General features: G+C 34.0%; 2 protein-coding genes across 2 annotated transcripts; both read left to right on the top strand.

Moving 5' to 3' along the window:
- The first annotated feature begins 33,657 nt into the window (after positions 1–33,657).
- LOC120171141 lies at positions 33,658–40,841 on the top strand. The gene is given in 15 exon segments (XM_039178921.1): positions 33,658–33,869; positions 33,993–35,005; positions 35,008–35,034; positions 35,037–35,658; positions 36,001–36,049; positions 36,135–36,313; positions 36,407–36,563; positions 37,035–37,301; positions 37,382–37,468; positions 37,742–37,894; positions 38,761–38,924; positions 39,029–39,152; positions 39,455–39,577; positions 39,672–39,897; positions 40,002–40,841. Coding segments are annotated over 14 exon segments (2,475 nt in total). The 5' UTR covers positions 33,658–33,869; positions 33,993–34,839; the 3' UTR covers positions 40,133–40,841.
- Positions 40,842–48,994: 8,153 nt separating this feature from the next.
- On the top strand, positions 48,995–50,924 carry LOC120171174. Its single transcript, XM_039178941.1, has 6 exons — positions 48,995–49,250; positions 49,342–49,405; positions 49,894–49,956; positions 50,041–50,288; positions 50,405–50,627; positions 50,747–50,924. The coding sequence occupies exons 1-6, from the start codon at positions 49,245–49,247 to the stop codon at positions 50,764–50,766; spliced, it is 624 nt and encodes a 207-aa protein (XP_039034872.1). The 5' UTR covers positions 48,995–49,244; the 3' UTR covers positions 50,767–50,924.
- The last annotated feature ends 21,165 nt before the right edge of the window (positions 50,925–72,089 follow it).

Genomic DNA, 72,089 nt, shown 5'->3' with positions numbered 1-72,089 from the left:
AAGGACTTTAGGTTCTTAGCCTTGATGATTGCCGTCTTCTTTGATTGTCACGGTTTTGAAAGTGAGTAAACTAAATTCCTCACAAGATTTTCGTTTGGGATAATCTCTCCATATGATTTGAGACCATTGACAATCGTTGAGAATTTATCCGTCATAGCTTTGATATCTTCATTTGGTTTCATCTTGAAATTTTCATAGCTATGTGTTAGAAGATTAATTTTAGATTCTTTTACCTCGTCCGTGCCTTAATGAGTGACTTGTAGTTTATCCCATATTTCTTTGGCGGTTGTACAAGATGAAACTCTTTCGTATTCATCTGGTCCAAGAGCACAAAATATGATATGAATGGCTTTGGAGTTGAGCTGGAACATTCTTCTCTCTCCTTCACTCCACAATCTTGGATGAGTGAGAGGCTTGATATATCCGTCTTCTACAGCATTCCATGCTCCCATATCACTTGCTTGAATGAAATACATCATCCTATTCTTCCAATAGGTATAGTTATCTCCATTGAAGAAAGGAGGCTTGTTGACAGGCATCAAATCGAGACAGGAGTCAAAGTTTGAAGTGGAGGCCATTGATGACTTGATTATCGATGTAACTCTTCCCGAATCCACTCAAGAGGTGATTAAACCATCAAATGAGTGAGGCTCTGATACCAATTATTGAGTCAATCGATCGCTGGAATCGGCCAAGAGGGGGTGAATTGGCAATTAAAATATTGGTGGAAGCTTTTTGCAAAAAATTGAAAAGATTTGCATAGCGATTTAGAGTGGTTCGACTTTCTTAACCAAAGTCTACGTCCACTACCTTAGCTATCCACACTAAGGATTTTCCAAAAAATTCACTAATTTGTTCTTTCTTTTTAGGCCAAAGAGATAACCTTACAACTCCCTCAAGAATATACCCCAATTCTTGAGAACACTCTTTCTCAAAGAGAAGATTACAAATTTTCAAACTTAATGAAAAACCTCATAAGGCAAATGTGTTTGCACAATTCTAGAACAAAGAAAATAACACTCAATAATAAATACAATTGAGTACAAGTAATGTTCTTGAAAGCAAAATGAATATTGAATGAAAAATAGGCTTGAAATGCTCAAACTTGAGGTTTGATGCTTTCTCTTTGATTCTCTATTAATTCTTGATTCTTGTTGTTTCTTGTTTTTGATCAATGGCTTCTAAGCTTGTTTAAATACTCCTTCAATTGATTCTGAACGTTGGGGATGATTAGTGGAGTCAATAGAGTCGTTTAAGTGTGAAAACAATTAATAAAACAATTGGGAGCGTCTGGTGCATCGATACATAAGGCTAGTGCATCGATACACTATGTGTAAAATTCAAATATTTCGACCGTTGGACCCTTAGTGCATCGGTGCACTAAGAGTGCATCAATGCATAAAGTGCATTCGATGTTTCAAACAAGCCCGAGTGCATCGATGCATGGCATGTGTATCGATGCATCAATTGCATTCGATGTTTTTATAAAAACCTGAGTGCATCGATGCATGGTATGTGCATCGATGCATATAATGCATTCGATGTTCAATTTATTCAATGGTGCATCGATGCATGGATTGGTGCATCGGTACACTCTTTTGAAAAATTGATTTTTGGCTCGTTTTTTGTTTGAAATACTTTGTCAAAATTGTTTCAAAAATATTTTAAGATTAAAACACAATTTTACACTTTAGTAAGGATTGAGATTGATCTTTGAAAGACTTGGAGTAATATTGTGATATTCGAGTAATTAAATCGAATATACTTAGAAAATCATTTGTAAAATCTTAAAATTCATTTATACTTAATTTGTTATATCGAAACATCAAAATGTTTTCAACAATCTCCCCCTTTTTGATTTAACAAAACATTTGAGTCATTTTAAGATTTTCTTTGAAAATAATTTTTGTAAACAATTTTGAAAATTTAATTTACCCCCGCTTACTATATTCTCCCCCTTTTTGTTAAATCAAAAAGACTCTAAAAAATGTTTTTAAACAAGATTAAAAACATAAGCCAATTGTTCTTTATAAAATTAAAGCTTAAGCTGCTAAGATCATAAAAAAAGAGAAATTAGCCATTAGTTTTCATAATAAATATTCATAAACATGTAATGGATAATTGGTCATATATTTCTAATGATGCAAAAATAAGTATTGATATCCAAAAGAAAATTCAAACCAAACATATATATATATTAAGATCTAATATCCAAAGCAACCAAAATATAAATCCAAAAAAATTCAAACATTCAACAATCAAAGTAAAATAATCCCAAAAGCATTCAAAATGTTTTAACAATTAAAGTTCTAAGTAGATCCAAAACAAAAATAAAGCAAGGTCTACTCGTCCATAAAAGGATCGGGAGGAGAAGGAAATCATGCTTGCATCTCAAGAGTAAGCCCATCCATACATGCAAGCATATCCCTTTGAAACTCCATTTGTTGAGCTTCCAAAGTGTCTAAGCGATGATTCATCGCTTTGTTGTTTGCAGTTAAATGGGATTCGATGGAAGCAAATCGTAGATCAAATGTCTCAAAAAATGAACGAAAATATGGAGGCACTTGATCCTCTTGTTGTGCCGGCGCATTGTCGGGATCGTCAATATCTTGAAATAGCCCTTGAAGCTCAGGATCATCATCTGCATCCGGTGCCGGAGGAGGTTGAGTATGAGAGGAGCTAGGAACAGGAGGTGCTCGTGAAGAAATCACTCCCGGAGTTTGCTTAGAGGGTCGATAAACCCATTGACCAGTTTCCTCATCCTGTTTCCAATCAGCTTTCTTCAAGGAGATGAGATTGATTTGGTTTTGAAGAGGAATGGGATTGTCAAGAGAGACGTTAAGACCGATCTTGATAAAAAGATTACTAAGTAGACACCCATAAACTAAAGTTTCGACATGTTTAGAAGGGACATCATTTATTATATCTACTAGTTCACTGAAAATGATATGTGGCAAATTTATCTTTCTATTATGCTGGATACAATACATCCACCATAAATCCCTGACATGAAGAGTGAAGTACCTACCTCCGGATGGTCTAAACCACCAAGAGATCATTAAATGTAGAAAACGATCGTGATGATTACGTAAGGTACTAACACTAGCATTAGAAATATATGGATATGACACAGTTTCTTTTTCATTGTATAGACCATTGTCATCTAGCCCAAGTTACCTAGCGATAGACTCGGAGTCAATATGAATATATTGTCCTAAAAGGTAGGATCTAATTCCTAAGTCTCACATTGAGTCTCGTTTTGAATACATACCGCATTAGAGTAGAAAATGCGGACTAACTAATGATAGACAATTGGTTTAAGGTGAAATAGTTTATCAAACTTCCAGGACTTGAGAGTCGGTAGGTATTGAAAGTTGATATCTACCATGGCTTGAACAGAGGGAATACATTCTTCCCGGATTTTGTAAGATTGGAAGGAGTTCATATGCCTATGGTAGAGTTCATCCCTACAACGCTCAGGCATATTAAAACAAGAACTTATAATGTTTTGGTCATTCGGGTTTTGGATTTTGAGGTTGAGGAGGAATAGGATTAGGGGGTCGGTTAGAATGACTCGAAGAGGACCTAGGGCATTTTGGGTTTGACATGATTTAGGAAATGGAATTAGAAATGTAACCTGCAATTTTGAAACACATGTATGCAAAATAATAAATCCTAGAACTCAATTGAGTCCGCAATAATTCAAGTTCTCTAAACTGAATCCTAATGATTTTGAAAACTATTTGAAAATAATATTAGAAATATCATAATACATATAGTTTTCATTAAAACAATACAATTAAATCAAAAGCAATAATTTTTGAAAATATAATTTTTTTTATTATTTCAAAAATTCAAAGACAATGTTGAAAAATTGGTTGTTTTTGACGAAATTGATTGTAAAATCTAATTCAGAATCATAATATAATCAATGCCCGATATAATGTTCATCCTAGAACTAATCAAAACTAGTTCTAAGTTCAAAAATAAATAAAACAGAGGTTTTGAAATATTACCTTGAAAATTTCAGATTGAGAGGAATGTAATGTTGTTTTGCACGATTTGATGATAAAAGCAGGATTGGGAGATGAATAACGATTGAAATCCGTCAAAATTACGTTGATTTGAAGCGAAAGTTGAGATTAGAGAGAGAGGGACGAACGTCGCAATAGAGTGTTTTGAAGAGTTTTGAAGAAAATGAAGAAAATCAGGGTTTTTATCCAAAAACCCGACGGATGCATCGATACATGACCTTGTGCATCGATGCACATTCAAGGAGTACATTGGTGCACCATCATGGTGTATCGATGCACATTCAATGGGATGCATCGATGCACTGTTCAGTGTATCGATGCATTAAGCACAAAAATGTCAAAAATCCGTTTTAAACATTCAAAATACTAAATTAATAAGCTCTAGTGGTATTTGGCAACTCATATATTGAAAATTAATCATGTTCAATCAATCAATTTAATCCTTAAACTACATTTGAACATAAAATTAATTTTCACTAAGAATCATAAACTCCCCCCTAACTAATAGCAAAGAACGCAATAAAAAAAATATTATTATTATAAGCATTTTTCATTTAATTTTAAAAATGCTAAAATTAATTTAAACACTGAGTGAAGAAAGGTCAGTTAAACCTAATTCTCTTCTAAGTGTCCAAAATATTTCTTTGTCTAAAGTTTTTTTAAAGATGTCCACTAATTGGTGCAAAGTATCAACAAATTCTAGAACTACATCTTCCTTAACGACATGGTCTCTAATGAAGTGATGTCTAATTTCAATATGCTTAGTTCTAGAGTGTTGGATGGGATTTTTAGTGAGACAAATAGCACTAGTATTGTGACACTTGATAGGAATGGTACATCTTCAATTCCATAATCAAAAAGTTGTTGTTTCATCCATAAAACTTGTGCACAACAACTACCAGCTGAAATGTATTCCGCTTCAGTGGTAGATAATGCAACACAATTTTGTTTCTTTGAAAACCAAGAAATCATCATATTTCCAAGGAATTGGCAAGTATCGAAGGTTCTTTTCTTATCTAATTTGCATCCTCCATAATCCGCATTAGAGAAGGCATGCAAGCTAAAGCTAGAGTCTCTAGGATACCAAAGTCCTAAACTAGGAGTGTCCTTAAGGTATCTATAGATTCTCTTAATAGCTAGTAAATGTGATTCCTTAGGACATGATTGAAATCTAGCACATAAGCAAACACTAAACAAAATGTCCGGTCTACTTGCAGTTAGATAAAGCAAAGAGCCAATCATTGACGTATATAATTTAACATCCACACATTTACCTCATTCATCTATGTCAATCTTTGTTGAAGAGATCATTGGAGTGTTATGTTGTTTCCCATTTTCTAGTCCAAACTTCTTGAGCATATCTTTGACATACTTAGCTTGATTGATGAAGATGCCATCTTTTCTTTGCTTGATTTAGAGTCCCAAGAAAAATGAGAGCTCCCCCATCATGCTCATCTCGAATTCACTTTGCATTAGCTTAGAAAATTCTTGGCAAAGAACATCATTAGTAGAACCAAATATTATATCATCAACATAAATTTGAACTACTAATAAATCTTTACCTTTATGCTTTAAAAACAATGTAATGTCAACCTTCCCTTTTGAAAAACCTTTTTCGATTACAAAATTTGACAATCTTACATACCAAACTCTAGGAGCTTGTTTTAAACCATAAAGAGCATTTGTCAATTTAAGAACATGATTTGGAAATTTTGAATCTTCAAAACCAAGAGGTTGTTCCACATACACTTCTACATTTATAAAACAATTTAAAATGCACTTTTAACATCCATTTGATATAATTTAAATTGATGAAAACATGCAAATGCTAATAACATTCTAATTGCTTCCATCCTAGCTACGGGAGCGTATGTTTCATCATAGTCTATGCCCTCTTCTTGAGTATACCCTTGAGCAACAAGTCTAGCCTTGTTTCTCACTATATTACCACTTTCATCAAGCTTATTCCTAAATACCCATCTAGTACCTACAGTAGATTTATTACTAGGCCTTTCAACTAACGTCCATACTTTACTTCTTTTAAATTGATTTAACTATTCTTTCATAGCCATAATCCAATGTTCATCTTTTAATGTTTCTTTAATATTCTTAGGCTCTATGCATGAAATAAATGCAACATAATTACAAATATTTCTAAGAGAAGATCAAGTAGTTACCCCTTTGGATGGATTACTTATAATTTCACCATCCATGACATAGTTGTACTCTCTTGGATAAGATACTTCCCTTTCTTCAATGGTTGGATTCTCAAGAGGATCATGAGTTTCCTCATCTTTTTTTTTCTTCTTTTGATGATGATTCTCCAATGTCATGTCTAACGTCATTTGCTTGCATAATACCTACATCATCATCAACACAAGAATCCTTCCTCGGAAGGGGATTATCATCGAAAACAAAATGTATAGACTCTTCTACAACTAAAGTTATTTTATTAAATACTCGATAAGCTTTAGAATTTAAGGAATAACCCAGAAAAATTCCTTTATCACTTTTAGCATTAAATTTGCCAAGGTTTTCTTTACCGTTGTTTAAAACAAAACATTTACATTCAAAAGGATGAAAATAGCTAATGTTAGGCTATTTATTTTTGAAATTTTCATATGGAGTTTTCTTTAAAATTGGCCAAATCATTACTCAATTTTTATTTGTGGCTTCGCCCAAAAATATTTTGGCAAATTATTTTCACAAAGCATGGTTCTAGCCATTTCCTCTAAAGTTCAATTTTTCCTCTCAACAACTCCATTTTGTTGAGGGGTTCTAGGTGCTGCAAAATTATGGCTAATACCATTAGAATTACAAAATTCAGTAAATCCAAGATTTTCAAATTCAGTTCCATGATCACTCCTAACACTAGTTATAGAGTAACCTTTTTCGTTTTGGATTACTTTTGAAAACGTGATGAATTTTTATAATGCTTCATCTTTAGTACTTAAGAATAGAACCCAAGTATATCTAGAATAGTCATCTACCAATATAAAAGCATATTATTTTCCACCCAAGCTAGTAGTTCTAGATGACCCAAAAAGATCTAAATAGATCAATTATAATACTCTACTAGTGGATATGTCATTAATAAATTTAAAAGAAATGCACTTTTGTTTTCCTTTAGAACAAGCATCACAGATTTTATCATTATCAAATTTTAGTTTAGGCAACCCTCGAACTAAATCTCCTTGAATTAGCCGTTGCAAAACACTCATGCTAGCATATCTTAGTCTCTTATGCCATAACCAACTATCATGCTCATCTTTAGCAACTAGGCATAAATTAGTCATATCTATGGAATCTAAATGCACCATGTAAATGTTTCCTATTCTATGACCAACAAGAATAATCCAATTAGATGCAATGTCAATGACCTTACAACCATTAATATCAAATATGACATTGAATCCTTTATCGCACAATTGACTAATACTCAATAGATTATGGTTTAATCCATTCACATATAAAACATTCTTAATTTGTATGGAAAATGTATTACCTATAGTGCTTATACCTTCAATGTGACCTTTTGAGTTATCACCAAAAGTCACCTCTATTCCATTTTTGGCGTTGAGCTCTACGAACCGGCTTTTGTCACCGGTCATGTGTCTTGAGCATCCACTATCAAGGTACCATGAGTTTGATTTTTTTTCTCGTGCCTTGTAGCAATGCTCCTTTTTCCACAAACATAGATTAATTTTTTATTTTTGGTACCCAAATTCATTTGGGTTCATATTCATTAGTTTCAAAAATCCTAGTCCCCTTAGGTATCCATTTGTGTAGGATAACCTTATCTTTAGTAGTAATGAGTTCTTTAGGAACCTATATACTTCTAACGATTTTTTCATTAGAGGTTCTTTGGGGACCTCTATGATTGTAGTTTCTAAAACTTTTTCTAACAAAGTTGATTTTTGAATTTTCTCATTTTTCCAAACGTTTTGATCCAACTTTATCAAAATAAGCTTTAAAATCATCAATTTTCTTTTGATGATCATCATTGACTCTTGAAAGTAAATTTTGCAAATCAGAATTTTTTATTTTCAAACTCTTCTAGTTTGATTTGTAAATCTTTGATTTTACTTTCAAGATCATTGTTGGTCTTGGATATGAGATTATTTTCATTTTTCAATTTTGAAATATCATTTTTGTATTTTAAAAACAATTTCTCATAATCCGAAGCCAACCTATTATATTCCTCTAATAACTCATCATACGATAAATCATCTAAATCAAATGAGTTAAAGGTTACCTTAGAATCTTCCCCCAATACCATCAAGCACAAGTTTGCTACTTCTTGTTCCTCTTCATCGAAACCTTCTTCATCGCTCCATGTAGCCACGTGAGCCTTGTGCTTATTCTTTGATTGACCCTTTCTCTTCAATTATGGGCAATCATATTTGACATGCCCTGGTTTTTTGCATTCATAGCAAATGATTGGGTCTTTTTCTTTTGGTTCATTCTTGAAGCCTTCATTTCGTTTGAATTTTCTTCATCGGTTTGGCCTCATTATTTTTTTGAACCGTTTGGCAAACAATGACATCTCCTCGTCATCGTCATCTTCATCCGAATCACTCTCATCTTTTGTTGATTTGAGAGCAACTCCCACATTTTTCTTCTTCTCCTTTGGTGTCGCGACAATCTTATCGAGGTCTACCTCATCTTCAAGAATCATTTCATGAGTGAGTAGATAACCGATTAGCTCTTCAAGAGTTAAGGACTTTAGGTTCTTAGCCTTGATGATTGCCGTCTTCTTTGATTGTCACGGTTTTGAAAGTGAGTAAACTAAATTCCTCACAAGATTTTCGTTTGGGATAATCTCTCCTTATGATTTGAGACCATTGACAATCGTTGAGAATTTATCCGTCATAGCTTTGATATCTTCATTTGGTTTCATCTTGAAATTTTCATAGCTATGTGTTAGAAGATTAATTTTAGATTCTTTTACCTCGTCCGTGCCTTAATGAGTGACTTGTAGTTTATCCCATATTTCTTTGGCGGTTGTACAAGATGAAACTCTTTCGAATTCATCTGGTCCAAGAGCACAAAATATGATATGAATGGCTTTGGAGTTGAGCTGGAACATTCTTCTCTCTCCTTCACTCCACAATCTTGGATGAGTGAAAAGCTTGATATATCCGTCTTCTATAGCATTCCATGCTCCCATATCACTTGCTTGAATGAAATACATCATCCTATTCTTCCAATAGGTATAGTTAGCTCCATTGAAGAAAGGAGGCCTGTTGACAGGCATCGAATCGAGACAGGAGTCAAAGTTTGAAGTGGAGGCCATTGATGACTTGATTATCGATGTAACTCTTCCCGAATCCACTCAAGAGGCGATTAAACCATCAAATGAGTGAGGCTCTGATACCAATTATTGAGTCAATCGATCGCTGGAATCGGCCAAGAGGGGGTGAATTGGCAATTAAAATGTTGGTGGAAGCTTTTTGCAAAAAAATTGAAAAGATTTGCATAACGATTTAGAGTGGTTCGACTTTCTTAACCAAAGTCTACGTCCACTACCTTAGCTATCCACACTAAGGATTTTCCAACAAATTCACTAATTTTTTCTTTCTTTTTAGGCCAAAGAGATAACCTTACAACTCCCTCAAGAATATACCCCAATTCTTGAGAACACTCTTTCTCAAAGAGAAGATTACAAATTTGCAAACTTAATGAAAAACCTCACAAGGCAAATGTGTTTGCACAATTCTAGAACAAAGAAAATAACACTCAATAATAAATACAATTGAGTACAAGTAATGTTCTTGAAAGCAAAATGAATATTGAATGAAAAATAGGCTTGAAATGCTCAAACTTGAGGTTTGATGCTTTCTCTTTGATTCTCTATTAATTCTTGATTCTTGTTGTTTCTTGGTTTTGATCAATGGCTTCTAAGCTTGTTTAAATACTCCTTCAATTGATTCTGAACGTTGGGGATTATTAGTGGAGTCAATAGAGTCGTTTAAGTGTGAAAACAATTAATAAAACAATTGGGAGCGTCTGGTGCATCAATACATAAGGCTAGTGCATCGATACACTATGTGTAAAATTCAAATATTTCGACCGTTGGACCCTTAGTGTATCGGTGCACTAAGAGTGCATCAATGCATAAAGTGCATTCGATGTTTCAAATAAGCCCGAGTGCATCGATGCATGGCATGTGTATCGATGCATCAATTGCATTCGATGTTTTCATAAAAACCTGAGTGCATCGATGCATGGTATGTGCATCGATGCATGGTATGTGCATCGATGCATATAATGCATTCGATGTTCAATTTATTCAATGGTGCATCGATGCATGGATTGGTGCATCGGTACACTCTTTTGAAAAATTGATTTTTGGCTCGTTTTTTGTTTGAAATACTTTGTCAAAATTGTTTCAAAAATATTTTAAGATTAAAACACAATTTTACACTTTAGTAAGGATTGAGATTGATCTTTGAAAGACTTGGAGTAATATTGTGATATTCGAGTAATTAAATCGAATATACTTAGAAAATCATTTGTAAAATCTTAAAATTCATTTATACTTAATTTGTTATATCGAAACATCAAAATGTTTTCAACAATCTCCCCCTTTTTGATTTAACAAAACATTTGAGTCATTTTAAGATTTTCTTTGAAAATAATTTTTGTAAACAATTTTGAAAATTTAATTTACCCCCGCTTACTATATTCTCCCCCTTTTTGTTAAATCAAAAAGACTCTAAAAATTTTTTTTAAACAAGATTAAAAACATAAGCCAATTGTTCTTTATAAAATTAAAGCTTAAGCTACTAAGATCATAAAAAAGAGAAATTAGCCATTAGTTTTCATAATAAATATTCATAAACATGTAATGGATAATTGGTCATATATTTCTAATGATGCAAAAATAAGTATTGATATCCAAAAGAAAATTCAAACCAAACATATATATATATTAAGATCTAATATCCAAAGCAACCAAAATATAAATCCAAAAAAAATTCAAACATTCAATAATCAAAGTAAAATAATCCCAAAAGCATTCAAAATGTTTTAACAATTAAAGTTCTAAGTAGATCCAAAACAAAAATAAAGCAAGGTCTACTCGTCCATAAAAGGATCGGGAGGAGAAGGAAATCATGCTTGCATCTCAAGAGTAAGAGCATCCATACGTGCAAGCATATCCCTTTGAAACTCCATTTGTTGATCTTCCAAAGTGTCTAAGCGATGATTCACCGCTTTGTTGTTTGCAGTTAAATGGGATTCGATGGAAGCAAATCGTAGATCAAATGTCTCAAAAAATGAAATAAATATAGAGGCACTTGATCCTCTTGTTGTGCCGGCGTATTGTCGGGATCGTCAATATCTTGAAATAGCCCTTGAAGCTCAGGATCATCATCTGCATCCGGTGCCGGAGGAGGTTGAGTACGAGAGGAGCTAGGCACAGGAGGTGCTCGTGAAGAACTCACTCCCAGAGTTTGCTTAGAGGGTCGATAAACCCATTGACCGGTTTCCTCATCCTGTTTCCAATCAGCTTTCTTCAAGGAGGTGAGATTGATTTGGTTTTGAAGAGGAATGGGATTGTCAAGAGAGACGTTAAGACCGATCTTGATAAAAAGATTACTAAGTAGACACCCATAAACTAAAGTTTCGACATGTTTAGAAGGGACATCATTTATTGTATCTACTAGTTCACTGAAAATGATATGTGGCAAATTTATCTTTCTATTATGCTGGATACAATACATCCACCATAAATCCCTGACATGAAGAGTGAAGTACCTACCTCCGGATGGTCTAAACCACCAAGAGATCATTAAATGTAGAAAACGATCGTGATGATTACGTAAGGTACTAACACTAGCATTAGGAATATATGGATATGCCACATTTTCTTTTTCATTGTATAGACCATTGTCATCTAGCCCAATTTGCCTAGCGATAGACTCGGAGTCAATATGAATATATTGTCCTAAAAGGTAGGATCTAATTCCTAAGTCCCACATTGAGTCTCGTTTTGAATACATACCGCATTAGAGTAGAAAATGCGGACTAACTAATGATAGACAATTGGTTTAAGGTGAAATAGTTTATCAAACTTCCAGGACTTGAGAGTCGGTAGGTATTGAAAGTTGATATCTACCATGGCTTGAACAGAGGGAATACGTTCTTCCCGGATTTTGTAAGATTGGAAGGAGTTCATATGCCTATGGTAGAGTTCATCCCTAGGACGCTCAGGCATATTAAAACAAGAACTTATAATGTTTTGGTCATTCGGGTTTGGATTTTGAGGTTGAGGAGGAATAGGATTAGGGGGTCGGTTAGAACGACTCGAAGAGGACCTAGGGCATTTTGGGTTTGACATGATTTAGGAAATGGAATTAGAAATGTAACCTGCAATTTTGAAACACATGTATGCAAAATAATAAATCCTATAACTCAATTGAGTCCGCAATAATTCAAGTTCTCTAAACCGAATCCTAATGATTTTGAAAACTATTTGAAAATAATATTAGAAATATCATAATACATATAGTTTTCATTAAAACAATACAATTAAATCAACAACAATAATTTTTGAAAATATAATTTTTTTTATTATTTCAAAAATTCAAAGTCAATGTTGAAAAATTGGTTGTTTTTGACGAAATTGATTGTAAAATCTAATTCAGAATCATAATATAATCAATGCCCGATATAATGTTCATCCTAGAACTAATCAAAACTAGTTCTAAGTTCAAAAATCAATAAAACAGAGGTTTTGAAATATTACCTTGAAAATTTTGGATTGAGAGGAATGTAATGTTGTTTTGCACGATTTGATGATAAAAACAGGATTGGGAGATGAATAACGATTGAAATCCGTCAAAATTACGTTGATTTGAAGCGAAAGTAGAGATTAGAGAGAGAGGGACGAACGTCGCAATAGAGTGTTTTGAAGAGTTTTGAAGAAAATGAAGAAAATCAGGGTTTTTATCCTAAAACCCGACGGATGCATCGATACATGACCTTGTGCATCGATGCACATTCAAGGAGTGCATCGGTGCACCATCATGGTGTATCGATGCACATTCAATGGGATGCATCGATGCACTGTTCGGTGTATCGATGCATTAAGCACAAAAATGTCAAAAATCCGTTTTAAACATTCAAAATACTAAATTAATAAGCTCTAGTGGTATTTGGCAACTCATATATTGAAAATTAATCATGTTCAATCAATCAATTTAATCCTTAAACTACATTTGAACATAAAATTAATTTTCACTAAGAATCATAAACTCCCCCTAACTAATAGCAAAGAACGCAATAAAAAAATATTATTATTATAAGCATTTTTCATTTAATTTTAAAAATGCTAAAATTAATTTAAACACTGAGTGAAGAAAGGTCAGTTAAACCTAATTCTCTTCTAAGTGTCCAAAATATTTCTTTGTCTAAAGTTTTTTTAAAGATGTCCACTAATTGGTGCAAAGTATCAACAAATTCTAGAACTACATCTTCCTTAACGACATGGTCTCTAATGAAGTGATGTCTAATTTCAATATGCTTAGTTCTAGAGTGTTGGATGGGATTTTTAGTGAGACAAATAGCACTAGTATTGTGACACTTGATAGGAATGGTACATACTTCAATTCCATAATCAAAAAGTTGTTGTTTCATCCATAAAACTTGTGCACAACAACTACCAGCTGAAATGTATTCCGCTTCAGTGGTAGATAATGCAACACAATTTTGTTTCTTTGAAAACCAAGAAATCATCATATTTCCAAGGAATTGGCAAGTACCGAAGGTGCTTTTCCTATCTAATTTGCATCCTCCATAATCCACATTAGAGAAGGCATGCAAGCTAAAGCTAGAGTCTCTAGGATACCAAAGTCCTAAACTAGGAGTGTCCTTAAGGTATCTAAAGATTCTCTTAATAGATAGTAAATGTGATTCCTTAGGACATGATTGAAATCTAGCACATAAGCAAACACTAAACATAATGTCTGGTCTACTTGCAGTTAGATAAAGCAAAGAGCCAATCATTGACGTATATAATTTAACATCCACACATTTACCTCATTCATCTATGTCAATATTTGTTGATGAGATCATTGGAGTGTTATGTGGTTTCCCATTTTCTAGTCCAAACTTCTTGAGCATATCTTTGACATACTTAGCTTGATTGATGAAGATGCCATCTTTTCTTTGCTTGATTTAGAGTCCCAAGAAAAATGAGAGCTCCCCCATCATGCTCATCTCGAATTCACTTTGCATTAGCTTAGAAAATTCTTGGCAAAGAACATCATTAGTAGAACCAAATATTATATCATCAACATAAATTTGAACTACTAATAAATCTTTACCTTTATGCTTTAAAAACAATGTAATGTCAACCTTCCCTTTTGAAAAACCTTTTTCGATTACAAAATTTGACAATCTTACATACCAAACTCTAGGTGCTTGTTTTAAACCATAAAGAGCATTTGTCAATTTAAGAACATGATTTGGAAATTTTGAATCTTCAAAACCAAGAGGTTGTTCCACATACACTTCTACTTTTATAAAACCATTTAAAATGTACTTTTAACATCCATTTGATATAATTTAAATTCATGAAAACATGCAAATGCTAATAACATTCTAATTGCTTCCATCCTAGCTACGGGAGCGTATGTTTCATCATAGTCTATGCCCTCTTCTTGAGTATACCCTTGTGCAACAAGTCTAGCATTGTTTCTCACTATATTACCACTTTCATCAAGCTTATTCCTAAATACCCATCTAGTACCTACAGTAGATTTATTACTAGGCCTTTCAACTAACGTCTATACTTTACTTCTCTTAAATTGATTTAACTATTCTTGCATAGCCATAATCCAATGTTCATCTTTTAATGTTTCTTTAATATTCTTAGGCTCTATGCATGAAATAAATGCAACATAATTACAAATATTTCTAAGAGAAGATCAAGTAGTTACCCCTTTGGATGGATTACCTATAATTTCACCATCCTTGACATAGTTGTACTCTCTTGGATAAGATACTTCCCTTTCTTCAATGGTTGGATTCTCAAGAGGATCATGAGTTTCTTCATCTTTTTTTTTTCTTCTTTTGATGATGATTCTCCAATGTCATGTCTAACGTCATTTGCTTGTATAATACCTACATCATCATCAACACAAGAATCCTTCATCGGAAGGGGATTATCATCGAAAACAACATGTATAGACTCTTCTACAACTAAAGTTATTTTATTAAATACTCGATAAGCTTTAGAATTTAAGGAATAACCCAGAAAAATTCCTTCATCACTTTTAGCATTTAATTTGCCAAGGTTTTCTTTACCGTTGTTTAAAACAAAACATTTACATTCAAAAGGATGAAAATAGATAATGTTAGGCTATTTATTTTTGAAAATTTCATATGGAGTTTTATTTAAAATTGGCCTAATCATTACTCAATTTACAGCATAACAAGCGGTATTTGTGGCTTTCGCCCAAAAATATTTTGGCAAATTATTTTCACAAAGCATGGTTCTAGCCATTTCCTCTAAAGTTCAATTTTTCCTCTCAACAACTCCATTTTGTTGAGGGGTTCTAGGTGCTGCAAAATTATGGCTAATACCATTAGAATTACAAAATTCAGTAAATCCAATATTTTCAAATTCAGTTCCATGATCACTCCTAACACTAGTTATAGAGTAACCTTTTTCGTTTTGGATTACTTTTGAAAACGTGATGAATTTTTCTAATGCTTCATCTTTAGTACTTAAGAATAGAACCCAAGTATATCTAGAATAGTCATCTACCAATATAAAAGCATATTGTTTTCCACCCAAGCTAGTAGTTCTAGATGACCCAAAAAGATCTAAATAGATCAATTATAATACTCTACTAGTGGATACGTCATTAATGAATTTAAAAGAAATCCACTTTTGTTTTCCTTTAGAACAAGCATCACAGATTTTATCATTATCAAATTTTAGTTTAGGCAACCCTCGAACTAAATCTCCTTGAATTAGCCGTTGCAAAACACTCATGCTAGCATGTCTAAGTCTCTTATGCCATAACCAACTATCATGCTCATCTTTAGCAACTAGGCATAAATTAGTCATATCTATGGAATCTAAATGCACCATGTAAATGTTTCCTATTCTATGACCAACAAGCATAATCCAACTGGATGCAATGTCAATGACCTTACAACCATTAATATCAAATATGACATTGAATCCTTTATCGCACAATTAACTAATACTCAATAGATTATGGTTTAATCCATTCACATATAAAACATTCTTAATTTGTATGGAAAATGTATTACCTATAGTGCTTATACCTTCAATGTGACCTTTTGAGTTATCACCAAAAGTCACTTCTATTCCATTTTTGGCGTTGAGCTCTACGAACCGGCTTTTGTCACCGGTCACGTATCTTGAGCATCCACTATCAAGGTACCATGAGTTTGATTTTTTTTCTCGTGCCTTGTAGCAATGCTCCTTTTTCTACAAACATAGATTAATTTTTTATTTTTGGTACCCAAATTCATTTGGGTTCATATTCATTAGTTTCAAAAATCCTAGTACCCTTAGGTATCCATTTGTGTAGGATAACCTTATCTTTAGTAGTAATGAGTTCTTTAGGAACCTATATACTTCTAACGATTTTTTCATTAGAGGTTCTTTGGGGACCTCTATGATTGTAGTTTCTAAAACTTTTTCTAACAAAGTTGATTTTTGAATTTTCTCATTTTTCCAAACGTTTTGATCCAACTTTATCAAAAGAAGCTTTAAAATCATCAATTTTCTTTTGATGATCATCATTGACTCTTGAAAGTAAATTTTGCAAATCAGAATTTTATTTTCAAACTCTTCTAGTTTGATTTGTAAATCTTTGATTTTACTTTCAAGATCATTGTTGGTCTTGGATATGAGATTATTTTCATTTTTCAATTTTGAAATATCATTTTTGTATTTTAAAAACAATTTCTCATAATCCGAAGCCAACCTATTATATTCCTCTAATAACTCATCATACGATAAATCATCTAAATCAAATGAGTTAAAGGTTACCTTAGAATCTTCCCCCAATACCATCAAGCACAAGTTTGCTACTTCTTGTTCCTCTTCATCGAAACCTTCTTCATCGCTCCATGTAGCCACGTGAGCCTTGTGCTTATTCTTTGATTGACCCTTTCTCTTCAATTATGGGCAATCATATTTGACATGCCCTGGTTTTTTGCATTCATAGCAAATGATTGGGTCTTTTTCTTTTGGTTCATTCTTGAAGCCTTCACTTCGTTTGAATTTTCTTCATCGGTTTGGCCTCATTATTTTTTTGAACCGTTTGGCAAACAATGATATCTCCTCGTCATCGTCATCTTCATCCGAATCACTCTCATCTTTTGTTGATTTGAGAGCAACTCCCACGTTTTTCTTCTTCTCCTTTGGTGTCGCGACAATCTTATTGAGGTCCACCTCATCTTCAAGAATCATTTCATGAGTGAGTAGATAACCGATTAGCTCTTCAAGAGTTAAGGACTTTAGGTTCTTAGCCTTGATGATTGACGTCTTCTTTGATTGTCACGGTTTTGAAAGTGAGTAAACTAAATTCCTCACAAGATTTTCGTTTAGGATGATCTCTCCATATGATTTGAGACCATTGACAATCGTTGAGAATCTATCTGTCATAGCTTTGATATCTTCATTTGGTTTCATCTTGAAATTTTCATAGCTATGTGTTAGAAGATTAATTTTAGATTCTTTTACCTCGTCCGTGCCTTAATGAGTGACTTGTAGTTTATCCCATATTTCTTTGGCGGTTGTACAAGATGAAACTCTTTCGTATTCATCTGGTCCAAGAGCACAAAATATGATATGAATGGCTTTGGAGTTGAGCTGGAACATTCTTCTCTCTCCTTCACTCCACAATCTTGGATGAGTGAGAGGCTTGATATATCCGTCTTCTACAGCATTCCATGCTCCCATATCACTTGCTTGAATGAAATACATCATCCTATTCTTCCAATAGGTATAGTTAGCTCCATTGAAGAAAGGAGGCTTGTTGACAGGCATCGAATCGAGACAGGAGTCGAAGTTTGAAGTGGAGGCCATTGATGACTTGATTATCGATGTAACTCTTCCTGAATCCACTCAAGAGGCGATTAAACCATCAAATGAGTGAGGCTCTGATACCAATTATTGAGTCAATCGATCGCTGGAATCGGCCAAGAGGGGGTGAATTGGCAATTAAAATGTTGGTGGAAGCTTTTTGCAAAAAATTGAAAAGATTTGCATAGCGATTTAGAGTGGTTCGTCTTTCTTAACCAAAGTCTACGTCCACTACCTTAGCTATCCACACTAAGGATTTTCCAACAAATTAACTAATTTGTTCTTTCTTTTTAGGCCAAAGAGATAACCTTACAACTCCCTCAAGAATATACCCCAATTCTTGAGAACACTCTTTCTCAAAGAGAAGATTACAAATTTGCAAACTTAATGAAAAACCTCACAAGGCAAATGTGTTTGCACAATTCTAGAACAAAGAAAATAACACTCAATAATAAATACAATTGAGTACAAGTAATGTTCTTGAAAGCAAAATGAATATTGAATGAAAAATAGGCTTGAAATGCTCAAACTTGAGGTTTGATGCTTTCTCTTTGATTCTCTATTAATTCTTGATTCTTGTTGTTTCTTGTTTTTTATCAATGGCTTCTAAGCTTGTTTAAATACTCCTTCAATTGATTCTGAACGTTGGGGATGATTAGTGGAGTCAATAGAGCCGTTTAAGTGTGAAAACAATTAATAAAACAATTGGGAGCGTCTGGTGCATCGATACATAAGGCTAGTGCATCGATACACTATGTGTAAAATTCAAATATTTCGACCGTTGGACCCTTAGTGCATCGGTGCACTAAGAGTGCATCAATGCATAAAGTGCATTCGATGTTTCAAACAAGCCCGAGTGCATCGATGCATGGCATGTGTATCGATGCATCAATTGCATTCGATGTTTTCATTAAAACCTGAGTGCATCGATGCATGGTATGTGCATCGATGCATGGTATGTGCATCGATGCATGGTATGTGCATCGATGCATATAATGCATTCGATGTTCAATTTATTCAATGGTGCATCGATGCATGGATTGGTGCATCGGTACACTCTTTTGAAAAATTGATTTTTGGCTCGTTTTTTGTTTGAAATACTTTGTCAAAATTGTTTCAAAAATATTTTAAGATTAAAACACAATTTTACACTTTAGTAAGGATTGAGATTGATCTTTGAAAGACTTGGAGTAATATTGTGATATTCGAGTAATTAAATCGAATATACTTAGAAAATCATTTGTAAAATCTTAAAATTCATTTATACTTAATTTGTTATATCGAAACATCAAAATGTTTTCAACACGTATCTTCTAGAAGCAAAGTTCAATGTACAATCCGAACCCCGTATAATCCCGAATCAGACACTAATACAAAACTCGTATAGTGTTCTTTCCTAGGCATGCCTTTCATATTCAAATATCATATTAAGAACAATAGCGAATTAATCTAATTCACCAAGAGCGGTTGTCAATGATGCATAGTTTTCACATATTGATTCAAATACATTTTGAAACACACTTATGGATGATTGACATGATCAACCCATATATTTGGACAATGAGAAAGTTCAGCTCATCCAATTCACATTCAGAATATATATAGATTTTCACAAACCGTTTCCAAAATCCTATGCATAATTCACATTCTCATTTTTGACACAAGTGGCATCATATGTAAATCAACATAATTCATATTGCATCATCAAAATTAGCCAAATAACACAATATATAGGAATTACAAATGCAACACTACGCAAACCTCAACCTTGAATCAGGTTTATTTCATGAGAATGAGAGCCAATCACCTTGCTGTCTGGAAGCTGAAAACACTTCCAAACACTACCTCAACGTTCACCAAACTCAGATCATCAAGTTTTCTCAACTAAAAACACGATAAGAACCTTGCAAAGAAAATTAACACATCACAATCTAATCTAAAACAAAGTAAAATCCTCTGTTTCTAAAACAGAGCGCAAACGTCGAAAACACCAAAAACCTTATCGAAACATCACTCTGGAAGCTCCAAACTGAAACGTACAAATCTCCACTCTAGAAGATGATTAACAACAACTATAATCAACATCTAACTCAACTAGAATCGCACAAATTAACATCTACAAACCTAAATTCTCGGATTCCCATAAATACCAAAAATCAACATTCTTTTCAAGTAATCAATATCCAAATCATTTGCAATCGAAAAAACTGATTTAATTTGATTATAATCACTTCAAAAAAACTCAATTTTATTAAGAAAACCTCAAATCCAATTCAAGAAATCAACACATTAATTAGCTCCGAAAATCAATTAAAATCTTAGAAATCCTTTCAATTAAATCAATAATTCAATAGAATCATTAACACTTAGCCACTTGCCCTCGAAGCTTGAAAGAAACCAAGGAAAAGATTCTTACCTTGCAAGAAATATATTGAAATTGAGATTATCCATGGAATTCCATTATGATCAAGCTTTAAAAATAAGAAGAGAAGAGAAACTTGAGAATTAAAATCAAGATTGAGATGAGTGAATTTAGAAATCAAGAAGAAAAAGAGAAAGAATTGATCAACTTTTTTTGGAAGAAAACGAGATAAAATGGAGGAAGTTAAGAGAAGTTACTAAAGTGTAAAATAAGAATGAAATGAAAATCACGTGAATGAAACAAGCAAATGTAATTTAGATAAATTAATCTAGATGGAAAATGGTAAAATGGAAAATTAAAACATTTTTATTTAGAAGGAAAAACTCTAAACATAAGTCTTAGTGTAATTGCTTCATAGACTTTGGACATTGTAAAAATTTACAAAATGATGACCAAAATTATAATTTCAGTTTCTTTCAATTCAGTCACCAAATCATTTAATTAAACTTCCATAATAAAAATTAATCATATAAAATCACTGAAAACCTTTCCAAAAATTTTTTAAAACCAAAATATGAATTTCAGAAATTTTTCTTCCTTTTTATTGGAAATTCGGAAATCGACCCGAAAGCGACCCTAACTACAGACCCGAATTTAGGACGTTACAACTCTCTCCCCTAATAAGAATTTCATCCCTGAAATTACCTTAGCTAAACAACTACAAAAACTGAACTCTTATCGGCTTTTCCGTCTCCCAACTCGCCTCCTCAGTATTGTAGTTACACGACAACACTTTTACCAATTGAACGACCTTGTTCGAAAGAACTCTCACATCCCTAACCAAAATCTTAACAAGTTCTTCCTCATAAGAAAGATCCTCGCGTAGCTAAACTTCATCAACCGAAATGACATGCGGAAGATCCGACCTATATTTATGCAACATCGACACATGAAACACGTTGTGAATACGCTCGAGTAGACAACAACCTCAAATAATACATAATTGGCCAAACACACTCTAACACCTCAAATAGTCCTTAAACCTTGGACTAAACTTACCCTTACGCCCAAAACGTAACACCTTCTTCCAAGGTGAAACCTTAAGAAACACCAAGTCACCCACAACGTACGCAACCTCTCAATACTTAAAATCAATATACGACTTTTGCTGATCAAAAGCAGTCTTTAATCGATCCTTATTCAACATGACTTTATCCTCAGTCTCTTGAATCAATTCTAGACCAACAACACATTTCTCACTCAACTCAGTCCAACACAAAGGATTATGATACTTACGCCTCAAATGGAGCCATCTGAATACTGGCCTGAAAACTGTTATTATAAGCAAACTCTACCAACGGCAAATAATGCTCCCAAGAATAAACAAAATCAATTACGCACGTTTAAAGCATATCCTCCAAAACCTGTATCACATGCTCAGACTACCTATCTGTCTATGGATGATAAGTCGTGCTCAAACTAAGCTTTGAACCCAAAGTCTTATGCAAACTTCACCAAAACCTCAACGTAAACTGTGAATCACGATCTAAAATGATTGATAAAGGAACTTTATGCAACCGCACTATCTCATCTATGAACAACCCAGCTAACCTATGAGACGAACTAGTAGTATAAACCAGTAGAAATGCGCACACTTAGTAAACCGATAAACTATCACCTAAATTGAATCCTTCTTCAATGGTGTCAACATATACCCATAACAAAATCCATCGTAATATGTTCCCATTTCCACTAAGGAATATTAGTCTATTGCAACAACCCTGAAGGAAACTGATGCTCGGCTTTAACAAGTTGGCAAACCAAACGTCATCCGACAAACTCAACAACAATCCGCTTCAACTCTGGCCACCAAAACAACTAACACAAGTCCTGAAACATCTTCATACTACCCGGATGTATCGCAACGATACACTATGTGCCTCCACGAGAATCTCATTCCTCAGACCTTCATCAATCGGCACACACACAACCTACCTCAAAGGCACAAAACACCCTCAGAGTTCAACTAGAAGTTACCATAACACTATCTCATACTAGATGAAACTTTTTTCCAACTTCTCATTACTTGGTTACAAATCCCGAATACGTTGAGACCACGTAGACCTAACTTGCAACTCAGTTACTAACGCTCCATCCACAACCAAACTCAAACAAGCAAACAAGGCACGTAACTCACCCATCGACTTACGACTCAACGCGTCTGCAACCATGTTAGCCTTACCTGGATGATAATCAATCACACAGTCGTAGTCCTTGAACAACTCAACCCAACGCCTCTGCCTCAAATTCAACTCCTTCTGAGTGAGGAGGTATTTAAGAATCTTGTGATCAGTGTAAAAAATACATTTCTCACCAAACAAATAGTGTCCAATTGTGATGGACAGATCAGGATTAACTTTACACACATTTCACAGAAGCAACAAATTAAAATCTCTTACTATACTTCACGCACAATGTTCAATGTAACTAACATACAATTGAATCTCAATTAAACATACAAACATTACTTTAAACATACAAAATTTCATACCGAGCGGACATCAAACAATGACTCAATCGATCATACAAGATTAGGGACCTAAACATAAATATGCAAAACTTATATACAAAATAATAACATACAATTAAGGGTTCTATTATATAATTAAGTGTGTTTAAGAAGTGATCACTCAAATCTCATCAAAATTTTAAATTAAAAGTATAAATAATTAAACAAATCAATTTCTAGGTTAAATTGAACTCACATAATCATTTAGGGGTCAGATTAGAACTTAAGAACACTTCAGATCTTTAATGAATGCAATATCACCTTTTTCCATCGAGCAAAACATCAAAGTGATCGATCCTTTCTTGAAAGTGATCGATCATTTTTCAAGGAGGATTGATCCTTTTGAAAAGAGAGTGATTCTTTGCAAAACAGAAACTTTGGGATTAATCCTTTCTTATAAGGGATCGATCATTTTTCTGAAAAAACTGCAGATTTATCAAGAACATGCATATTTGGTCAACTAATCACCTACATAAAAGTAATCATGGACTAGGTACATGATTGGACACTATTCAACCACATCATACATGTCAAAACAAAGGTATATCATGCTTTATAACTCAAGTCAACACATTAATCAAGGATTTGACACCAAAAGTAAAAATTGCATAAAAGTTCATTTAAAGCACAAGTCACTTACTTGTTTTTGGCCTTTAAGGTTGTTTCATGCAACCTATGAGTCTAACACGTTTAGTTTACCAAGTTACACTTAACTAAATACTCCAAACAATTCTTTAGGATCTAAAACAATATTTGAGTAATCTCATGCTTCAAGAAACAAGTTCCTACTTATAAATCCAAATTCAATGAATCAAACCAACATCAAATCCAAATCGTAAATCCACTTATTACAAACCAAAATCCAACATTATAAGTCCAACAAAGTGAATAATAGGTCTAAGTCCTAAACGTCCCCAAATTTCCACATAAAGTTTTTAAAAACCACATATGTATAGCTTTATGCCTTAACCTTTCTTGATCACACTAATGCCAAGCTCCTCACCTCCAAACTCGACTCTAATCCTCTCAAAAATATTAACAACGAGTGTGAGCTTATAAAGCCATTAAACGACTAACATTCAAAGTAATGCACATAACCAAGATAAAGATCAATCATAAATGCTCATATATAACTTGTTCTTTATATATATATGATTCAACATCTCATGCTTGAATGATTAGCTATGTTTTCCAAATCACTTGATTTCCAGATTAAACAAACATCAACTACCATATAGTTTAAAAGCAATCACAAGCACACATGCACAATTACCTTGCTTGGAAAATAACACAATCACACACATTTTCCATTTTAAGATCAACGACTTTTGTTCGAAACAAAACTCACTCATTGGATAAACATACTCCATAAAACTCCCATTTTTCTTACAAACTCATATACGTCTAAAACCACGAATTACAGAGCAAACTTAACGCCCAACCTTACCCCGTATCTTCTCTAAGCAAAGCTCGATGTACCATTCGAACCCCGTATAATTATGAATCACACACTAATACAAAACACATAGAGTACTCTTTTCTAGGCATGCCTTTCATATCCAAAGGTCTTATTAAGAACAATAACCAATTAATCCAATTCACCAAGAGCGGTTGTCAATGATGTATAGTTTTCATATATTGATTCAAATACATTTTGAAACACACTTACGGATGGTTGTCATGATCAACCAACATATTTGGATAGTGAGAAAGTTCAGGTCATCCAATTCACATTTAGAATATATATATATTTTTACAAACCATTTCCAAAATCCTACGCATCATTTGCAACGCATCATATTCATAATTCACATTCTCATTTTCAACACAAGTGGCATCATATGTAAATGAAAATAATTTATATTCCATCATAATAATTAGCCAAATAACATAATATATCGGAAATACAAATGTAACACTACACAAACCTCAACCTTAAATCATGTTCATTTTCTAAGAATAAGAGCCATTCACCTTGCTGTCTGAAAGCCAAAAACGCTTCCAAACACTACCTTAACATTCACCAAACTCAAAGCACCAAGTTTCCTCAACAAACAAGAGAATAAGAACCTTGCAAAGAAAATTCACTCGTCACAATCTAATGTAAAACAAAGCAGAATCCTCTGTTTCTAAAACATAGCGCAAATGTCGAAAACACCAAAAACCTTACTGAAATGTCACTCCGAAAGCTCCAAACCAAAACGCGCGAATCTCTAAACTAAAAGATGATTAAAAAAACTATAATCAACATATAACTCTGTTAGAATCACACAAATTAACATCTACAAACCTAAATTCTCGGATTCCCAAAAATACTGAAAATCGACATTGTTTTCAAGAAATTAATATCCAAATCATTTGCAATCGAAAAAATGATTTAATTTGATTATAATCACTCCAAAAACAACTCAATTTCATTAAGAAAACCTCAAAACTAATTCAATAAATCAGCACATTAATTAGCTCTGAAAATCAATTGAAATCTTAGAAATCATTTCAATTAAATCAATAATTCAATAGAATCATTAACACTTAGTCACTTGCCCTCGAAGCTTGAAAGAAAACCAAGGAAAATATCCTTACCTTGCTGGAAATAGATTGAAATTGAGATCACCAATGGAACTCCATTATGATCAAGCTTTAAAAATAAGAAGAGAATAGAAATTTGATAATTAAAATAAAGATTGAGATGAGTGAATTTAGAAATCAAGAAGAAAAAGAGAAAGAATTGATCAACTTGTTTAGATACAAACAAGAAAAAATGGAGGAAGTTTAGAGAAGTTACTAAAATGTAAAATAAGAAGTAAATGAAAAGCACGTGAATGAAAACAAGCAAATGTAATTTAGAGTAAAATAAATCTAGATAGAAAATGGTAAAAAGGAAAAATTAAAACATTTTAATTTAGAAGGAAAAACTCTAAACATAAGCCTTGTTGTAATTGCTTCATAGAATTTGGACATTGTGAAATTTTACAAAATGATCACCGAAATTATAATTTTCAATTCTTTCAATTAAATCACCAAATCATTTAATTAAACTTCTATAATTAAAATTAATCATATAAAATCACTTAAAACCTTTCCAAAATATTTTTAAAACCCAAACATGAATTTTAGAAAATTTTGTTCCTTTTTATTGAATCTGGAAATCGACCCGAAAGTGACCCTAACTACCAGACCCGACTTTAGAACGTTATAGGCTCAACTAATAACTTGCGAATGGAAACATCTAAATGTTGAGCTTACAAATCTCAGTAGTATTATTGCTAGTCTAGAGCATCATATGGATCTCATAAACATAACCATGCTAAAAGATAGGGTGATAGATAATAGGTACATGTATGATCATAATCAAGTGCTACCTACTTAAGGTTTAATAGTTTTATCCCTATAGTTCAAGCCTCATACTTCCCTTAGTCTTCTACTAAAGGGTCTCGTCATGAGAATACATATATCGAGTCTCTTATTACAATGTCATATGCTAACAAAATGCATTTAGCATGTAATCACAATAATTACATCATAGTGTAGTTTGGGGTATAATATATTGCGGTAATGTCGACTAGTATCTAACGTGCCTTAGCACTGTAAGAAAGTACCTTAGCACTAATATACTAAAGTTCCTTAGCACTGAACTAAAGTGCATTTAGATATATACGGAGTATATCTGGATATCTAATAAACTATATAGACGATCGTCATACATTCAAGTGAATCAGGTGTCCTCATCGTTTCCCGAGTATCAAACAAAGGCATAGTATTATGGAATTTTACCTCGTATAGTTCTTCTGGTTATCACACAAATGATATTATCAACCCATGGTTATTTTGTTATTATTACCAAATATAGAACAAGTAGGTGAGACCATTCCCTCACTTACTACTATCTTGCTCGTTCTCTCTCCTAGAATGTTATGTAAGGGCTTGTTAGTCTTTTTGTATTTAATACCCGTAAGGAAAATTCATATACATTGCTACTCACCTGGTATCTTATAACAAGCCCAACCCTTTATTCATGGATAGTTCATTAACTACGACTTTAGTCATTTTTATCACACTTCTAATCGATTCACCCTTGAATCGGTAGGGTAACTTAATCATCTTTGATTATAGGTGGTCATGTTGTATTTGATTCTATCAATCTCGCTCGTCAGGTCATTTCTTGTTTTACTCATTGACACATCTTTAATAATGATCCTTCATTTGTAATCAGTCGATAATGTTCGATTGAAGATGCTTGGAGTATTACACTTAATGTGAATATTTCGGTCATAACCCACTTCTAAACACCTTCTTTAACACTTATTCTAGTGTTTTACACATGTTCAATCCCATTTATGATCATACTATGGGTCCAAGGCCCTCCGGGTAGCATTCTAAGTTAAAAAGGTCATTTTTAGGGGGTTTCAAAACCACCTTAGGGGGTTTCAAAACCACAGTGAAAATTTTGTATTATGGACAAGGGGTTTTGAAACCAGCTAGTGGGTTTCAAAACCTCTGTTTCATATTGTCTTATTTCTTACGAGAAAGCTCTCCAAATCACTCTTAAAACCTTACTTCATCATAAAGTATGATCTTTACAACAATAACATTATCTAGGGCATGAATCAAGTAAACCCTAAATATGCTCAAATACCAAAATCCCCAACAAAGCATCACATTTAGGAAATTCATAACACAACAAATGATTATAAATATACTACATTGGTTAAAGAATCTCGAATTGAAGCTCCTTTCTCAACTACACTTACTTAATCCTTCTCCTCTTGAAATAAGATGCTCACCAACACTTTCTCCTGTCATAACATAAAACCAAAGCTTTTGCATTACTAACCAAGTTTATAGGAAAACATAAGAGCTAATTAATAGCTAAATGGAACATATAAGAAATACTTACATCGATATTAAATCTTGAAGAAGAAGATGAAATGAGAAGATGTAGAATAAAGAATGAAAAGAATATAGTATGCTCATATTTTTTTCCTCTCTAAACTCACACCCAACATTCTTTTAAAACCCTAGGAGTTGGCCACATTTTCTCAAATGACCTTATTGCACTTTTAGTCCTTCACGGTTTGCCTTATATTTAAAAATATCCCTTTTTATGTCTAATTGGTCCAATTCCAACCCAATTAAACCCAACTTGGTCTAATGACTTAAATCACCAATTTCTCGTGGCATGTATACCTCTCGGGTAAACCGAAACTACTAGCCTAGAATTTGGGGTGTTATATAAAACTTATAATATAAAAACCCTTTTTTTATTATGGGTTTATCTATAACCCTAACATTAAAAATATATTCATTTTCTCTCAACCCTCACAAACGACTGGCCTACATAAAACCCAAAGCCACTGTGGCTTCTTCCACTGATCGGTGTTAATCCCCTTGTTAATCGGTGCCAGTCGTCGTTACCAGCTACTGTTAGAAGTAAAAAATCGCTTTTTATTCCTCTTTTTCTTCTTCTATTCGAAAAAATCAACCAAACAAGCAAATATTTTGGAAACAAGTGTATATCTAACGAAAAATATTGAATGAGAAGGAAAAAATGGTATCTTTCTCTTTTTTCGATTTCTTTCAAATAGATCTATTACAAGCCTGAAAAAAAAAACTATTATAAGGCCCTCACTTCTTTTTTTCGTTCTATTTATTTTTTCTCTTAGATCTCTTTTTTTGTTATTTTTTCTCCCTTTTCCTAATCCCCTTTTTTCTTTCGGTTGATACACATACACATATAAAGGTCCTTGTGTGTTGAGTGAAATATTTGGTGAATGTTGGGATTTATGAAGAGGCTCAATTCGCAACAAAAAAAGTGCAAATGGGTTTAATTGATAGAATTGAATTTAGGGAGTAAGGAGAACAAAAAGATAAGACAATTTAGCACAAGGATTTAAAGTTGTTCGACTTATCAACCAAGTCTACATCCACTACCTTAGCTCCTCACTAAGGATTTTCTAACAAATTCACTAATTTGTTCTTTCTTTTTCAAGGATAAAGAGATAACCTTTACAACTCCCTATCTTTTCAATTGGATAAGATAGAACCAAAAACCCTTTACAAAAGGAAAAGAAATATAAACAAGAAAATTTCTAAAAAGGAAGGTGTTTACAAATTAAAAGATCATAAGAACAAAATATTTACAAGAGAATTAGAATAAAGAGTGAAAATCACTTCTCTTGTGTTTGATTGCTTGGATAGGTGTTCTAACCCTTATTCAAGTGTCTTCAACTTGTATTTATATGTTGGAATGTTATTGTGGCCGTTTCTAGCCGTTGGATGTGGTTTGGAGCCATTGGGGATTAATTTTCGTGCAAAATAAAGCTGCCCAGACCAAGAGGTATTGGTACTCCTAAAGGGAGTATTGGTACTACCTTTGTGTATATTTAAATCAACTAGCCGTTAGGGCCTGATGGTATCGATACTATGCATATGGTATTGATACTACTATACATAGTAGTATTGGTACCCCTTTGGGTATCGGTACCATTTTTGCATTCTGGCGATACTTCCCTTACCTTTGGTATCAGTCATATGAATAGTATCGGTATTGTTCATGAGGTATCAATATTGTAAGAACAATATCACTTGTACAGAAAAATGTTTTGTGCTCAATTTCAAGCTTTAAGGACTTTGAATTGTTTTTGAAAACTTTGAATAAATTTAATTCAAGTGCAAAAACATAAATTGCTATATCAAAATATAGTTCAACAATCTCCCCCTTTTTGATATAAGAAAACATTTGAAAAATTGTTTTTGGCAAAACTCCCCCTTAATCAAATGTTTAATGAAAAATGTACCAATTGTTGGAAAAATATGTGAAAATATACAACTCCCCCTTTTTCATTAAGAAATTGAATTTTTCAAACCCATACTTCTCCCCCTTTTTTGTTAAATAAAAAAGAATCCAACTTTAAAGTTCTAAAATCACTTTGGAGAGTAAATGGTAAATTTGACATTAAAAGCATTTGAAAAATCAAAGCTCCCCCTCAAAAAGTACATTCCAAACAAAATTAGCTTTAAAAGCTTGACACTTAAACAAAATTGAATTTCAACAAAGAGTAACAAAATGTTAGTAACACATGAAATTCAATATATCCAAGTCTAAAATACTTTATGCAATATCCAATTATTGAAATTAAGTACATGTGCATAAAGTTTTCAAAAATGTTATGCATTTGAAGAATTTGATATCAATTGTTAGAGAGATATCTTTAACATTTTAAAACACATGCATAAACATTTAAATTTAGGTCAAAAAAATAAAATTTGTAAAATCAAATCATTTGAAAATTTTGATATCAATTGTTAGAGAGATATCAGTTGCATTGAAAATCAATTTTGACCAAAATTCATTATGATGAACTAAAAATTATGAAAAATCATTAAAAATTTAAAATATTAATCATAAAACTTTTTCAACATACATGAGATTAAAAACAATACATAATCATTTAAAATCAAAACTCATGCATGCTTAAAAACTAAATGAGCAACCAAATAATCAAAATCAAAAGCATTAAGCTTAGAGGTTACTCATTCTTTTCAAGTGTGGCTAGAGCATTTGAATATCTTCATCTTCATCACCATTGCTCCCACACACCTACAAGAGACATTTATTTGGATTTTGGTATCCAAATTGCTTTAGATCCTTGAACGTTTAGTTTCAATGCCCCTTGTTCCTTTGGTAACCCATACTTGTCTAATTTTAAAATGTTTTCATTTCTTCAAAGGACAAGTATGTTCCTTGTGAACATGATAATGATAATGTGAGCATTTTGTCATTACGGAACTATATGAATTATTTAATATGATTTCTTTTTCTTTTGTTAAGCATTCAAACTTATCTTTTAAATCAAAACATTTTTTCAAAACTTTCAATTTTCATTTTTGAAAGCTCTAAATCCTTTTTTCAAAATTTCATTTTGGTTTTCAAAATCCATTTTATCTTTCAAAAGAAAATCATTTTCAACTTTAAATTTAGAAATTAATTTCTTGTATTTGGAGTTCATGGTCTCAAACTCCAAAAATAATTCATCATATGCATCTTGCAACTCATTAAAAGAATATGAATTTAATCCATTTGAGTTAGAAGATACCTCGGGCTCTTCACGAGCCATTAAGGACACCACATTTGTTGGTTCTTCTTTATTGTTTCCTTGAAGCTTTTTGAGCTTATTCCAAAGCTCATTGGCACTTGAACAAGAAGAAACTCCTTCGTTAGCTTCGGGACCAAATGCATAAAACAACATGTGCATGGCTTTGGCATTAAGTTGAGCTTTCTTTCATTCTTGGGCACTCCACTCCTTCTTCTTCTTCTTTTGAGAAGAGTAGTCATTTTCAATCATCTCCCATGTATCAAGATCATTGGATTGGATAAATAGCTTTATTAATTTCTTCCAATGACGGTAGTTGGCTCCATTGAAGTATGGAGGCTTGTTGATCGATTGGGAGTCTTCCATGTTGAACGAGCCGGAGGTGGAAGCCAACTTCTTGGTTGCTTTGGGAATCGATAGAGCTTCTTAAAGGATCGTATCAAGGTTATTAAACCTTCTAATGAGTCAAGCTCTGATATCAATTGTTGGGATTTATGAAGAGGCTTAATTAACAATCGAAAAAGTGCAAAGGGGTTTAATTGATAGAATTAAATTTAGGGAGTAAGGAGAACAAAAAGATAAGACAATTTGGCACAAGGATTTAAAATGATTCGACTTATCAACCAAGTCTACATCCACTACCTTAGCTCCTCACTAAGGATTTTCTAACAAATTCACTAATTTGTTCTTTCTTTTTCAAGGACAAAGAGATAACCTTTACAGCTCCCTATCTTTTCAGTTGGCTAAGATAGAACCAAAAACCCTTTACAAAAGGAAAATAAATATAAACAAGAAAACCTCTAAAAAGGAAGGTGTTTACAAATTAAAAGCTCACAAGAACAAAATATTTACAAGAGAATTGAAATAAAGAGTTAAAAGCACTTCTCTTGTGTTTGATTGCTTGGTACGTGTTCTAACCCTTCTTTAAGTGTCCACAACTTGTATTTATGTGTTGAAATGTTGTTGTGGTTGTTTCTAGCCGTTGGAGGTAGTTTGGAGCCATTGGGGATCAATTTTCGTGCAAAATAATGTTGCCCAGACCAAGGGGTATCGATACTTCTAAAGGGAGTATTGGTACTACCTTTGTTTATATTTAAATCAACTAACCGTTAATAGTTGTTGGGGCCTGATGGTATCGATACTATGCCTATGGTATCGATACTATGCATATGATATCGATACTATGCCTATGGTATCGATACTACTATATATAGTAGTATCGGTACCCCTTTGGGTATCAGTACCATTTTTGTTTTTTGGAATTTGAACAAAGCTGGTAGTATCGGTACTACCTAATGAGTATCGATACTTCCCTTACCTTTGGTATCAGTACCATATAAACAATATCGGTACCTTTCATGAGGTATCGACACTGTAAGAACAGTATCGATACTACTTGTATAGAAAAACATTTTGTGCTCAATTCCAAGATTTAATGACTTTGAATTATTTTTTAAAACTTTGAATAAATTCAATTCAAGTCCAAAAACATTTTGCCTTAAATTGTTATATCAAAATATAGTTCAACGGTGAAGGAGGCAGAGGGATGATGATTTCACAGTGGGGATGTCCTAGATTTTCTAAGATTGGTTGATTAGGTTTTATTTTATTGGATTTGGTTGTGATTTATTTTGATTTGATTTGTTATGTTAGAACAGCGGCGGCCTGGAACCAGTACAAGCGGTGAAAAGTCGGACGGATGCATGACGGTGACAATAGCAACTCCCTTCACTAGCAGCGACGTGACTTTCCTTCTCCCTGGAGGCAGTAGGTGGCTAACCCTAAAATTAGGGTTAACTAAAACTTGTAATATGATAGGCCCTTAGGGTTCAGTGGTATTGAGCCTACTCTTGGGCCAGCCTTGTAATTTGGGCCTGAAAAAATATAAATAAATTTAGAATATGTTAATAATAATAATAATAATAAATTAAAACCCGGATCAAACATGTGTCTACAGGATGTTAAAAAATAAACATAATTGTTAACATTACGATTTTTTAATAATGTGACATTATCTTATGATGACACATCAAAATCACTGTTATTTTTTAATGACTTGTGACTAAAATATAATTTGAGATATTATTTAAAAATGATTGAATAACAAATACAAAATCATAAAAATAATTTGATAATACATAATTTAACTTAAAAATTTATTACAAAATAATGTATCCATCAATGTCAAATCCCAACATATATATTATATAATCACACATTACTATTTTCAAGTTAAATAATATATATTATATAACAAAGTAATCAAACCATGAAAAAGCATGTTCGAAAGTCCATAAGGAAAGAATATATTCAAATGATTTGGGAGGGCGATCGACTGAGTGCGAAAGGAAAGCAAACTTTCCCAAAATCCGAATTCCATAAATCCACGTCGGATATAAAAATAATATTTAATTGTAGAAGAAAATCGTTACAGTTACAACTGAAAAGGGTTAAAAGAAAATAATTTTTAAGCAATCAGTATTTATTTATTTTAATAATAACTAGTCTCGCAGGCTCGAGAATCGAGATTGTCACCAGCTGCAGCCGTAAGCCTTGCTCTCTTCTCCGCCATTTCCAATTCTCGTCTTTATCAATTTTTTTTCATTTTTTCCTTCTTTTTCCTCTTTTTTCCCTTTTGCATGTTGTTTATGTTTGCCTCTCTCGCTCCAATCTAAAAAGATTGTCGGATCAAGGACTCATACACATGGATTTTATAAAGCAGATCAATATTCAGGTACTGTTTTTCTTCCTTAATTTTGTCTGATTTCGTCTTTATTTTGAAATTTTGATCGACATGGTTTGAGGCTTTGCTGATTATGTATTTTTTTATATATTTGTTTTTCTTTTCCTTTTCTAGGTTTCGGTGTACATTATCCTGAGCGACGATAATGAGAAATAAGATTTGATTCTTTTGTTTTTCTTTTTAGATTGGTTTGCGTATTCTTCGTTTGGATCTAAGGTGATCTAATTGATTCTGGAATCTGTAGAAGAGAGGCATTTGTATGCTTAGAATTGTAGCTAAAATTTGGCTTTGGATCGAGATATGCTAATATCTTGTGAATAAATTGTACCTACATATTTTTTTTTTTGTAAAAGTGGAAGCAGTGTTACATAAGTGTTGGATTTGATTGAGGTAGCCTTTGTATTCATAGGGGAGTAGTATATTTTGATTGAGAGGTTCTGAGTTTTAGTTGATATGAGAATTGTGTGATTATGAATTATCAATTGGTGGGTTTAAGTGGAAAAGAGTGGCTCACGGAGCTAAGACATTGTTTATGCAAGTAAATAGACACAGGAGCTTGTTTGTGGAACATGATCAGGGAGGCGCCTATCTCATTTAATCAATTGGTTCAGCAAGAATATGCATCTGTCGCTCCTTGTACAAGAAAAAATGTACATAATAATAATATCTCTGTACATACAAGTGAGGAATTCGCCATGGAGTTTCTTAAGGAGTTTGTTGGAACAAGAGGGATTCCTGCTATACCAGACGCTGCTCAGATATATGAGACAAGAGTTGGGATCAATCAGAACCAGAACCAACAGCTGGTGTATGAAGACCTAACCCAAATTCTTGGGTTGAAAAGAATGGATTCTGAGTGTGTTTCTGATATTTCTGATGTTGCTTCTGTGCATGGGTCTTGTAGAGGGAGTGAAAATGGGTCTTGTGTTGAAAAATTAATTACCAGAAGGAAGATGGTGATATGGGACAAGTGGAAAGGAAGGTTTTCGGCTGTGATAGGAGCGATCTTAATGTTTTTGCACCAGCTACCACACCCACTTATGCATGTGACTTTCCTAGGTCCAGCAACTTAAGTGGGCAGGGAGCTTCTGAAGGATCACAATCTGAGAAAATGAAACTTCTCTGTAACTTGGTGGAAAAATATTGCCCAGGCCAAGTGTGGCAAACTCAGATATGTTGGGGGAGAGACACGGATTATTACCTTTCAGAAATGTCTTTCTTGGGATGAGCTTGTGAGGAAAACGCTAGATGTTTTCAACCAGCCTCATGCAATCAAGTACCAACTTCCAGGTGAGGATCTTAATGCCCTTATATCTGTTTCTTCTGATGAAGACCTTCAGAATATGATAGAGGAGTATAACGGGCTTGAAAAGCTTGTGGGTTCTCAATGGCTGAGGATATTTTTTATTCCCTTGGGGGAGTCTGAAAGTGCATCTTCCCTTGAGGCTAGCACCATTCAGCAGAACAATCCTGATTACCATTACATGGCAGCTGTCATTGGGGTAGTAGATCATAGTTCTATGAAAAATTCTGGTGGGCAGTGTTTACCCAGCAAAGGAAATCAACTAGGACTTGCTTTGGATCATAACCCTAGTTTTCGAAAACGCTGTCCAACTTCAATACTCCCTTTGGAGACTATAGGCTGTCTTAATGCCTTCCATCCATCTCAAGTTTTCCATGATTCCCAATATACAACCGGATCCCCATTTGTATCTCCTCCTATTTCTCCGCAACCTTTCCAGCATGGAGATTCTAAGTGTTTGTGCACAAGCAGTTGGTGGTAACTCCATCAACGAAAGCAACAGTTCCTTCATTACAGCTCAATTAAATCCTGAGAACTGTGGTATAGAAAATCCTAACTATATAAGCAAGTTCAACAGCTTCCACCTGCTTTGATGAATTATAATCACCCCTACGTAAATGTTGATGCCGGTCAAGCCTTCCAAGCACATAAAGTTCAGTTACAAATACAAAACCTGATCCCAGCAAAAATCCTCTCTCTCAGTTTCAACTAAAAATAATAGTGTTTGTTATGGTGTGTCACATGAAAGGCCTATCTCACTTGCTGCTGACCCATTGAGTCTGTTGGCATCATCTTTTGATCCCATTGACTCTCACCCAGGCATGATACATGCATTTTCAGATACAAAGATGCTGGAGTTGTGAGGAAGGTCCGATTACTGTTCACAAGAAGGAACTAGCTCATCTCCCCCTTTAAATTTTGCAACTACTCGATCACCTTCAAATTTAGTGCAGGAAAGGTTGATGCAACAACAAGATAATATTGGTCTATTGAAGTCCAGGGCACAAAATGATTTGTTAGATAGTGATTCTAAATTGGAGTCAACACTGGAATTGCTGATATTTTCTCCAAATCCTGAAGCTTCATGCTGGAATAAAACTATTCTTAATGGTGCTGGTGATAGCAATGACAAGTGACAAACAGCTAAAATTAATTCGAGTAAAACCATTGTCACGACACCTAATAATTATGATGAATATGCTACTAGTTTGGATACCAGTAACAGGTCTGGTAAAGTTGATCCAATTTTGCATCAAGGTGGAAAGCTTTATGAGTGGAGATCGTGGAGATCCCCTGAAAGCAATATGGTATACAACGACAAATTGTCTAACGCAGACCGCAATCATACTTTTGGTATTGATACCAGGAAAGAAGATTCACAGGTCTCCCAGCCTATCATCCTTGGATATAATGGATAACATAGAGCATCCACAGACCTTGGAAAAAACCACATATGGTACAATTGAATGTTATGATTTCAGTGGGAAAGTAACTTCTGGACAAGGGAGCATTACTTCATGCACTGACAAACCTAAAGTCACATGCATATTTCCCAAGACCATGGAAAACTTAAGCGGTGAGAGCTCAATGGGTGATCTTATATCTGTGTCATTGAATGGCCCCATGTTGCTTGAACCACAACAACTGGAGTGTGTAGCAAGTCTAAAGGATCTAAAGAAGATATGCTGACTAGCTCAACCATTGTGCACCTATCTGTGGTTCATGTTGAATCTGGTCTGAGCTCGAACTTACACAAGAATGACCTTCATTCTATGTTACAGAATCCAGAAAAGGATGCCTCTTATAGGAGAGAGGTTTCTCTCATTGATGATGACCTTAATTAGCCCAATCAGAATGCTGGGAAGATGGTTGCTACAGGATCTGTGCATGAAAATTCAATTGTAGTAGAGTTTACATTTGGCCAGACAGAAACCTCAAGTGTGAATCGATATCAAATCCAGCCAGACCCCTTAGTTAATTTGGATGATGTGATCACAAGTGTGCCTTCTGGGATTGAAGTTTCATCTGCAATTGTCCCACCTGTGGATGTGACTGACAATGATAATGTATCTCCTATTGCTACAGAGTTGGTGGATATTATTCCAGAACCTGAGTCTAAGGTAAGACGAGTTAAAGGTCATGTACAACTAACTTGTTTAGATGCTAATTAACTTAGGTAGCTTAATGGTTTTGTCCATAGGCTGCTGCAGCTGATGATAAAGACAAGGATGATCCCTTCAGTGATGCCAAGATAGCTGAAATGGAAGCCAGCATCTATGGCTTGCAGGTTCCATATCGAACTGATTTATATCTGTTTTCAATAAAATCTTCTTGTATAATAGATGACCAGTTCATGCAGTCTAGTTTGGTGAAATATTTACCATTAAATTTTCAACCGCAAATATTGAGTTCCCCTGTTTGTTAGTTGAGAAAACATTATTTTTGTTTTATTTGAACAAATTATCTACCCCTTGTTAGTCCCTCCCCCATTTGGCTTTAATCATCGGTTGTAAAATTAGCTTCTGAAGGAAATTTAAACTTTTTTGATTCTGGTGTGCAGATTATAAAAGATGCTGATCTCGAAGATCTGAAGGAGCTAGGATCTGGTACATACGGAACTGTTTATCATGGAAAATGGCGGGGAACAGATGTTGCTATAAAGAGAATAAAAAAGAGTTGCTTTTCTGGGAGATCATCAGAAAGAGACCGACAGGTTGGTCCCCAGAGATATTTTTCTTTCCTTTTTCCCCTTGTCTTTACAGTTTGTGATCTTAAACGTAGGAGAGCTGTTATTGAAACTCATAAGAAGCTTCATAATGATTTAGGGTTCAGATTTGAGGATATATGTATGCAGTAAATACTATATCAGTTCATCTTGAAGCAATTTTGTTGTGTTTCCATTTGTGCTAGTTCTTCTGTTCTACAAATTTGGGCTGTCGGAAATTCTAAAGGGGAAAAACTGGAATATTTTCTGGTTAGATAGCTTGGGTAGTGCACTTGCATTCTTGGCTGTCCGAAATATTAGTATTTTTATTATCTCATGGTGGAAGTCAAATTCATGTGGTGTAACCTTACTCTTCTTCCTATTGGTCTATTTTCAGCCTTCCTTTCTTGAATTCTGTTCTGTTCTTATTGCAATTGGAGATTTGTAATATGCTTTTTTCATTTTCATAAGCTTGTCAGTTCTTGAGTTGAAGTTGTTTTTAGCAGCTATGATATTTATTACAAAGAAGATTAGCCATGAATTATGATATTTAAACTGTTCTGCTAACCACATGTTTTTATCAAGAAAGATTAACCTGTTTTTTTTTCATCATTGCTTCAAATTTTAAATAGTCTTGGGAGGAAAGTAGAAGATGGCTTTCTTTTTTATCCTCCAGGGCGGGATTTGCGGTTGATTGAGCAATATTAGGGTAACTGACTTAAATTTGAAAGAGACAACTGAAAATATACAGAGAGATTTGAGTCCTCTGGACATTTTGTAGTTTTTAGATCTTTCAACCAATTTTTTAGTAATGTTCTTCATATCAGTTTGAGGTATTTGCATACCCAAAGCTGATAAATGTTTGGCTGTACCAGATTCAAGACTTTTGGAGAGAAGCACAGATCCTCTCAAATCTGCATCATCCAAATGTGGTCGCATTTTATGGAGTAGTACCCGATGGAAGCGGAGGAACATTGGCAACTTTAACTGAATATATGGTAAATGGATCACTTAGGAATGTCCTAATCAAGAAGGAAAGGTAATATTGATTTTATCTCTCAATTTTATCTTCCTTCACTCATTAATAATGCACTTACTGGCCTTTTTGTAATTCTTATGCTGATTACATGATCTTCACAAAAGGCTCATAATTGCCATGGGTGCTGCTTTTGGCATGGAATACTTGCATTCCAAAAACATTGTTCATTTTGATCTGAAATGTGACAATTTGCTCGTCAATCTAAGGGACCAACAACCCATATGCAAGGTACTCAATCTGTTGAAGACAAACACCGTTCTTGTGGGCATTATGATTTCAAGGTGTCTCGCATGATATTATATACCATAAATGACCGGAAAGAAAAATTCTTAAATCTGGTTAACACCAAAATTATTTTTGGCCCAAGATGAGAGGTGATCATATGTATAGAAAGTAGAAATATAGAATAACCTTAAACCTTCACGTTCCCCTCATAACTTATCATTTTAGGAAGTAGGACTGCTTATGTCGCTGAAAGGTTTTCATTGGCTCCAAAGTTGAAGTATGGCTAGCGTGTGTTGTTTCTGCAGATTGGAGATTTTGGATTATCAAGAATCATTCGCAGCACTCTAGTTTCTGGAGGTGTGCGAGGAACCCTGCCATGGATGGTGCCAGAACTGCTAAATGGTAGCAGCACCAAGGTTTCTGAAAAGGTCAGTCAATCCATATTCAAGTATATGTCTTGCCACTGTGAAGGGAAGAATGAGTACACATTAAAGCCAAAGTTTATGATATTTAATCTGACAGGTTGATGTGTTCTCATTTGGAATTTCAATGTGGGATATCTTGACCGGAGAGGAGCCATATGCCGATATGCATTGTGGTGCCATTATTGGTAAGATTTTGATTTACCAATGTGCTACTGACCCTGATTGTGAATGGAAAATATACATGCATGGAGAAGTGATCGACATGTTCTGGCGTGATATTAGTTCCACTGTGAAGGGCAGACGTTTTCTAAACTGGTTCATTGGTATCTTCTTCTGGTGTATATGGTCTGTGGAGTATTAGGATTTGCATGTGATTTCCCCTCTTTTTTTCTCTATATGAGTTTTTTTTTTCTTTTATTTATATTAGGTCAACAATTTCGAAAGTTACAAAAATCAAGACCGAGGCTAGAAGAAACTAATATACTAAGGCTTCTCTGGAATTTTACTGAGGAGTTAATAATGATGATATTGATGATCAATCAAATGTTGTTCTGTTGAAGATGAAGATCACGAAAAGTTTATGCTGAGTTTTAGGGTATAAGATATTTTCTCATTTGCTCTTGCCGTGTAATAGTATAAAACAACATCCTAAACAACTCATATATAAATTTAAGCCGTATCAAACACTGCATACACTATGCCAAACTCTGTTTGAAAGCTAAACAAGAACCTTCTGCTTATCACCAAATTATGGCTTTGGGTCTGATTACTGAATTAAGGTTGCAAGAGGGATCGTGAAGAACACGCTTCGACCAGCTATTCCAGAATGTTGCTATCCTGATTGGAGGAAGCTAATGGAACAGTGCTGGTCTCCTGATCCAGAATCTAGGCCATCATTTACCGAGATAACAAAGAGGCTGCGATCTATGTCTCTGTCTATGTCGCTTAAGCCAAAGGGAGGTAATAATCGGGCGAAACAGATGGCCCCCTAAGTGTTACGGTACGACTCATCATTATACGCTAGCACCGATTTTGTTATTAGGTACACCTGTAAAGCTACATATATCGGAGCACGTGCATAAGTAGAGTTTGGTCATGGATACCCAAAAGTTTTCCCCCTTTTCGACATTTGTTGATATCTTCATTTGTTTATTCTTTTTGTAAGAGAGTAAATTCGGGTCATAGTAGTAGGGCCCGAAAGAAAGCATTAATCCATCTTTCCGACTGGTTTACTATTCCTGATTTTTGTTGAAAGTAGCGTGTCTATGTATGCATACAATTGAATTCTTCTTCTTGTTTTTTGCCATTAATTCGTTTTTATTTCTTATTTCAATTCATAACCCTGGCCTCTTATTTCATATGTTAAAATTTGTTGGAAATTTTGACTTTTGTTATTTTTACCTTGTATCTATTGATTGAGTTTGATATAATGAGTTAAATGATGTCAACTTAATGAATGGAAGTATGAAAAAAAATAAGGGTGATTATGTTAAATTTTTTATTTGAAAACTCTTATTTACCGCTTTTAAAAATATATCATATCTCAAAAAAACGCCTCATTGTTTAAAAAAGAAAAGTATCAACTCGTCTGTTTTGCAGCAATGAAGAGTTAGATGGGCTAGCTTTCTCGCACGGAAAGAATATATTCTCGTCCGCATAGCAAATAGTTCATGGGTAAAATATAAAAATAGTCGCCTAACTTTTAGGACGCTTGAAATTTAATTACCCAACTTTTAAAACTTGTAATATAGTCATCGAACTTTTAGTTTGTTTTCAGTTCTGTCCCTGTCGTTACCTCTATTAGATTTTTGCTAATGTGGCAGGTAACGCCCGCTAACCCACCCTCTCCTCCTCCTTCTTCTACCTTTGAAATCTGTTAAAATTTTGGAATGAATAATACATCTTATTAATTAAATGTATCAAGTCAAAACAAATATATATACAAATTTAGCCTAACTAACTAACTAACTGCTAATTAGTTACAGAGAATAACAAACTTTCTACTTCTAACACTCCCCCTCAAGTTGGTGGGTAGAAGACATCATTTACCCCCAACTTGGATACAAGATATTCATGTTGTTGTACTCCTAAGGCCTTAGTAAAAAAATCAGCCAATTGTTCTGAAGAATGCACAAATTCTGTTTTGATGAGTCCCTCTTGTATCTTTTCTCTCACAAAGTGGCAATCAATTTCTATGTTCTTTGTGCGTTCATGATACACTGGATTCACTGCAATCTGAAGAGCAGCCTTGTTATCACAATACAACTTGATTGGACATTTCTTTTCTAACCCAAGCTCATTAGCTAAGCCATTCAACCAAGTCAGTTCTGCTGCAGTAGTTGCCATGCTTCTGTACTCTGCTTCAGCAGAAGATATGGCTACAGTATTTTTCTTCTTAGATTTCCATGAAATCAATGAACTCCCAAGCTTGATGCAGAAACCAGAAACAGACTTCCTTGAATTAAGACATGCTGCCCAGTCTGAATCACAAAATGCCTTAAGTTCACATCTGCTACTTGAATCCATCAGAATTCCTTGACCAGGATTCCTTTTGATATACCTCACTATCCTCAATGCTGATTGCAAATGAGATTCTCTTGGTTGTTGCATGAACTGACTTAAGTGATGTACAGCAAAGCATATATATGGTCTGGTATGTGTGAGGTAAATTAGCCTTCCAATGAGCCTTTGAAAAACACTCTTGTCTACTAGCAACTTGTCATCAACTCCATTACTCCCTTTAGTGCTTAACTCATCATATTATGTTGTGGTGAGCCTTGCATTTTGCTCAAGAGGTGTCTTTGCTGGTTTTGAGCCGCGTACACCTGTTTCCTCAATCAATTCAAGGGCATACTTGCACTGATTGATTAAAATTCCTTCTTTTGATCTCATAACCTCGAGACCCAAAAAATAGTTTAACTCACCGAGGTCCTTCATCTTAAATTTCTTGTTCAGAAGATTTTTTAAGTCATCAATCAAACAATTATCATTTCCAGTGATCAACAAATCATCAACATAGATCAACAAAACTACAATCTTGTCATCCTTCTTCATTGTGAACAAAGAATAATCAAACTTACTTTGTTCATAACCAGCCCCTAAAAGAGCCTCAGTTAGCTTCAAATTCCATTGTCTGGATGCTTATTTTAACCCATAAAGATATTTTTGCAGTCTACACACCTTATTCTCCCCCTGACTGCAAAAACCAGGTGGAAGTTCCATATATACCTCCTCAAACAAATCACCTTGCAAGAAGGCATTATATACATCAAGTTGAAACAAATGCCAATCATAAACAGAAGCTATGGCGAGAAGAAATCGAACAGTAACCAATTTGACCACTAGTGAGAAGGTATCCACATAATCCACACCCTCTCTTTGACTATAACCCTTGGCCACCAATCGAGCTTTAAATCTCTCTATAGCACCAGCAGCATTGTACTTAACTCTATAAACCCATTTGTATCCAATAGGAACTTTTCCCTTGGGTAAAGGAACAACTGACCAAGTTTTATTTGTTTCAAGGGCAAAAATTTCATCCTTCATAGCTTTTACCCATTCAGGATAATGAATGGCCTCATGATAGGAGTGAGGCTCAACAGGATGTGAAATAGAGGAAATGAAGGATTGTGTAGCAGCAGGAAGATGAACATAAGAAACAAAATTCGAAATAGGATTGGTAGAAGTTGAAATAGAATTGCAAACAAAATCATTCAACCATTGGGGTTATTTAGAAATCCTAGTAGACTTTCTAACCAAAACTGGAACTACTGAATCTATTGAAGATGCTAATTGTTGTGATGATTGCCCAGTGTCAGATGTAGAATAAGGAGCAGAATCAGAAGGGACAGTATGAGTAGTTTGTTGACCAAAAGAAAGAACCAAAAACTCAGAATCAGGAATGAAAGGAGTGGACGGAAAAAAGACTCTGTTTGAGTGGGAAAATGAAATGGAAATATCTGCTCATGAAAAACAACATCCCAATTAACAAAGAATTTTTTAGAAGTAAGATCAATCAAGATATACCCTTTTTGAGTATTAGAGTATCCCATTAGAACAGAAGGTAAGGCTCTAGGGGCAAATTTATCATTTTGTTTGACATTAGTGGCATAACACAGGCAACCAAAAACTCTAAGAATGGACAAATCAAGGGGATTGTGATAAAGCATTTCATAAGGAGTTTTCCACTGTAAAACAGAAGAAGGAAGTCAGTTTATGATGAAACAGGCTGTTAAAACACATTCACCCCAAAATTTAATTGGCACTTTTGATTGAAAACGTAAAGCTCTAGCTACTTCTAAAAGATGCTTATGCTTTCTTTCTGCAATTCCATTTTGTTGTGGAGTTTGAACACAGGAACTTTGATGTAAAACACCAAGAGTTGAGAAAAAAGGAGTACAATGAGAGTTGGAAAATTATGTACCATTGTCACTTCTAACAATCTTAGTGACAGAAGAAAACTGAGTAGAAGCAAAGGAGATAAATTGTTTAATGAACAAAACAACATCATTGTTAACTCTCAAGAGGTAAACCCAAGTCATTCTGGTGCAACATCAACAATAGTCATAAAGTATCTGTGACCACTATGAGTGGAAATCCTATAAGGACCCTATAAGTCTATTTGAATTAATTCAAAAGGTGTTGATGATCTGGTAAGACTAATAGGAAATGGCAGCCTGGTTTGTTTTGCTAAAGGATAAATATCACAAGAATGAACAATATTTAAATCAAGTTTATCAGAAACATAAGGAGATAATTTGCGCATAGATGAAACAGAAGCATGCCCAAATCTAGCATGCCAAATACCAGTTTTATTAGAAATGGAAACAATTGGAACAGAACAAGCATAAGCAACATGCCCAGAACGAACTAAAGAATCAGAAAACAAACCAGTAGCTCCTTTAGACTAAAAAATATAAAGGCCATTAAATCTTCTACCAATCCCCTTGATCATGCCAGTGCAAAGATCCTGCAAGATGCAAATGTCAGGATAGAAAGAAACAATACAAGCATGATCTTTAGCAAGCCGAGAGACAGAGATCAAATTGTGAGAGAAGCTAGGAACAAACAAGACACTAGAAAGAACTAAATCAGAGTTTAACCTATGAGAACCTATATGTGATACTAGTTCAATTTGGCCATTTGGTAGATGAACATAACGAGGGGAAGAGCATGAAACAGGAAATTGTAAACCATTGAAAACAGATAAAATATTGTCATTGGCACCAGTATCAATAATCTAGCGAATGCACAAGCCATTAGAAGTAGGTAAACCACAATTAACAGTAACTGCAAGATTCACACTGGAATCTGGAGCTGGATTCTTACTTAACAAACTGAGAATTTGATTGTATTGCTCAGTAGTAAACGCAGGCACAGTCGAAATAGAAGAAGAAACCATCGATTCAGTTGCAGTCTCTCCATCAGCAGTGTGCACCAAAGTAGCTGCCATGGCAGCTTGAGGAGTCTTCTTTCGACTGAACTTGAAATCCGGCGGAAAACCAATAAGGCGATAACAGCGATCACGACTATGGCCTTTGACCTTGCAATACTCACAGGTGCCAGTAAATCGCCTTCTATCACTCCCTTTAGAAATAGCCGAGAACATTACAGAGGATTCGATGGGTGCACTACTCAGCTGAATCCGGCGAGATTCCTCCTGAATGATCATTGAATACGCCTGATTAACAGTGGGAAGTGGCTTCATAATGAGAATTTGGCTCCGAATGGCAGAGTAAGTCTCATTAAGACCCATCAGAAACTGAAAAAGTCGTTGATGTGCCACATGATCAGAGTTCTGTCGTGCAGCCTCACACTCACAAAAAGAATAAGGGACAAGAGCAGTGTACTCGTCCCACAAGAGCTTGAGACGAGTAAAATACACCGAGACTGAAGAGTCACCTTGAATAAGTGTAGCAATCCAACGATGCAGAAAAAAAAACTCTAGAACCGTCAACTTTATCAAACCTTTCCTTGAGATCTCTCCAAACATCCGCTACATTCGAGGCAAAGACGATCCCAGCTGATAAATCTTGACTTACAGAGTTCAAGATCCACGATAGCACAAGAGCATTGCATCGTTCCCACTGAGGCTGCAACGGTTCGTCATAATCCTCTCTTCGACAGGTTCCATCCACGAAACCAAGCTTGTTCTTGGCGAGGAGCGCAATACGCATTGATCTACTCCAGATAACATAATTTTCGTAGCCCGTGAGTTGATGCGAGACCAATTGGATACCAGGCGTATCTGAAGGATACAAAAATAGGGGGTGATTGGAATCAATAGGGAAAACCATGAACCCTAGCAAAAGATGGGAATCTGATTTGGGAGAAAGCGATGGAAGCAAGAAAGTGGGCCTTAGTGCTCAGCGAAAGATGGGCCACACAGAAGACCCAAAAACGAAAAACCTATAAACTGATACCATCTTAAAAATTTGGAATGAATAATACTTCTTATTAATTAAATGTATCAAGTCAATACAAATATATATACAAATTCAGCCTAACTAACTAACTGCTAATTAGTTACAGAGAATAACAGACTTTCTACTTCTAACAAAATCCTTAACCTCCAAAAAATTAAAAATAAAAACCAAAAATCATAATCCAAGTTAATGTCGCTGGGAAACTCCGAGTCGGGCCTCGTTGGATATTTGAAACTTCGAAAGGCCGTCTTTCATTTTAAATCTTCTTCGGAATTGGCCGGGATGAACCAGAACTTTTTCTATAGTCCAAACATCTGAATTCACAAAAAGAGTTGAATCAGTTCGGATAAAGTTTTCATTTGGAATCTATAATTTTCTCGAGGACATAACTATAGATGAACTTATTGCACAAATGTTCATATTTCATAGTCCATTGTAGCAATGGTGAGATATGCATTTATGCATCCTTAAATCCTTCTCATTGTCGGACCAGTGCTACGAGTGGCGGATTAATGAAGCTAACGAGTAAAGGGAAGTATATATATCTACATAAGTAAACACGGTATGGTCGAGCAACGTGTACGAGGCCCGAAGATGAATATTCAACTACAGTTCCAATTTTTGATATGTTCAAGTGTCAAGCAGGAGACAAAGCACCTTGAGGAATTTCATCGGAAAGGCAAATGTTCAAAATCCGATCTTTTAGTGCTCAAGCAGTTACATGGCATTTAGGATTTCCTTCACCATGTTCTTTTCGATATTTATTCAATGCTTAACATCTTATACGTATGATAGACAAGTAATCGAAAAGACACCCAGAGATTTATGAAACACACAAACATCAGATAATTAACACTGTTGAAAATTCTTCTTCCAACCATCGTAACTCCAGTTAGGACTGGTTTTCTTTTCACGTGCCTGGAGTTAAAACACGAAACTATGAGACCTTTACTTATTACTTCGGCAACGACGAGAAACATGGCAAGAGATTACCTCAATAGTGGTGGTATTGGCTCCAACCAATGCTATGTGCATAATCAGAAAGCCCAGAATACTCAGCGCAAATGCTAAGTTCAAAACTGAAACGTTTGGATTACGATTCGTTAAAAATATCGACAAACTAATTAGATGGAAGATGCTTAAACCCTTAGGACACTTACCAAATGTGATAAAAGTAGCTGCAAGTGTTCCTGGCGTCCTGGCGTTTCATCTATCTCACCATCATTAAATAACTCCATAAAAACCCACAGTAACAATAAACAGACAAGTGTTGTCTCAAGAAATGTGTAAAAACTCCATAAGCAGGATTGCAATGCTGAAAAGTGCAGAATGTTTAAAGCTATAAATGGAACATATCGATCACTATTATGGCTGATCGGGTAAAATTTAGAATACGGTACCCCAACCAGCTGCATGTGTTATCAGAGAAAAAGTATACAAAGACATGAATTTTAGAATTCTACATGGAAGAATACCATCTTTCTTGATAAATTCTCGCATCATACTGAGGTTTATATGTAAATCGATGAACAACAGGCAAAGTCCGCATACAACAGTCAGAATGAGCATTCAAGTTGGTGGCAGCTTCACAAACTAATCAAGGTAATATATCATATCATCTTCCCTGAGAAATAAGCTATTAATCTTATGAGCAATAAATCAGGGTTATGATTTTCAATTCATCTTGGGTTTTTTTTATTTTGAATGGGATTATGATTTTTGGGTGTTTTATTTTTTGAAAGTTAGGGTTTTCAAAGGGGGAGAAGGAGGTGGGCTAACCAGCGTTACCTGTCACGTCAGCAAAAATCTAATGGACGAAAAGTTGGGTGATCAAAATACAAGCGTCCTAAAATTTTGGGGACTATTTTTATATTTTACCCATAGTTTATTTATTCTCCCATATGTTAAAAACAATTATCATGCAATTCAAAGAAAAACATTTTCTCGACCAGAAACATATTCCCATAACAATGAGAATATATACTCTTCCACATTATCTGTAATATGACTCCTCCAATCATTCGGTTTACACACTAATTTCACTTGTAATTTTATACAATTTGTTTTTGTATCCTATAACAAAGAAACACAGACACATTTTAGATCATGTTCTGCCTTCTGTTATGCATTCATTCTGTAATACGCAACACTCGCTAACGGAACCGATATTCCGACGATGGTGTTTCCCCGATAAAGCAGTGCTTTGCTGTCGAACTTGAACGAGACCACACCGAGTTAAAAGCTAAAACGGTGAAGTCCGGACAGTAAGCCGTGAACGTTTCTTGCTAGTTCGCAGGCCTTGGAGAGAAATGGTTTTAATTTTGTCATGACTTGAGAAGGAACGTGGCCAGACATTCCACCTCACAACATGCAAAGCAAACATATTCTACATTATTCGAGGGTATCCATCGCCATGGACAGCACAGTGACACGTCGTTTCGCCTGAGTTCTGAAGGTGAGAATGAAAGGTGAGAAAACTTGAGACACATGCTCAACACACCTCAAAATTTGTTAGTACAGCATTACTATCATCATCATCATACTTGCACAAACAGCTAACTACTGTGAGCTTCTGTGGCAATCTCTCATTTCATGTGAGAAAAAAGCAGTCATTCTCTATGCCCCCATCGCCATTAACGCTTCTCATACCAGTGTGCATTTAAACTCCTAAAATATGCCTAGAATCATCCTTCATCTAAAGGTTCAAATTTTATGTCTTCGTGTCTAATATATATCCATATATGAATCAAATACATTTCTATTGTCTCGTTATCTAACTCCATCCCAAAGGATCAATTTTGAGAATCTTCCCTCCGTCTATGTTAGGAATTTGATGCAAAGTGTCAGTCAACTGTCGTCGTACAAGTGTATGGCAAAGACAAATGCCAACGCGCCCATTCCGGTTCTTAATTAATACTTTTTTTAAAACTAAAAAACTCCATCCCATGAACCAATATGTTGGTTTCTTGTATAAATAATGACCCCCATGTTACTATGAAATCTCAAGCAGCCAACACTAGCCCACTATCTGCTCGGTTGTCTCTCACCATCTTCCTCTAGATCCTTAAATTTCTTTGTCTTCATCTCCACAAGTGCCTCATATTTTTTATAACAAAGAATCTTTGGTAAAAACATACAGACAGAACCAGATAGATCTCTGAAAGCTGTCTGTTTTGACCAAGATTTTGCTGTCTTTCAATACCATATAAAGTTACCAGTTTTGTTCACAAGCAAATACAAATATCATGCAGGTGAGGTTTGAACTCAGAATCAGATAACATAATCGAGTTGCATTGTCTTGGAAAAGCTTATATAAAATCCCTCATTATGAATTTATACCAGATTTTTCAGAGGCTCTTTAAGGCAGCTGATGAACAAGGAGTTCAAAATCATACCACTCCTAAAGGTACGCAAAACCAGTTATCTGAACGAGTTTTTTTTTAAAAAAAAGGCATAATGCTAACATTAGACTCCAACGTTTATCAAAATATCTTTTTGGCCCATATTCTTTTTTTTTGAAGCATTTTGACTCCCAACTTTTTATTTTAGTACAAAAAAACCCCTAGCATTTGATTGAATGGTCACTTTGACCCTCATTCTTTTTTCTAGAGCATTTTGGCCCTTATTTTGGAGCGTTAATTGTTTGTTAACTGGAGCGTTAACCGTTTGTTAACTAACGGTTTCCATCCATTAAGGAATATTTTTGTCTCGATTCAAAACATTAAAGGTCAAAATGATATAAAAAATAAAAACCAATATAACCATTTTAATAAAAGTTGGCCTAATGTTAGCATCATGTCTTTAAAAAACACCACTGTTGCCTTTTTCTTGCTGTAATGGCTGGATTTATTGATTAACATATGTTAGTTTAATTGTTTATGTTTTTTTTTTCAGATCAAGAAGATAAACCCAAAGAAATAGTCCCGTCAAAGAATAATAAGAAGAAAAGATCAAAGAGTAAGAAGTTTAAGCCTCTTATATTTTTGTGCAATAAAGATATTGCAAAGGCTTGCTTTTACAGTAGTATCTATTTGAAAAAAGTCGACAGCTGTCGTACAACACGTCAACAACAACCCCATTCCCAGGCCATAACGAAGATGAAGAAAGAAGGATTGGAGGTGGTTAGTCAGAAATCGGATTCCAGCAAAGTGTCGCCACTGACTGAGGCTCAAGTTGCAGTGTCATCGTCGAAGAAAGACCAAAAAAACAAAACCAAAGCCATTTCTCGTATGAAGGAGTTGTTGAGATGGGCTGCTTCGGCCAAATCGGAGAAAAAGTTGAGCAAAAAGGTAAGCTTAAAAAAGAAGGAAAGAGATTTGGGGTTCGTTGAATCTTTGTTGTTTTAGTGGCCAAGGGAGTAGTGTATTAATGATAGAGCATTTCCAATTTTTTTTTTTTTTTGCAGGTTGATGGTCGACGACTCAATACCAGTGAGTCTCCGAAGATTAGTTTTAGATGGGAAGCGCAGAGCTGCTCCGCTGTTTCTTCTGCCATTTCTGGGATTTCGATGACTTCTTCGTTAAGAAACGATGAGGCCTGCAACTTGGTTTCGTTGAATTCAACTGTTATACACGGCTTGAATCGTTGCTCTACCCGAAGAGGGAATTGGATAACTACAGACTCTGAATGTAAGCCTCTTCCCATACACACATATATATAATCACTCATGTACAGATCTCAAAATTTAAAATTCTCATATATTTATTTTTATTTATATGATTTATAATGTTTATATTGTTTTGGACAGTTGTGGTGCTGGAGTTATGACGGGTGATGGAATGGAGAAGATGAAGTTTGGTGGGTTGAATACGTGAAAGAAAAAATCCATAGCCACTATTGTATACATTAATGTTAAGGATCTGAAATGTTCAAGTGTAACACCACAAGTTAATGAAGATCAACTCTACATTATGACCTTTATGTCATTTTCCAATTTACATTAAAATTAACTGATTTATGTGTTTATAGGCCAAAGTTTCTTAAAAAAATGTGTGAATGTCGATAACAATCACTATCGATTATTTAAGGGACTTAGCACAATCTGATTTTGTATTTTACAGATTTTTTGACAATTCAATTGATTTATTAAGATCAATATTTTGATTAAAATGGTTTGATTTAGTAACAAAACATTAGTTATTCGTTATACCATAAAATATTGGGTAAAGTATACAAATGATCTCCTTAATATATGATATTGTCTTATCGAGTCCCATGATTATTAAAAGTTACAAAATGATTCATCGACTATAGGGAGTTACTTTATTGAGTCCCTCGACTATTAAAAGTTACAAAATGGTCACTCAACTATTTATTACGTTCCAAAGTTATCCTTTTTCGTTAAAAAAATAAAGGTCACCTGAGTTGGACGTTAACATGCTGACTAAGCTATGATAGTCGTTTGAGATTATGAGATCAGATTCTATCATAGCTAAGTCAATAAGTTAACGTACAACTTAGACTGTCGTTAAATTTTTAACGGAAAAAGATAAGTTTGAAACATAATGAATAATTGGATAACCATTTGTAACTTTTAATAGTCAAGAGACTCAACAAAACAATTCTCTATAGTCAGAGGACCATACTTAATAAAGCAATATCCTAAAATCAAGGGACCATTTATGTACTTTACCCTAAAATATTTCAGTCTATGTAATTATTTAAAATTCAAGAAGTACTAATAATGTTTGCATGGGTTAAAATTGATGGGATGAAGGTTTGAAAAAATAGTTTATATAAGATATTGAAAAAATTATTTTCCCAGGTAGAAGGAAATCGACCGCAATATCTGGCATTTTTTGGAAAGTTTAATGAAGTACTTAGCATTTCTTGATCTGCAAATTAAAATTCAACTCAAATGATTATTAATTTTTAGATTTTTTTTTATAAATTTAGAACATATGAATAGTTGAATAATCATTTTATAAATTTTTAATAGTTTAAAAACTAAACAAAAATAATGTCATATAGTCGGGAAACCATTTATATACTTTACCCAAGATTAAAAGACGAAATATTAAGATTATAATAGAGGGACCAAAACTATAATTTGTCTAATATTGAGAACATCACATGTACCATCCTCTTATGTTTTTCCCTATTTTATATGTAATAAATAGATGCTACTGTGTCACAAGAGAACAAAAAGGCATCAACATAAACACTAGAAACCTTTAAATATTTTGATTGATTTTTCTACTAAAATTGAAAACAAAGTTGTATGACAAATTATTTCACCCTTTCTAATGGGAGTCCCAAATCCAAATTTTTCCAACATACAAGCAGAATCTAAATAAATCACTTTTCTGTCTCTAACTCTGTGGCATACCAGCATTTAAGTGTCCGTACGTATTTTTACATCACTTTCCTAGTTGCCAGTGCAGCTGCCTCGCTAGCATGTAATGTTCCAACAGCGAATTCACGACTGATCTCTTCTTGGACCGTGACTTGAGCATCCCCGAGAGGGTCTGCTGAGTTGTCTTGTCACAACTCAAGTTAGGGGTTAAATTTTATTAATCTAAAGTATTAAATTAAAATCGTAACAAGGAAAAAATTGAGGACTAAATTATAAAAATTTTAAAAGTTGCATCTCGATTTCGGAACCCATGGGAAGTTCAAAGACTTAGCCCTGAATTTTCCCAATTTATCATGGTAAGTTAAAACCGGGTTAACTCCCCCAATTTCCCTAAAATCCCCAATTTCCCCAAACCCCAAATCCTAGCCCCATTGACACCTTTATCGCCCCGATTCTCGACCGTCCGGCCATCATTTAACCCGCCACCACCATCATTGTGTTCGCGGTCGACAGAAGATCAAAACCCCTCTTATTCCTCACTGAGACCGACCATCGATCGTCGGGATTTAAGTCGAAGAAGTTCGTCAAAAACCTTTCCCCGCCGTTCAACTTTTCGTCGATTCCGGTCGATTAGCCCGACCAATTAGCCCGACTGTTCACCTCACCACCACCACGGTTGATATCCCCTTGTATTTCCAATCAGAACCCAAGTAGAATCGTCGCTCCACTATCGCCCATTCGTCGTCCGCCGTGGTAAACATGCTGACTTCCTTTCTCGTTTAATTTATGCTATTTTGACTCGTATTTCACACCGATCTAGACTAATTATTGTGTTTATTTTTCGTTTGGAGTAATCAACAACCAGAATTGCCCTTGTCGCCGTCGCACACGCCACCACGCGCCAGCAGTGCGCATGGGGATTGTCCCCCAGCTCTGGTTTCTTCTAGAACCGGTCCAGTCGGTCTGGATCGATCCGAACCAGCCCAACCCGGTCTGAACCGAGGCAACTCGACTCGAATCGAGACAACCGACCTGACCCGACCCGTTGACAGTTGACTTTGACCAAAAAAGTCAAATTTTCCAAAAAGTCATATTTTATGTTTTTCGATGTCTTGAGTTTGAATCCAAAGTTTGTTTTGCAAAATTCGCACTTGGTAAGCTGTTTTTCAATGATTTATCTTTGGAATCAAATTTGGTTTCCCGATTAAGTTTAGTTTCTGACGTAAATTCGTTTGTTGTGCTTCCAAGAAATTATTAGACGTTGAATTCAAGTTTGAGAGTGATCGAATGGAGTTTAAATGTTCGATCGGTGGAGAACCAAAATAGAGGTAATACATTACTACTTATGTATGCTTTATGGAACATGCGAGCATTGGTTGACGCATAGATAAATAAGTTTAGTTACATGTGTATGATTAATAAATTTCTAAATTCGACCCGATTGCGTAATAAAATAAATTAAACTAAATAAAGCTCAGACTACCTGTATAAACACAAGAAGACTGATAAGAATGGTTTCAAGTTCAGCGATTATCCATAAAAGCAAATAACCTCGAAATCTCTAAATTTTATTTATCCTCATTAAAAAACTTTAACACCGAAATTATCTGATTATGAAATCTCAAAATTGCCCCTAAAGTGTAAAATGACCAAAATACCCTTGAAGTATAAAATGACTATATTATATGACCAAGTTGAACTAAATGGAAGTATTATAGGTTTCTGAATTGTGGAAACGATTGAATTACTCTGGAAACTCCGAAGTTATCGGGATAACTTGACTACTAAATGACCTAAGTACTCTCAAAGACCTAGAATTAAGCGAATAACTTGGATAAGTCTAGAAGCGCTGATGATCTTATATGATGTACTATCTATAAGGGTTTTAAACCACAATTCAAACAAAACAACATTTCTTGATATCATTGCAATACAGAAATAAAATAAATACCATTGGAATACCTATTCCTCTCCCTAAGATCCATTTAGTGATGATTCTAAAGATGATTAGTTCGACAAGAGTTGTCAGTATTAAAGTGTGAATACCTTTGAACTGCAACGATTTGACCAGTTGACAAGTATCACAGTGTTGGGAGTTGTTTTGTTCGAGTTAACTCGATATCCTGATAAATCAACATGAATATTAAATACCATGAATCATCGTTTCTCCCTCATTAGATCAAATTACTAAGAATTCTCGAAGAACCTAATATCCAAAATGCCCCTAATTTCCTGAATAATGAAATCACTCCTGTCATATCTGAAATCACAAGTAACTCTAATTCAAAAGATTCTGAATACCTTTATGATTACATAATGCCTTTGAAAAAATATCAGAATACCATGTGATCTTGATGAATCGTGTCCTGAATAACTGATGAAACCGTCAGCTATCAAACCCTATTATAGGGATCTTGTTTATGAATTTAATTAGTTTATAGAAGTTTCATGGCTCCCTATCTGATAAATATCAAGTACCTTCAGAAAATAATTGAATCCTCTAGTGTGTTCCCTATATGTTATATGATTGTTTTATCTGTTCTCTAATGTGTTTTACCGAGATTTATGAGTTACTGAAGTTTTAAGTTTGCATGTCTGATTCATGATCTCTGGATACCGTTTCTACTAAATTGATATGTCTCAACTCTGATTTGCTGCTACCACTAGTTGCTGTGTGAAAAATGTTTTTCTCCGGGGTACTCTGGGATATAGTATGAAGTCTCTACAGGTTCAGCTCGATCAAACTGGTTATTCCTTATATAGGTTCAGACCGATTGAACTGGTAATTCGCTACGACAGGTTCAACTCGATCAAACTGGTAATTCCTTATATAGGTTCAGACCGATTGAACTGGTAATTCCTTACGGATCTAAGGACCCTTGGGTGGGCTCCTAGGCCTAATGGGCATAGTGGTAAGACCTTATGGACCCTAAGGAACTCCTTTAGTGTGGCACCTCTGCTATATACTTTGGGTAAGTCCTTATGGACTTGAGAGTGCCAATTCCTTTAGTGTGGCACCTCTGCTATGTGGTTTGGGTAACTCCTTATGGACTTGAGAGTACTCCCCTCAGGTGGACACCTATTCTTCAGCAAGAATAAGACCTTATGGACCCAAGGTGTTTCCCTTAGATTAGCATCTAGGCCCAATGGGCCTAGGGTAAGTCCTTATAGATGCAGTTATGGGGAAATGCATATTGGTGTTAAGTTGGAGGGTTTAACCATGGTTTTAAAAATATGTTTTAAACTATTAATGTTAAAAAAAGACATGTACTTTTTCACTAGTTTTGTGGGAACACACTGGATTCCCGATTTTGATCTCCTGAAACTGGTTCGTTGAACGTTTTCCTCAAAACTATAATCTTCATGTCTTTTATTCGAAGAAATATCAGTGGAACCTCATCTCATCCCAAAAACATGTAAACGTCTAGATCAATAAGGAAGTTTTATGTTTGCCCGTTTTCTGCATTTTCCTTAAGTATCACTTGGTAGTTTTGTATTACTGAACTTCCCAAAGCTTACTCTTTTCAAGTTAAAAGAATTGAACCAGTGTAGCTATAATTAGTAAAGGAGTTCAATACAACTTTACTTACAGAGTACGATACAATTGTAATTAGGGGCATGTATGTCACATTTGATATTCTTTATACTGAGTCTGAAACTTGTATTTTAATTATAAATTATTTTATGATTTTATGCGTTTTAACAGAAATTTTAATTTTTCCCGTATTTACCATGGTTGCTTCGGTGGCCCTAATGTGCCCTAATGTGACACCGGATCGACTGTATCAGTCTGACAGTCTGTTACATTTATTTAGTGGCTTACCTAAGTTTTCTATCCATTAAGGCTTGATCTATGCATAAAGGAATAACATTAATGTTTCTCCAAATTCTGTAAAGAACCTCATGAGTAATGTTAAAGTTACTTATCCGAGAAATTCTGACCCAGCTCCAGAAATGAAATTGGGATATATTATCGCTCTATGAGTCTAACCTAGTAGCTAAGGTCAAATTGTTTCCACAATGATAATTCTATTCAGATTGTTTTATTAGGATGAGGGAGAGTTCTGACGAGAATGTATACTCAGCTGATTAAGGATTAGTAGAGGACCCGTACTTCTATAAAAGCTACCTGAAGATATTGAAGAATTGCTGGAAGCTCAGTTTCTACATTTCCATGACTTAGTAAATTTCGAGGATGAAATTTCTTTTAAGGATGGTGAATTGCCATACCCCAATTTAGAGGCTAAATTTTATTAATTTAAAGTATTAAATTATTTTCGTAACAAGGGAAAAGTTGTGGACCAAATTGTAAAATTTTTAAATATTACAGCTTGGTTTCAGAACTTGTGGGAAGTTCAGATACTTAGCACTGTATTTTCTCAATTTATCATGGTAAGTTAAAACCTGATTAAATCCCCTAATTTTCCCAAAATCCTCAATTCTTAATTTCCCCAAACCCTAAACCCTAGCCCATGGGCCCCTTTATCACCCCGATTCTCCGTCGTCTGGCCATTATTTAACCCACCACCGCCATCATTATGTTTGCTATCGACAGGAGATCAAAACCCCTCTTATTCCTCACCGAGATCGACCATAGATCATCAAGATTTAAGTCGAAGAAGTTCGTCAAAAACCTTTCCCGGTCGTTCGACTTTTCGTCGATTTTGGTCGATTAGCCTGGTTGTTCACCTCACCACCACCACGATTTAGATCCCTGTGTCCTTCCAATCAGAACCTAAGTGGAATCGTCACTCCACTATCGACCATTCGTCGTCTGTTGTGGTAAATGCGCAAATTTTTTTTTCTCGTTTAATTTTGTTATTTTGACTCGTATTTCATAGTGATCTAGACTGATTATTGTGTCTGTTTTTCATTTTGAGTAATCGGTCGTCGAAATTGCCCTTGTCACCGTAGCACGCACCACCACACGTTGGTAATGAGCGTAGGGCTCGACCCCTAACTCTTGTTTCTTCTAAAATCGGTCTGGACCGGTCCCTACCGACCCAACTCAACCTGAACCTTGTCAATCCAACCTGACCCGTTGACTTTGACCTGACCCGTTGATAGTTGACTTTGACCAAAAAAATTAAATTTTTTGAAAAATCATATTTTATGTTTTTCGGCGTCTTGAGTCCGAATCCAAAGTTCATTTTTCCAAATTCACATTCGGTGAGTCGTTTTCTCAGAGAACTCAACCTGAACCTTGTCAATCCAACCTGACCCGTTGACTTTGACCTGACCCGTTGATAGTTGACTTTGACCAAAAAAATTAAATTTTTGGAAAAATCATATTTTATGTTTTTCGGCGTCTTGAGTCCGAATCCAAAGTTCATTTTTCCAAATTCACATTCGGTGAGTCGTTTTCTCAGAGATTTATCTCTGGAATCAAATTTGGTTTTCTGATTAAGTTCAGTTTATGAGCTGTCGACACCATTTTTCTCCAGGACAGGGGAAGACCGATACCGACTCGGGGGTTTTCTTTTTGAAAAGATTTTTGAAATGTGAGAAGTCGCTACCAATCATTTAAGGTGTGATTGTGACACCATAAAAACAGAGTGATTTTAATAAAACATTTTATTTTTATCAAAATACTAAATTTTAAGGTCTGCGAAAATTCAGGAATCATGTTCGGGAGTCAGTTACGCACGGGGAAGAATTAGCACCCCCACAAGCGCCAAAAAATTGGTACCTAGTTTATTATTCTATATTTTAAAATCGAAAATTTTGAGTTTGATCTTTATTTAATTTGAAAAATCATTACGAATAGAAAATTAAAAAGGGTATTTGTTTATTAAAGCCTATAGCATTCTCCCCCTCCCATAAACGCGGGAGATCAACTATTGTACTTGATAACTGAATATTGCTTCGATTTTAAAAATCATGATGTAGTCTTTAAGAAGGATGTCGACCTATTTCGGGAATCACTAGTAGTCACCCCCTGAGCATACTTGCAGGAGATATACCATTAATTCCCCAATAAGTGAGGAGTGCCTTAGGTTTAAAAATAAAATGCAATCAAACAATTTTTTTATCCTAATTAAGCTAAGAGTGAATTAAGGCTTTTTCTAGCTTAAAGTGTCAATTTATGAAATTAAAGGGCCTAGAGGTATAAACCTAAAAAATGTAGGCTCTAATATTAATCCTATTTGATTTTAATCAATTATCGAAACGAATAATCGAGATGGTCCCTCGAGCATTTAGGCGAGGGCCAACTCGTATTATTCCCTATATTAAAAGACTAATATGAAATCTAACCTAAAGTATAGACTATAATATTAACCTAAATTAATTTTAAGATTCAAATAATTAAATTGGATCCTCGAGCAAAAATGAGGACCAAATTAAGAATTCTCATAATTTAAGAACTAAATATAGATCTAATATTTAAAAGACTATGGACTAAATCTAAAAAAGGTGGTCTATCAAGGACTAAAAGGATACCAATATTAAAGATCATTAAAATATATAAAAGAACTAAATTGCATAAAATAAAATAACAGTAGCTAAATCAGAAATAAACAGTGACTAAATTGCATAAAATAAAATAATGGTAACTAAATCAGAAATAAACAGTGACTAAATTAAATTAAAATAAAATAGAATGATAAAAAGTGCAGTAAATCAGAAAAGGGAGATCCAGTGACCAAAATGCAAAAATATGACAAACATGGGGGAATAAAAAGTGAATTTAGCAAAAAATATAACACACAATGGAAAGGGAAAATAGTAGTTTTAGTCCTATAGTGACCAAATTGCAAAAAGCATGCTAAAAGTGGGGGACTAAACAATAATTATACAAAAAATTAACAGACACGCAAGGAAAAGGGAAAATTATGAAATATGTCCCTTCACAGGACCATTTTGGAAAAACACGGGAAAACTCGGGGACCTTTGCGTGATTTCCCCTGAACTTTGTTTTATAAATACAAACATTTTCTTTTTTATATATATTTTTATTTTTTTCATTTTTTAAAAAAAATAGAGAGATATGCTCTCTCATCTCTAGAAAACTGGCCATCGTGCCGCCACCGGTCGCCACACCGCAATCCCTGGTGGCCTATGGCCACAAAAATTCACCAGGAGGCTCTTATCGACCTCAAAATGAACTCAAGAAATCTAGACTCGGTTTTACAAAAAAATGGTCCCAACGCCACAAAATGAGCCGAGAGACTATCGACTTCCACCGCCCGGACCTCTGCCATTGAATCGGGCCTAAATCAAGGTATGTTTCTTCCCTCCTCAAGATACTCCTCCTAACCGTCCGGATCTACGAACAGAAGTCCCCGCCTATGAAGGCCCTGATCAAAGGTAACTCTCCATTCTTTCTTCTTGATTTCTTTTCTTTTTTGCCTCTATTTTGCCTGATTTTCGGATGAAAATCGAAAATGAGAAAAAATAAATTTTTTGGAATTAGGCTAGTTTGGAAAAAAGACAAAAGGTTGCTGGAAAACTTTTATTTTATTATTTTTCAAATTTTCGGTGTTGAACCCTTGTACTTTATTTCGTTCGGGGTTTTATACCCATATTACAATGATTATGCTCTTGATTTTTTGTTGGTTGTTTTGATTTTTCGCGTGGCGTGTGAGCTTGGTTGATTGATGATTTATGACACTGAAGGGCACCTGGTTGGTGGAAGCCTCGGTGGTCGGGGATTTGGCATTTGTGATGACATATTTGATTGGGGAATAGGGCGGCGATAGTTAACTCTTAGGGTTGAAACCCTAACAAATTAGCGTTAAGAGTAGGCCTAGTTTGGGCCTCGAGTTTGCTGCTGGGTCATGTTTTGGCTTGTAATTAAGGTCCGGGTCTATTGGGCCGGTTGTGAAAAAATGGTTCTCACAGCTGCCCCTCTTTGCTCAATGTTGTGAAGCAGGAATAAAGAAATGATAATAGAGCGTTACTCAACCTCTACTCTTTGTCATTGTTGATCCCTCAAGTGAATCATTGCTGATCAAAATGTCATGAATTGAGTAAAGGTTAAACAAGCTCTTTATTATGAATTCTCTATTGGAAATGTTGGTCCCTCGAGTGAGACGTTACTGATTTGAAGTGTCGTGAATCGAGCCAAGGTTGAATAAGTTCTTCTCATGAATTCTCTACTGGAAATGTTGGTCCCTCCTATGAGGCGTTGCTAATTCGAAGTACTATGAATAAAAGGAAATGTTGATCCCTCAAGTGAGGCATTGCTGATTTGAAGTAAGTTCTTATGGACCTAAAGGCACTCCCCTTAGGTGGGCACCTTCGCTTTGGCTAAGGTAAGACCTATGGACCCAAGGTGTTTCCCTTAGATTGGAACCTTTGTCTAATGGGCCTCGGGTAAGTCCATTATGGATGCAGTTATGGGGAAATGCATATTTGCGTTCAACTGGAGGGTTTTACCATGGTTTTAAAAATATGTTTTAAACTATTACTGTTAAAAAAGATCTGTACATTTTCACTGATTTTGTGGGAACACATTGAACACCCTATTCTGATCTCCTGAGCCTGGTTCTTTGAACGTTTCCTCAGAACTGTAATCTTCATGTCTTTTATTCGAAGAAATATCAGTGGAACCTCAGCTCATCCCGAAAACTTGTTGACGTCTGGATCGATAAGAAAGTTTTATGCTTGCCCATTTTCTGCATTGTCCTTCAACATCACTTGGTAATTCTGTATTAGTAAGCTTCCAAAAGCTCACTCTTTTACTCTTCATTTCAGGTTAAAAGAATCAAACTAGTGTAGCTATCGTCATTAGTAAAGGAGTTCAACACGACTTTGTTTGTAGAGTACAATACAAGTGTAATTAGGAGGCATGTATATGACATTTGATTTTCTTTATACTGAGTCTGAAACTTGTATTTTAATTATAAATTGTTTTATGATTTCAGAAATTTTAATTTTTCTCTGATTTATTGTGGGTTGCTCTGGTGGCCCTAACGTGACACCTCGGATCGAATCGGGTCACCTGTATCGGTCTGAGGGTGTTACATGTCCCATGCTCTTGTTAGTTTGGTAGATACTGTCCCTTCTAAAGTCTTTGGCTCTATATGATTTGGTAAATTGTTAATCTCGTTTCTCTCTTAAAATTACCACATGAATTGTTAAAGGTATAACAATCTGAGACGAAAAAAATAAAAAATAAATATTTTATAGATCCACAATTTGCTTCCATGGTGATTCATATAATTTACGGCAAATGAGATTCAATTTATCTACAGGATCTCTTCGTAAGATTCGTCTACATAAATGAAGAATAAAACAATCACAATTAATAACATGGAAAATATTCGATTAAATAATTTGAATAGAAAACTATAAATATATAAATAGAAATAAGTTGAGGCTTGTAATTAAGCAGTTTCCTTTAGATAGATTTTTGGCCACTCCTTTGTGCTCGAGATCTTTGGTCGCTTGTCTCCAATGATACAACAACGAGATGATCAATACACAGTAGCACAACTGTTGAGATCACGAACTATTCCTTGCCTTCATCTATCACCAAGAAAATAGAGGAGAAATTTTTGTTAATAGTTTTTGAGTTATTTCAATTATATTTAACCTAGTAGGTTAAACGATATTTATAGGGAGTTCACATTAAGTTAGTTCCAAAATTACTGTTCTATTTGGGAACATATGTTCTATTTGAGGAAAAATTATTTCACCTTTGGGTTAAAATATTCGCAAGCCCACAAAAAGCTAGACCAGTTTGAACATTCATGCTACATACATAGTGCACGTCTGCACATTTACGAACCAACAATTGGTTCCACATTTTCCTCAACAACGTTTGGATCAATTTCTCATTTGAAGCTCCAAATTATCAAATTGTTCCAACAATCCCCTACGTGAATGAAGTTGATCATTTATCAAAATCATTTTAACTCGATGTGGTGATAAACTCTACGATCAATAGTTACATAGGATAGGTAGGTGTCCTTCTTTAAACCTTCCCTTGTGACAACATATTTACTTTACTAGCTGATCAGTAGATGTGTTGTCCTTGAAATGTTCTTCCATTTTTGTAAACAATTATATACTTCACACAACTACCCCTCTAATAAGAATTTTAGTTCTCATGGGTATGTCCTTAAAGGCATGGACATCTCATGGTTCTGCAAGAGTTTTAAAGAACTATGCCCAATAGTCTCCTTGAAGCGGCCCTACTTCACTCTCACAAAGGTGACTTATGTTGTTTTTCTCACCGAAGCACACAATGGTCATTAAAAGCTTTGCTTAGCATATACCAATTTGATAATTATTTACATCATAAGAATGGACTTAGGATAATAAACCCCCACAACGACCGTACACGGTTGGTTCAATTAAGTTATCCATTTGAACCTAGATCTTGGGATCTCATGTCAACAAGGTAGGATTTTCAGCCATTCATTTCATGGGCTTTACTCTTTGTTCATTTCGATGTTTTCTCAACTTGATCTCAATATTAACCCTTCGGTTAGTGAATCTGCGATGTTATCCTTTGATCTTATAGAGTCAACAGTGATAACTCCATTTGAAATCAGTTGTCTAATGGTACTGTGTTGATGATGTATATATCACAACTTACCATTATACATAAAGTTATGTGATCTAACAATATACGAATATTGTGGGCACAAACTTTGGCCATTCAAATATCCTCCAAGAAATTCAAAAGTCATTCAACATATTCTCTAGACTTGTCTAGAGCTACAAACTCATATTTTATTATGAATTTGACACGACTCATCTTCCCAATGTGAAACATATCCACTTATGTATTTGATATCTTGAACATCAGATATTCAACTGGCGTAGGAGTATCTTTCGAAGGAAGTATGATCTTGGGATAATATAATTCATACTATTGAGCATATGAAATATCACAATTCTCTCATATTTACTTTTCAGAGGTTTGTCATAATGACAATATCTTTGTTTCAACCTTTTATTGAACATATAGACTTATCTTTATTGATAGTCTTCAATCATCTTCCTTAGTTATATAAGGGAATTTATTTTCAAAGAATGAGAAATTCTTTGATTTTGTTATCGTGTTCTTGTGAATCTTGGGATTCTTTGATTCATACACAAGATGTCGATATGTCTTCCTATAATCTACATAGCCAATATAATCCACCGATTTGGGATTTCATTTTCTTTGATAATGAGATCATTATCTTTACAAGACACCCCCACATTTTTAAGTAATTGTAGAAAGATTTTCTACATTTCCGTAACTCATATGGTGTCTTGCCAATATTTTCCGGAGAACCTTATTCAAAAGGTAATTAGCTGGAAAACAATAGCTTCCCCCACATGTTCTGTGATAACCCAAAACTTCCTAGCATTGTGTTCATCATTTTCTTTTTAAGAATTAATTCTTCTGCTTTGTTACCCCATGATGGTGTCACTTTATGAATAATATCATGTTGTACACAATATTGACCAATTAATGGTTCAATTTACTCACCACCATTATCACTTTTTACCATCTTAATGATTTTATTAAGTTGGTTTTCAACTTTGAATTTATAGAAAATAGATTTCTCTATAGTTTCACCATTTCTCTTTAGAAAATATATAGCAATACTTTTTGCTATCAACAATGCAGGTAATAAAATATTTATTCCTTCTTCTTTGTAAAAGTAGACCAGATGAACCCATTATTACGATAGAAATTCAATTCCCAAAATAAATTTACTTTCAAGTCTCACTTTACAAACATATTGAGATTTTAAAAAAACAAATTTAATGATTTATTTATTTCTTTCAAAGTAGAATCATACTTGATTCCCAAGAAAATAAATTCAATCCACCGATTTATTTTCTTTTACAAATCAAAAATATAAATCAAACTATTTATTTCCTTTTATAAACAACAATCATACAAGATTCTCAAAAAATAAATCCAACGATTTATTTCCTTTTACAAAACAAGAAAATAAATCTAACAATTTATTTCCTAAATTGATTATTTTATTTTACAAAATAGGAAAAATAAATCCAACGATTTATTTCCTAAAACATAAAATTAAATTCAATGATTTACTTCATTTTACAAAATAGGAAAATAAATCCAATGATTTATTTCCTTTTTATTAAAACAGGAAAATAAATCTAACGATTTATTTTATTTTACATATCAGAAACATACAAGATTATTAGGAAAATAAATTTACATATTTATTTATTTTTTCAAAATAAGAAAATAAATCCAACGATTTATTTTCTTTTACATATCAGAATCATACAAAATTCTTAGGAAAATAAATTTATCTATTTATTTCCTTTTTCAAAACAGGAAAATAAATTCTACAATATATTTCCTTTTACATATAAGAACATGTGAGATTTTCAGGAAAATAAATTCAACAATTTATTTTCTTTTACAAAATAGGAAAATAAATTCAACCATTTCTTTCCTTTTACAAAACAATAAAATAAATCCAACGATTTATATTTTCTTTTAAAAATAGAACTATATAAGAAAATAAATTCAAATCAAGATTTGTAAGGAAATAAATTCAACAATTTATTTTCCTTACAAAGTTAGAATCATTTAAGATTCACAAGGAAATAATTTCATCAATCTAGTTTTCTTTATAAAGTTAGAATCATTAAAGATTCTCAAGGAAATAAGTTCAAGAATTAATTTTCCTTACAAAGTTAGAATCAACGCAAGATTCTAACGATGAAATAAATCCAGTGATTTATTTCCTTTATATTCTGTTAACTGACGTGATTAGTAACACGAAAACCTGAAACAGATATATCACAACAACCTGGTTCTGTAAAACAAACAGAAATCAAAATGTATTAATCCTTTAATTTTACCAACCCAATAATCAAAAGGAACTAATCTTTTGATTTTAATTTTTGCAATCAAAAAATCGAAAGGAAATAATCATTTATTTTACTTTTGGCAACACAATAATCCTAAGGAACTAATCCTTTGATTTTACTTTTGATAACTCAATAATCAAAAGCATTGGATTAAACTTTAAATCCGTTTTTATCTACAAAATGTTTCAAAAGAAATTTTTAGTATAATAATAAAATTTGTAGTGTTTCCAAAAACACACACAATAATTATTATAACAATTAATAATAATTATAAATACCAAATGTATTATATTCATTTCATATTTAATATTCCATATTAATAGGCCAAATGTTATATGGTAATAATACCATAACAATAATATCATGATTAATGCTTACGTGCACTTTTATGATATTCCCCAATAATACCATAATATAGAAAGAATCACATTAATTCTTTGATTGCTCTACATTTATAGGCAATACCTATATATGAATTTTTTTCCATAACCAACAAATCACATTTATTCTTTTATTTGCAAAAAGGTAAATCACCATGCGCTAATCACCATGCATTTGTGTATTTACACAAGTTGGTTCCTACATGAGCTTGCAAAACAATTTGCAAAAGGAATCATGTACCATTGCGCAAATTCAAACCAATCTCGCTTATTTTTTATTTTTTTATTATCAAACATAATTAACGTTTTAAACATAGTAAGCAACGCTACTTTAGCAAAAAATTTCTATTAATATATTTGTCCACTTTGAAATTAAGCAACCCCATTAAAACGACAGAATAAATTCCGAAAATAAATTTATTTGCTTTTCATTATTTTCCCACAATTTTTGAATCGTCTCAATTTTTTTCAGAAAGGTAGAAGATATAATTTGTCTTAAGATTTTTAGAGGTATAACAATCCGAGATGAAAAGAAAAGAAAAGTCAAATATTTTATAGATCCACAATTTTCTTCCATGGTGATTCATACAAGTTGCGGCAAATGACATTCAATTCCTCAGTAAGATCTCATTGTAAAATTTGTGTACATGAATCAAGAATAAAAAAAACACAATTAATAACATGGAAAATATTCGATTAAATAATCTAAATAGAAAACCATAAATATATGAATAGAAATAAGTTGAGCCTGTAATTACGCAGTTTTCTTAAGACAGATTTTCGGCCACTCCTTGGTGCTCAAGATCTTTGGTCTTTTGTCTCTCAGGATACAACAATGAGATGATCAGTGCACAATAGCATAACTATTGAGATCACGAACTATTCTTTGCCTTCATCTATCACTAAAAATAATATAGGAGAAATTTTTCAGTAGTTTTTGAGTTGTTTCAATTGTATTTAACCTAGTAGGTTAACACGATATATATAGGGAGTTCACATTGTGATCAACTGAAATTTTTGAGCTAATGAAGCATTAATAAGAATCAAGCAATTAAACTATTTCCAAAATTACTGTTTTGATTAAAGGAACCTTTTAATATTTATCCTTTTAATTCCAAAATAATATTTGAAAAGATAAGTTTTATTTGATGAAAAATTATTTCACCTTTGGGTTAAAATATACGCAAGCCCACAAAGAGTTAGATCGGTTCGGACATTCACGTTACCTACATTATGCACGCCTGCATATTTACGAACCAACAATTGGTTTCAATTTTTCTCAACAACGTTTGGATCAATTTCTCATTCAAAGCTTTAAAATTATCAAAAATTTCCAACAGAAATTGCTAATTCTGGCACTTGAGGGCTGAGATGGCTGAGCAAAAACAGATGGCCTGAATTTTGGAACTTGAGGAACATCACCAACCCTCAAAGTTGTCTCTAGATTGTGTATCACGGGCACTGTATAATGAACATACAGAACATTCATATTTGCATTGGATGTTTAAAGTTCAAACATCAAATCTCGAAAAGTAGATCCTAACACTTTTAACTAACCAACAGGTAGCTAAAGAAGCACTCACTAAACTAATCCCACAATATGAAAAATTATTAACGATATTAAATCATAGCTAGCATGCAAAGGGTTAAAAAATCTATCCGACTTCAACGACGAAATAAAATGAATGAAACAAATTTTGAAAACAGACAATAATAGCTTACTTAAGAGTTGCCCCATTGGACTGGTTATAACTTCATTTGGAAGCTGCAATATATAGTCTGAGATGTTGGAACCGACTAGAAATTGCCCAATCTCATTGCTAAAGTGTTTACAATTGTGAATTGTGGGTGAGGAAACTGTAGGTATTAGTTGTGTAACTGGGACTAATCTCTTGTAAATACATCTCAAACACATCTTTAGGCACATGAGTGACACCTAACTCGATCACTTTAATCGATTTCCCATATGGTGGCGTCCCAACAGGAATATGTTGGATTCCTCCACCGAAAAAGCATTTACCACCATAAAACATTACTCCAGTGTGCCTATCAAGCAAACATAGTAAACCAATCAGAAAATGAGTACAACAAGGAATGCAACTGTAAACATCTAATTTGCATTTGTACAATGAAAGTGATTGGCTAGGTGGTTAAAAGATTTCATCCAGAAAAACTCACACGTCCAGATACTTTCCTCTCAAACAAATGCTTTACTGATACCGGAGAATAATCCTCAATAGTATATGCCAAAATATCTCCTTACTCCACTTGATATTCTTTACCTAGAATGAAAATCATCACATGTTAAGTATACACTTAACGAGACATTTTTCATAATTAAAATAAAGCATATAAATATATAACAATATCACATATATCATAGTTCATAAAATATCATATAAGAACATATGATAATATAAGTCATCTTCTTGTAAAAATAACTTGAAAATTGACAATTCGGATATAAAGCAACAATTAGGATATTAAGCATTTAATGTCAAACTAGAATATTTGATGAAAAATTTACTTTTAATCAAATCGATCCAACCTTTTCTTTCCAATTTCATTAAAATCATAGCCCAATGTATGGTAAATGAGAATGCAAGGTATGAGAGTCACATGAGTATGCATAATTTGCACTTTTAGTGCCACAAATGTACAAATGTGTATCAATAATTAGGAATACTATAGTAACAAATTCACATTACTATGTATTGTATTCCCAAGAGTAACATAGTACCAAAATCACATGATTATGTACTCAATGCAGCTGCGTACAATCACATTACTATGTACATAATTCAAGTGTTAATACTCCACCTCTATGGCATGCCAACTATACCAAAGACACTTGATATACATACAATGAGCATTTTCATCAAAATCACATATCATTTATTTGTTTTAAAAGATATCTATAGATATAAATATATCAAAATTATCATATAGTAGTGTAGTGGACAGTTCACACCTGAAATCATTTAAATTCTATTTGACAAAATATTATGAAAATACCATAATAAAATTCAAATCATTATCATTTCCATAACATTTAAGGTTGGATCATCGCAAGTCTTCCTTATATCATATATAATACTATATATAAGAATGTACTCACCTGGTATACTTTACTAGCAAACTGTTCTTAGCGATTCAATCTTCACTCTTGAACTTTTTCTCGATCTTTAAATGTGCTTTGATCTTGATTTTGATCATGATCTACAAATACATTATTTACAAAACACATGTATTTCAAAGTACATATTAATACCTTTCCATAATAGGTGCATATTAGTAAATAATTTTCTAAAAATTATTTCAATGCTTGTTCGATACTAAATCTGCTTCATATGATCCATATCAACCTTAACACTTTAAAACTTCATTAACACTTCGTATTATAACTTCAAATCTCTCAATATCAAATTCAAAGAATAATGCACATAACTGTCGCAACCTGACCTTTTGGAGGAAAGGCCGACGAGTTGCAACGATAGGTTTTTGAAGTGTTTTTGAAATGATTTCATGAAATGTTGGGAATCTCCACCAACCATTTTAAGGTGTGGTAGGAACACCATAAAAACTGGGTAATTTTAATAAAATATTTTACTTTTATCAAAATATTGGGTTTGGGGTCTATGAAAACTAGAAAAAAGGTTCGGGAGTTGGTTACGCGTGGGAAGGATTAGCACCCGCACAGGACCCAGAAATTGATACCTAGTTGATTACACTACTTTAAATTTGGAAATTTTGAGTTCGAAGTTTTATTTAATTTAGAAATCAATATGGATGCAAAGTTAAAGAGGGCGCACGTTTATTAAAGCCAATAATATTCACCCTAACATGAATGTAGGAGATCAATTATTGTTCCCAATAACTTGACATTACCTCGAGATTTTAAAAATGAAGGGTTTTGAAAAATATTGTAACCTACTTCAGAAATTACCAGTAGTCGCCCCTAAAGCATGATTGTAGGAACAATACCATTAATTCCTTAATAAGTCAACATTGCCTTGTGTTTGAAAAAAATACAATCAATCAACAGGTTTAAGCACCGAATTATACTAAATGAGTTTATTAAGGGATCTCATAACTTAAAGTGTCAAATTATGAATATTAAAGAATCTAATGGACTAATGAATTCTCTAATATTAACCCTATTATTTTTAGTAACCAATTATGAAACAAATAATTGATTTGAGCGATCAGGCTTTTTCATACGAAGCTCAAATCGAATCACCCCTAATTAAAGGACTAAAATAAAATTAAACCTAGTGTCAAGGCTCTAATTTTTAATTTAATCAATTATGTCAAGTAGGAAACCTAATTAATAGTTTAGGGAATAAAATGTGAAAAATATAAAGCAAAGGGACTAAATCTAAAGTAAGGTTCTAATTATTAATTGGATTAATTAATTTAATCAGAAAGTCAATTTGAATCTTTAAGCATGAAGATAAGGACCAAATTTAAAATTCCCCTATTTTAAAGGACTAAAATGTGAAGAATCTAAACCTAAAAGATTAAAGTTGAAATCTAATTAATAACATGATAATATAAAGAATAAATTAAATTAAAATTAAATTAACAAGAAAATATACCTTAATGGACATACCTTAAAAAATAAAAAGAGGAAATTAGAAAAATTATTAAATAATCTAATTGAAGTAAATAACGTGAAAAACAATTAAGGAAATAAAATAAACAAAACTAAAGGATTAAATGAAATAAAAAAATTAAAATAAACAAATATAATGTCAGAAATTTGATTCGAACACCCTGAAGAAAAAATATAAAGTTGAAGGTAGTAAAATCGATTAAAAAACAGGGACTGGCATGCAATGAAAGTAAAATTCAACAGCCAAATTAAAATAAAATAGTGATAAATAAATTAATGACTAAATTAAAATAACTATGAATTAGTAGTCTAAATTCAAGGGAAATCAAGAGTGGTATAGTGAGCAAAATATAAATTTACGGTAAATGTTGGAGGACCTGAAGGAAAATAACCCTAAAAGTTAGTATTAAAACATAAGAAATGGAAATAACAAAATGAGGACATTAATTTGAAATAAAATGAATTAAATTGAAATTGGTGACCAAAATATAAGACGATGAAACTTGGGATGACTGTTGGCATGATTTGGCCAATAGGACCAAAACGCACGGGTTGGGGAGCAAAAATGGCGTCGTCTGGCCGAGGGTATAAAAGCCCTCCATCTCTCTTTTTTCTCATTTTATACTTCTCCACTCTCTCTCTTCCTTCTCAAATGCTCTATATTATCTTTTATTTATCTGAAGATCGACGATGAGCGCCGCCACACCGGTTGCCGTCTCTGGTGATTGTTGAACATAAATCACACCATTCGACTCGCCTTCACGCCGAGTGTGTGGATCCATGCTTATTTTTGCAAGAAATGACCTCCAACGTTGTGAAAAAGGTCGAGAACCTCTCGGCTTCCATCACTCTAATCTCTACCGTCCACCATTGGATCAAGCCAAAGTCGAGCTATGACGTACTCAGGGATACGATGCACCTTCTCACCGTTGTGATTCGTCATCAAAGGCTTCCATCGCCGATAAATAGGCTCAGCCGAATAAGTAACTTCCTCTCTCTTTTCTTTTTCTTTGTTTCGAATGCTTGTTTGTTTGTTGGGTTTTCCGTTATGGTTATAAAAATGCATCCTTTGTGTTATTTTTTAATGAAGTAAAAAATAAAAAAATAAAATGGATTAGTGTTGCTAGAAAGAAATAAAAAAGGCTTTTTTGTATTCTTTGTATTCCTTCGAAAATGGTGGGGAAGACCCCTATTACATTGCTAGCTTCGAATTCTCTAAAAAATAGGGGAAGAAGAGCTTTACATAGCTTCAGTTGAAAATAAAAAATTGGAGAGATCCCCTTATAATTTTTTTCTGTTTTTTCAAATGGAGGGGTTAAGTGCCAGACCCTTCATACAATCGGCTTATGGAGTTTTTATAGTACCCAAATTATAATCAAAAAATAAAATGAAAAGGCCTTTTTTTCTTTTTTTGTTTCGTCTTCTTGTATTGTATGTGATGCTGAGAAGAAGAATTCGGTGCCATCCTGCTACCAACCATTTTGGTAGAGGACAATCATGGGAGGGGACCACTTGATGCGTTAGATTTGGATGAAGTTACTGGGCAGAGAGAGAGGCGACGACTGAAGGGAAACTAGAGTTTCCATGTTGCGTGTTGTGAGTACTATAAAATTATATACAAATAATGTTCAAGTATGCACAATTACTCAAGTAATAAAGTGATGAGTGAGTATCATCTCCACATGGATTGGTGGAAATTACAAAGTTTAACCAAAGCAAAGCACTACTCTATCTAAGTATAATTAGTGTTGATATATACCAATGGAAAATGTCACGTCAATGAAAAGTATATGCTGGTGGATATGGATTGATAGTATGATGTGGTAGCAGATGAAAATATAGTGGCAAGATTAGATTATAATGTTGAAAATGATAGAAATGTCAAGGTAATAAAAAAATGATAAAAACAGTAAATAAATGATAGTTTGATAATCCTCACACAACAAGATTACATGGGAGCGAATGATAGGGATTGATTTAAGGATGCTAAAACTTA

The sequence above is a fragment of the Hibiscus syriacus genome, unplaced genomic scaffold (genome assembly GCF_006381635.1).
Source record: "Hibiscus syriacus cultivar Baekdansim isolate YM2019G1 unplaced genomic scaffold, ASM638163v2 tig00111812_pilon, whole genome shotgun sequence".
Classification (NCBI taxonomy): domain Eukaryota; kingdom Viridiplantae; phylum Streptophyta; class Magnoliopsida; order Malvales; family Malvaceae; genus Hibiscus; species Hibiscus syriacus.
The sequence above is the reverse complement of the archived record's forward strand: the minus strand, read 5'-3'. Positions and strand labels throughout refer to the sequence as shown.

Coding starts and splice junctions, on each gene's coding strand:
- LOC120171174 (XM_039178941.1), top strand. Junction 49,406..49,893: donor AAATCATACCACTCCTAAAG/GTACGCAAAACC, acceptor TTTTTTTTTCAG/ATCAAGAAGATAAACCCAAA. Junction 50,289..50,404: donor AGAAAAAGTTGAGCAAAAAG/GTAAGCTTAAAA, acceptor TTTTTTTTGCAG/GTTGATGGTCGACGACTCAA.